Source organism: Phacochoerus africanus, chromosome 1, assembly GCF_016906955.1.
Source record: "Phacochoerus africanus isolate WHEZ1 chromosome 1, ROS_Pafr_v1, whole genome shotgun sequence".
In the NCBI taxonomy this organism is placed as follows: Eukaryota; Metazoa; Chordata; class Mammalia; order Artiodactyla; family Suidae; genus Phacochoerus; species Phacochoerus africanus.
Window position 1 is genome coordinate 211,926,847 of NC_062544.1, and position 59,264 is coordinate 211,986,110.

Here is a 59,264-nt window from a genome sequence, read left to right on the forward strand (position 1 = left end):
TGTCACTTTAGAGACCTCTTTGGAGCCAGGACAAGGCTTGGCCACCATGGCCAGGGTCAGGACTCTGTTCCCATCCCCCCCCCCCGCCCCCACCCCCACCCCTAGCATTGTTCTCCTGAATCCCCTGGTGATCTAAGCAGATACCCTGGAGGGACACAGCAAGGCCCACCCTGGCTTCCTTGAGCTGGTCGGGGGCCTGCCCGCCCTCCAGCTTTTCTTTAGTCCCAGAAAAGCCAAAATTAGCCTGACTTGTGTTTCTTTTCTCAGGAGCCTCTACATTGTATCTCAGGAAAGGATTATTGTGCTCTGGGGACCCTATCTTATCGTGGGGGAGGCGATGAGTGGAAGGAAAATGGTCTTTGACAAATGGGTTCAATTCGGACAATCACATGACTTTCCAGTAACAGCCCACCACCGCTTCAGTAAGCCTATTGTTTCAGCTCCCAAATATTTAGTCAAGTAGGAGGCTGGGGAAGGTTGGGGAGCAGTCAGAGGGTCGAGGGCTTGATGGTGGAGGGAAAGGACTTTTCGTGGTGATCCTCTGGCATTTTGATGGGAATGGTGATACCCGGAGGCTCTGGTACCCACAACTTGAGTACCTTTTTTTTTTTTTTTGGCTTTTTTAAGGCTGCAGTGTAGCATCTGGAAGTTCCCAGGCTAGGGGTTGAATTAGAGCTACAGCTGCAAGCCTACGCCACAGCAATGTCAGATCTGAGCCACATCAGTGACCTACACCACAGCTCACGGCAACGCCAGATCCTTAACCCACTGAGCGAGGCCAGGGATCGAACCTGCAACCTCATGGATCCTAGTCAGGTTCATGAACCACTGAGCCACGAAGGGACCTCTACAACTTTAGTTCTTTATCAATGAGCTCTTGGGGCGCGGGATGGGGGAGGTGTAAGGAGACACCTTGGGGTCACAGCTGGAATGCAGGGAGAAGAGGGGAGACGCCTTCTGAGGGGTGGGTTCTAGAGGCTGTAGCATTTGAGCCCGGTTTGACTCGGCAGTTACTTCCCTCATGGCCAGACTGGCTGCCTTGCTGACCCCTCTGGGGAGACAGGGGATTATTCCTTTACTTCCCACCATGAGGCTGCTCAGCAAAATAAAAGCAGGCACAGGGAGCCAGAGGGCAAATGTGACTTGAGCCATCAGAGCTAAAGCTTTCACACACAAAAATTCAAGGCACCATCAGGCATTTGCCCTTATACAACTTTTCCAAAATTCCCCTGTCTCCAGGGAGAGAAGGGCTGGTGCTGACCTCACCCAGGCTTGCTCCGCCTGACATCATGGGACCTTAGGGAGATGAGGGTTGGCGGCGGCGGTGGCGGCACGTGAGAACGTGTGTTATCGGTGGGGAACACTTTTCCCCTGTGCTCCCGTGGTCATGCGTCTGATATGCCTGTGGGTGGGGGTGAGCAGAGGGGAAGGGCGTGTCCAGTCACAGCCGACAGAAAAGAGCCATGAGGTCATCGGAGCCCAGGGCTTTCCTTGCTGACCTGGGGCAGCAATTGTCTTCCCGGCTTGCATTCCCAGGGGTTCACCTCCGCTCCCACGGAAGGTTCTAATCCTGGGGGTCCTGCCTAGGCCATGCATTTTCTTCCATTTGAAAATATGTCCCATAGGCAGAGAGGGGATGTGTTGGTTGGCAAGAGATTTGAGCTTTCTCTTTGAGAACCACACTGAGGACAACTCCCTCCCGTCTGAGCCTCCCTGTGAAGACACCTTGCCTCTCATCACCCCCTCCTTAGGCACCAGTATGTGGCCAGCCTCTGCCCCCCCCCACCCGCCCACACACCGACTTTGCCTGCATCCTCCTGGAAACATCTCACTAGGATTTGGGGTTCCATGCCGCTTCTCCACCCGCCCCCCCCCACCCCCCGACCTCCTGAATTCTTGAGACTTGAAAATCTGCATGCCAGGCAGACACTCTGGTGACTCTGCTGCACCCTGAGTTTGGGGATCATTGAACTAACTGATCTCTAGGGACAGATTTAGCTCCTATATTCTAGGACCAAAATGTTCTGAGGCATGAGGGTTTCCAGGGAATAAGCCCATGGCCTCCCACTGGTACAGATGAGTTTTAATAACCAGTAGGTCTCTGTCTTCTTACTGTAGCGATCCTCTATCCTGGCTACATATTAGAATTGCGTGTGTGTTTTGGGTTTTCTTTTTAAATTACACATAATATGGTTTCCAAGCAGGGATTTGATGTAGGGGTTTTATCCTATCTTCTCTAACAAGAAAAGAGTGCTTTAGAATCCCTGCCAGTGGTTCCACCAGAAGGGTACGTGCTGGCACCTGCTAATCTCTCAGGGAGCTTCTCTAACGAGGGCCAATCACTTGGTGCCACGGAGAACAGACAACCCTCTGAGCAAAGTGGGGCATAGGGACCCCACCACTTACCGTGGTAACTTTATTTGTTTGTGTGTTTATTTATTTTTGCTTTTTAGGGCCACACCCACGACATGCGGAGGTTCCCAGGCTCGGAGTTGAATCAGAGCTACAGCTGCCGGCCTACACCACAGCCACAGCAACGCAGGATCCAAGCCAAGTCTGTAGCCTACACCACAGCTCACGGCATCGCCAGATCCTTAACCCACTGATGGAGACCAGGGATCGAACCCGAAACCTCATGGTTACTAGTCAGATTGTTTCCCCTGAGCCACAACAGGGGAACTTCCTTTAAAAGCGTAGCCTCCCTGGGGAAAGGGATGCACTTGGGTGCTTTAGACTCCGAGATATTCCAAGACACCATGGACCCTAGGGTACATCTTTTGGGGAAGAAAGCAAGAGAGGAGATTCTGGCTCCTCTAGCTGGTGGGGCTGGAAGTGGATCTGATTCAGCATTTCAGGGCCAGCCAGTGGCTTTGGATGAGGCTGTGTAGATGAAAACTGCTATTTTAGGAGATCATGTCTCCTCTGGCCACTGTTAGCAAAGGAGGAGGTGGTGGTCCCTTCTCAAAGGGCCACAGCTGGTCCTGAAAGGCTGTGGGCCCCAGCTGAGGAGGGGGTAGGATCAGTGTCCAACAGTGACACCACCAGGCAGCAAGAGGTCACAGCAGAAGTCATAATACTTGTTAATATTTCCGTGGTGTGGTTTGCCCAGCATGGACCTATGTGCCTAGCATTCATTCATTCATTTAACAACAATTGTGTGAGGCGAGTCCCTGTTGTTGCTCAGCAAGTTAAGGACGCGATGTAGTGTCCATGAGGATGCAGGTGTGATCCCTGGCTTTGCCTCACTCAGTGGGTTGAGGATCCGGTGTTGCATCATAGATGTGGCTCAGATCTGATGTTGCTGGGACTGTGGTGTAGGCCAGCAGCTGCAGCTCTGATTCAACCCCTAGCCTGGGAACTTCCATATGCTGCAGGTGCAGCCATGAAAAAAAAATAGTAATAACTTCTTTGAAGCAGTAATTATTACTCCTTTTGTATAGAAAAGGAAATTGAGGCAGGGTGGTTAGACAGAGAGTAGCTGGCAGGCTGTGAACCAGGCAGTCTGTCTCCAGAGCCCACACCCCTGCCAGGCGCCTGGCTGCCTCCATAACAATAGCCATTGTTTGGAGTTCCCGTCGTGGCTCAGTGGTTAACAAACCCAACTAGTATCCTTGAGGACGGGGGTTTGATCCCTGGCCTCGCTCAGTGGGTTAAGGATCCAGCATTGCCGTGAGCTGTGGTGTAGGTTGCAGATTCAGCTCGGATCCTGCGTTGATGTAGGCCGGCAGCTGTAGCTCCTATTAGACCCCTAGCCTGGGAACCTCCATATGCTGCGGGTGCGGCCCTAAAATGACAAAAAAAAAAAAAAAAGCCATTGTTTACTGAGGACTGACTGCATGCTATTACCTTCTCTGTGTTCTTTTAGTCCTCACTGCTGTCTTAGGAGGCTGGGAAAGGTTTTTATTCCCGTTTCATAGATGGGGTAAGTGAGGTACAGAGAAGATAAGTGATGGGCTACTCACTGTCCATTCTCTCCCCTCTGGGAATGGAGGCCAGACTAATCCCACCTAATCCCACCTCAGCACCTTCACTCTGGGGAACTCCTAAGCCTTAGGGTTCGCAGAAAATTGAAGCGAGGTGGGAATCTTGACTGGGGGATACCAGACTTCCTGCAATACAACATGTACAGTCTTTTCTGAGGAACTGGAAAGACAAAAGTGGGACAATATTTCTACTTCCAATTTTGTGAAAGCAGATCAGACCAATTTCAGTGACCCCACCCCCCATTTACTGAAAGGGAGTCCACAAAGGGTGGGGCCAGGAAACGTGAATTGCAAACAACCCCTGAAACAAACCACAGCTGATCCTGGTGTACAGTCGAGGTTGAGAATTACTGCCTTTGGAGTTTCCCTGGTGGTGCAGTGGGTTAAGGATCTGGTGTTGTCACTGCTGTGGCAACAGTTTGAACCCTGGCTCAGGAAATTCCATTTGCTGTGGGTGTGGCCAATTAAAAAAAGAGAGAGAGAATTACTGCCTTTCTTTCATAGTAATATTTTACAGCCCCCAGTCTCCAGGTAGCAGTGTTTCCAGGAACTGTTTCTAGTTGCCAAATCCTCCTGCTTATGAGGAAGTTGCCATCCCCCAGCCTTCTCTACTTGGAAATGACCTGTTTAAAGACCAGCTCAAATGTCTTCCTCTCTGAGACATAGCACCCTCTCAGAAAACGCTAACTGAATGATCACAGGGGAAGGAAGACAAGAAGGGTTAAGACAGAAGGATGGGGGAGTTCCCTTTGTGGCACAGTGGTTAACGAATCCGACTAGGAACCATGAGGTTGTGGGTTCGGTCCCTGCCCTTGCTCAGTGGGTTAAGGATCTGGCGTTGCCATGAGCTGTGGGGTAGGTCGCAGATGTGGCTCGGATCCCACGTTGCTGTGGCTCTGGTGTAGGCCGGTGGCTACAGTTCTGATTCGACCCCTTGCCTGGGAACCTCCATATGCCGCGAGAGCGGCCCAAGAAATGGTAAAAAGACAAAAAAAAAAAAAAAAGACAGAAGGATGGGTAGACAGAAAGGACATGACCCCTTGAGAACTTGGACATTTGCTCTGAGTCATGGGTCGAGGCCCTTTCCTAGTCACTCAGAAACTGTGGGCAGAGGACTGAGAGAGAGAGGAGAATATTTATGACTTCGCCAGGAATCATTTCTTACCTGTGTTGATGCTTCTAACAACCCTAAAAGTAGGGTAGATGTTAATAATTCATTTTACATCTGAGAAAACTAAGGATCAGCAAGCCAGCAAGGAGTCCCTGTTGTGGCTCAGCAGGTTAAGAACCGACATAGTGTCTGTGAGGATGTGGGTTCAATCCCCGGCCTCAGTCAGTGGGTTAAGGATCCTGCGTTGTGCAAGCTGTGGCATGGGTTGCAGATGTGGTTTGGATCTGGTGTGGCTGTGGCTGTGGCATAAGCTGTGGCATAGGCTGGAAGCTGCAGTTCCAATTTGACTCCTAGCCTGGAAGCTTTCATAGGCTGCAGGCATAGCCATGAAAAAAGAAAAAGAAAAGGAAGCTAATGAACATGTCCAAGGTCATACGACTAGTAGGTAGAGGATAGGTTCATCTGAATTCATTGTAGACAGAAGTAGCTCAGCTTCTTAAGGTTGGAAGAGCCTTGGAATATCCTCTGACCCAACTCTGGTCAAAGGTGCATCTTCCCCAAAGTGTCTCAGAGGAGGGGTGATGGAGCCGTGTGGAATAACTTAAATACCAGGAACTCCCTGCCATCCCTGCAGCTGGGACAGGGCCAAAGGAAAGCTCTCCCTTGCACTGAATTAAACTCCTTCTCTGCAGCATATGCTCACCAGCTCAGTCCTCTCCTGAAGACCAATCAGGGGCATTGCCCCCACTTTCCGCTCAGTCAGCTCTCCTCCACCCCCTGAGATGCCAGGGCTGACATCCTGGACTGAATCAAAGCCCCGATTCTCCTCCTTTGTGGCACTCCAGCACAGGGCCACCCGTGTTTGCTCAGCTGGGACACTGACTCACTCACTCAAGTTGGTGTGGGTGAGTCACTGCTTGCCTGTGGGGATCTATTTCCCAGTTAAGGTATATCAAAGGGGTAACACTCTCTCCTTGTCTGGGAGAAAGTGGAGCATCTCAAAGCATCCCTGTCGTGCCTCCTCAGAGGTGTGATGGGTTTTGCTCATACAACCTCATAATAAAAATGTACCTATAAGACATCTGGGTGAGTTGGGCCTGAGGGGTGGTGGGGGCGGGGTGGGGGGGGGGAGGAGAGCTGCAAAACCAATTGCTTCATGCCTAGGAAGTCGTGATGGCAACTTATCTCGATGGCCTTTGGGAGTCAAAAAACACTTTCACGGTTTGTTTTCAGTTTTTGCAACCCATCAATAAGGCAAGTAGGAGGGAAGTAAATTTTTCATGTGTGTGAACAAGAATAACAGAATCGATGAGTTCCCTTCTGGCTCAGTGGTTAATGAACCAGACTAGGATCCATGAGGATGCAGGCTCGATCCCTGGCCTTGCTCAGTGGGTTAAGGATCCGGCATTGCAGTGAACTGTGGTGTATGTCGCAAATGCAGCTCAGATCCCAAGTTGCTATGACTGTGGCAGAGGCTGGCAGCTGCAGCTACAATTCAGCCCCTAGGCTGGGAACTTCCATATGCCACAGGAGTGGCCCTAAAAAGCAAAAAAAAAAAAAAAAAAAAAGAATAATAGAATCAGTCTCAGGGCTAGTGAGTGGTGGGATCAGGACTCTCCTCCAGGCCTACTAGGTCTGAGGTCATTGACTCTGCCCCTAGTGTGGCAGGCCCTTGAGAGACCACCCAGGTGCTGACAGCTCTGGCGGCTCCCGCTGGGACTGGTGGCCACACTTCTGAGCCTGGCGCTTTATTGCGTACTATCTTATCTCAATAGGAAAAGGCAATTCAGGGGAAGAATTTCCTTGTCACGGCGCTCCCGGCCTCCCATTGTCCAGCTCTCTCAGCCCCGGTTCATCCCCTGGGTCTGACCATTAGTCATATCCACAGGGGCGCCTTATCAGGGCTGTCTAAGATACAGGGTCTATTTTTTTCTCAGTACCAGACAAACTGGAATCTGTCCACCCTTTGTGGCCTGACATCATCCCACAATTAGCCGGCTCAGAAGCCAGCTGCACACGGGAAGCTGCTTGAAAAGCAATCCCTAGCAATCCAGCTGTTTCCATGTCAAAGCCCTCTGGCTTCAGGGTCCTCTACCAGAAAGGGTGACCCAAAGCCACCTGTTGGTGAAGATGACTGTGAAAGTCTGTGTGTGTGTGCCTTTTTAGGGCCGCACCTGCGGCATAGGGAGGGTCCCATGCTAGGGGTTGAATCAAAGCTGCAGCCGCTGGCCTACACCACAGCCACGGCAACACCAGATCCAAGCCATGTCTGCAACCTACACCACGGTCCATGGCGATGCCAGATCCTTAGTATCCTCATGGATACTAGTCAGATTCATTTCTGCTGAGCCACAACAGGAACTACTGTGAGGGTCTTCACTCCTGTATTTCCTCCTGCAAATTTTACCCTGACAAGCTTCAAATCTAAAAGAAATTTGCAAGAATAATATAAGGAACAGGCTCATACTATTTGCCTGGACTTATCAGTTGATCTCAGTTAGTGACGTTTGATCTTTTTCTCTCCATACACACATATACCTGAAAAAAATATACTTCTTTTTTCTGTCTGACCATTTAAAAGTTGCCGAGTCACGATGCTTCTCTCATAAATACCTGGTAGGTCTATCCTAAGGATAGGGCTTTCTCCTATACAACCGAAATACTATTATCACTCTCAAGAAAATGAAATAATAATGTTCATGAACATACTGTATATATGCCAATGTCTCCAATTGTCCCAATAAACTCAGGTAGTGTTCTATCCCTCCCTTTAGGCGCCTTTAAACTAGTACAGTTCTCTAGCCTTTTTATTTGTTTTGTTTTTCATGACTTTTTTTTTTCTTTTTCTTTTATGGCTGCCCCAAGGCATATAGAGTTCCCAGGCCAGGGATCAGATCCCAGAAGCCGCTGTGACCTAAGCTGCAGCAGAGGCAATGCCAGATCCTTAATCCACTGGGCCAGGCTGGGGATCAAACCTGGGTCCCAGAGCTCCAGAGACACTGCTCAACCCATTGTACTACATTGGGAACTCCAACAGGAACTTTGTTTGTTTGTTTGTTTGTTTTGTCTTTTTCTAGGGCCACACCCAAGGCATATGGAGATTCCCAGGCTAGGGGTCTAATTGGAGCTGTAGCCAATGGCCTACGCCACAGCCACAGCAATTAGGGATCCGAGCCGCGTCTGCGACCTACACCAGAGTTCACGGCAACACTGGATCCTTAACCCACTGAGCAAGGCCAGGGATTGAACCCGAAACCTCTTGGTTCCTAGTCGGATTCGTTAACCACTGAGCCACAACAGGAACTCCAAACGTGACATTTTTTAAAAAAATAGTAACCTAAGAGAACTTTACGTAAAATATCAGTATGTCCTTTTCATGTACAATTGTTTGTCTTGAGAAGGTATATGACTGTGCCTTTGACTTCTAACAGGAGCAAAAGGTCCAAGCCTTTCTTAGAGTCTGTTTCTTGGGTTATAATACTCAGTTTGACTCAAATAAAATTCCTGTTTTTCGGAGTTTCCATCGTGGTGCAGTGGAAACGAATCTGACTGGGAACCATGAGGTTTTGGGTTTGATCCTTGGCCTTGCTCTGTGGGTAAAGGATCCGGCGTTGCCGTGAGCTGTGGTGTAGGTTGCAGATGCAGCTCAGATCTGGCATGGCTGTGGCTGTGGTGTAGGTCGGTGGCTATAGCTCCGATTTGACCCCTAGCCTGGGAACCTCCATATGCCACAGATGTGGCTAAAAAGGCATTAAAAAAAAATTTCCTGTTTTTGTTTGTAGCTTGATTGTTAATTGAATGTTCATTGATAGGTGGTACTTTGAGATCCTGTGAATATTCTCTTTTTTTTTTTTTTTTTGGTCTCTTGTCTTTTTAGGGCTGCACCTGCAGCATATGGAGGTTCCAACAACGCCAGATCCGAGCTGTGTCTGCAACCTACATCACAACTCACAGCAATGCTGGATTCTTAGCCCACTGATCGAGGTCAGGGATGGAACCCTCATCCTCATGGATAATAGTCAGGTTCTTAACCCACTGAGCCACAACGGGAACGCCAACAAAGCTATATTTTTTAAAGATCTGATTGTCTTTATTCAATGATGGGACAGCATTCCATCTAGTAAATCAAAGGGGGCTCCTTGAAGCACCCAACGTATTAAAAAGTGTAATTCATAAATACACCATGTCAAAGTTAATTACATGTTTTCTTTTTCATATCTTATTCATACTAAGAAGTCTAAAAAAATTCTGTCCTTTTAATTTTCCTGCCTTGCTTTTAAACAGCAACTTGTTGGTCATATGTTCTCGGAGGCTCTCTCCTACCTATTTTCTCTGGCTTGAGAGTCGTTGCTATCTGGCCTCCATTTACCTTTCTTTGGTCTTGAAAGATGTGATTGGCAAGGAGCTGGAACTACAGCAGCTGCCTCTCTTGGAGCTAAAGTTTTATGCTGCAAACTTGAAAGGAAAAGGAATTTAGGGAAGACTACACACACACACACACACACACACACACACACACAGCTTTTTAGGGTCGCACCTGCAGCATATGTAAGTTACCAGGCTAGGACTTGAATCAGAGCTACAGCTGCCAGCCACAGCCAGAGCCACAGCAATACCAGGGCTGAGCCATGTCTGTGACCTACACCAAAGCTTACAGCAACACAGGATCCCTGACCCACTGAGTGAGGCCAGGGATTGAACCTGCTCCTTCATGGATACTAGTGGGGTTTGTTACTGCTGAGCCACCACAGGAACTCCTAGGGGGAGATATTTTTTAATTGGAGGGGTGAATTTAACTGTTTCCACAGTCAAGAAACTGCTGCTACAAGAATCCACATAACCCCTTTACAGTGGAAAGTTTCCTGGTAAAATTCATCTGATGTTGTCAGTAAACAATGTTTGAAAAATAACTGCTAATAGTGGCACACACACTGTCTTGTACTCTGTTGTGGTCTGTACACATGGGTTAGAAGAAGAATTTCCGGACTCATATAGGGGTGAACAGAAAGAAGAGTTTATTAAGCATGGTGAGGTGCAGAGAAAGTAGATTTTGTTGAGGTAAGAGATGATGCAAGCAAAGCAGGACGCCTTCCTGACAGTCAGGGAGAGCCGACCCCAAAGAGAAAAAAAGAGTCTAAGGTGAGAGATGCTGCCACCACAGCGGGATGACTTCCTGATAATCGGGGACCATGGACACCAAGCACATGGTTATGGCTGTTCTTATAACCCACGGAGATAACACCTGCTGACCTGTTGAGTGGTTGAGAAGACGGGTCTTAGGAGACACTTGCTGGTAGGTTGGGGGCGCATAAGGCCATATGGAGGAGTGGTGAGGGATGGGCTACAAACCTGTCCTAGTAGGGAGTAGGAAGGAGTAGGCCAGGTGGCTCAAGGTGGGGTAAGGAGCATTACAATGAGACGAGATAAGGGCCTGGTAATTCTTGTCTTGGCCAGAGGCTTTGATTGAGTTCAATCTCCTTGAAGAGGCCTTGAAGCCCAACATATTCTACTTTTGTTACATTGACATTGTCTTTTATAAGTTTTTCTTATTGTGTTAGAACTGGGAAATCATGTTGTGAGAATGAGAAAGTCTCTTAGGCTCTGAACTAGATGACTTCAAGGTAGTTCAAGTCTGTTCTCCCATCAATGGGTCTGTGAACTTTTAGGTTCAAAACAAAACAGCTTTCTTCATGAAAGGATAATGTTTAATATTTCCCAACAGTGGGGTTTTGGGGTTTTATTACTTTTGCGTGTGTGTGCTATTCTAAACAGTTTTATGAGAATATCTTATGCAACTAGGTCAACTTTAAAAGTAATTTCCTTAGGGCAATAGTTTCAAAGAATCATTTGAGGAGCTTGTTAAAGATTCCCAGGCCCTGCCCATTTCTAGGAAATCACTGGGGTGGGGCCTAAGAGCCTATATTTGAACAGGTATCACACACATCAAAAATTTAGGACATATATATTCCAAAGTACAACTGCTAGTCAAAAGTAAAGACTTAAGGGATGGCTCTTTTCACACGTGGTCAGGCTGCCTTGGGAAGCCTGGAGACACCCGGAGTACAGGACACCTGCAGCAGAGGTAGAAGGATGGAGGTCAAAGTCAAGTTCTGAGCAAAGAAGTGGGACTTGCCAGGTTGCCCAGAAAGCAGAAGTGTGAGCTTGAGCAGGCTGAGCTCAGAAGCTGGAAGCTAGCTCAGGAATAGCTTAGCGAAGGGGTCCTAGTGAGAATTCCACAGCAGCTTGTAAAGAGAGTGTTGTTTGCTTGTTTTGCCAAACTCAAGGCATTTGGAAGTTCCCCGGTCAGGTATGGAACCCGGGCCTCAGCAGCAACTGGAGCTTCTACACAGACAAGGCCAGATCCTTAACACCATGGGCCACAGTGGGAACTCCTGAAGACAGGAGTTGACCAACAGTTCTCAATACACCAGTTGCCCTGTCCTGGCTACCATGTCTCATTAGACTGTACTTAGTGGAAGCTGGAAATAATCTAAGAAAAAAAAAGTGTAATTTTAGAACTTACAAGCTGGAAAGCACTTTGAAATCAAATCCAATGGAGAACAACACTAGAACATACAAAACAGTTAAAACTGGTAGCCTCAAAACAAACAAACAAAAAAACAAAACAAAACAAAAAAAAACAAAGCAAACAACAAAAAAGTGGGAGTGCCCGTCGTGGCTCAGTGGTTAAGGAATCCGACTAGGAACCATGAGGTTGCAGGTTCCACCTCTGGCCTTGCTCAGTGGGTTTAAGGATCCGGCATTGCCGTGAGCTGTGGTGTATGTCGAAAACCCGGCTTGGATGCCGCGTTGCTGTGGCTGTGGCGTTCGCCGGTGGCTACAGCTCCCATTAGACCCCTAGCCTGGGATCCCCCATATGCCTTGGGAGCGGCCCTAGAAAAGGCAAAAAGACAAAAAAAAAAAAAAAAAGCGCTTGTGTGAGAAGCAGGACAGTTGGGGCGGAAGGGAGGAGCAGGGCACTGTTGGTTTCCTTCACAAACCTTCTGTTTCTATATGATTCTCTTTTTAAAAACCGTGTACCTGCACTCTATTTCAAAAAACGTCCTAAATATATTTAAAAACAAAGAGGATGCTTTACAGTACACCAAAAGGAGGCTGAACGGTCTCAAAACACACTAGGTACAGTAAAATAAGCTTGTGATCATTCCCTTACAAAACCGCATCCCTGGAGCCGGCCCCCTGCATTCCCCGGGGGGCCGGGGGCGGAGGCGGCGAGGCAGGACCCGCCCGCAGCGGAGCTCGAGGGCGCGGCGGCACGGGACTCGCTTGAGGCCGCGGCTGCGCAGTGCGCACGCGCAGAGCCAAGCTTTGCCTCTCTTCCCGGAAGTCACCGGGCGATGGTTTGGAGGGACCGCGGGGCTACTCTGGTTTGGCAGCTTTTTCGAGCACGACGTAGCCTGTAGTAACCGGGATTCAGTTCTGACTTTCCCAGCACTGGCCTCTCTCCCTGTTTTAGCTCAAGGAGACCACTTACTGCTCACCAGGACGGTGGTGGTGGTGGAGACCAGTGGAAGGGGAAAAGGGAGCACCCCTGATCCCCGCTGCAGTCGCAGTTGCAGACCCCGAGGACTAGGAAGAGAGGAGCCAGGCCCTCTGCCACTAATATCGACAGCTGTTGGAAAACTCCCAGTGGAATTGGATGGGTATGCGTAGTTCTCCAGACGACAGATTAACTGAGGCACCAAAGTTAATGCGCTATTGAATAAAGTGTCTTGTGAACTGAAGTGTGGCACTTGCCATCAGCCTCCACAAGGAGTAAAATATGAGCCACTGCAGCTGCCCACCCACAGCACCCCTGAGTGGAGCTCAGGATGGAGACCAGGAGGGAGGCACTCTGTGCTCTAGGAAAACTGGAAGAACAGGTCTTAAGAGTTAGATGTTTTTAGAAGATCCTATGAGCTCAATTCTTGCACCTCCTCGTGTACATATAAAAAAACCACTAAAATCCTTCAATGATGACTGATGTCTGTGACAAGTCACAACCTTCACAAGACCAGCAGCAAACTTCTGTAAAATGTGTGCATAGCTGCATGCAGCTCCCCCTTCACCTTTATGACTTTTATTTTGATATTCCCTCATTCCTCTTTGGGGGAGTATTTCAGATAGCTCTACTACCTCCTGGGCTGTAGTTAAGTGCGCAAAACAAAAGATGTGGTCATTTGTGAGAACAGCCACTCCCAAGGGTGGGCCAGGGAGCCTGGGGAAACTCAGGCAAGAAACAAAGAAGACTGGCCCACAGCTGAGGTACACATCAAAGGAGTGATTCAAGTAAGCCTAGACCTTTACATCTTCCAGTAGAAACAAGTTTTCTGCAAAATTTTTTTTTTTTTTTTTGGCTTTTTAGGGCTGCACCTGCAGCTTATGGACGTTCCCAGACTAGGGGTCGAATCAGAGCTACAGCTGCTGGCTTACATCACTGCCACAGCACACAGGATCTGAGCCCTGTCTGTGACCTACACCACAGCTCATGGCAACGCCAGATCTTTAACCCGCTGAGCAAGGCCAGGGATCGAACCCGCAACCTCATGGTTCCTAGTCGGATTCATTTCTGCTGCATCACAACAGGAACTCCTGGTTATCTGTAAATCCTTTGTTCTTACTACTTTTGCTTTGCTACAAAACACATATATCCTAGCACCCCCACCTGGCCTCCTCAGAACAGGAGCAGTTTCTGGGCGCTTCCTGAGATGCTGTCTCCCGGGCTGAAGTCCTAATTTCACCCCAAATAAAACTTAACTCTCAACTTTCAGGTTGTATTTTTTCAGTTGACAGCCCTGTCCAATGAAGTGTTCCTGCATGACTGGTGCCCCATTTGGCTTTTGAGTTAGGTAAAGAAAAAGCAAATCAGATGTGCCCTAAGTCACTTGCTTTAGCACCATTCCTTGAATTCTAAGACTGTCTCTCTCGCCTGATGATGCCCTTTGGAATAATACACACGTAAACCTCTTGACAGGATCTTTGTTCGTCACCATTGCACCAAATCTTGGGTTCATTCAAGGCAGGGCCTCTTCTGCTGAAGCATCGACTTGAACAGCAGGGGTAAAAGAAACCAATGAAAAGTGGAAGACAGTAGAGCAACACCCTCACAGTTGGAAAATGTGGAGGGGGATGGTCAAGAAGAGACAGAAAAAGAAGTGGAGAGAATCTTACAGGTGGCACTGCACAGTCTTGAAACACTCCTAAGACTCCTCTATTCTTCTTTTACTTAACGACTTAAAGAATTTTACAAATTTTTTTTTCTGTCACTGTGGACAAGAGTCATATGTCACAGCTTTTGATTTTCAGTATTGGAAGGAAACTGCAAAAATTCTGCCAAATGCTGTGATTTTTTTTTTTAATCTTTTTGCCTTTTCTAGGGCCGCACCTGCAGCATATGGAGGTTCCCAGGCTAGTGATCTAATCAGAGCTACAGCTACCGGCCTACTCCACAGCCACAGCAACACCAGATCTGAGCTGTGTCTGGAGCTATACCACAGCTCACGGCAACACCTAATCCTTAACCCACTGAGCGAGGCCAGGGATTGAACCAGAAACCTCATGGTTCCTAGTCGGATTTGTTAACCACTGAGCCACGATGGGAACTCCTGTGATTTCTTCATATTACAGCAAAGCTTGGGTTCTTCGTAAAAGGGGAATTTTATCTTAAATGGATAGTGAAATTCAAACAGAAGTATGTTAAATAATGAAACCTATTTGTGAAGTGTGTCTGAACTTTCTCCTACGATAATCATGTCTCTTGAGTTTATGAAGATGTCAATCTTCCATAGGAAACAGAAATTCACTGGCATATTCATAAAAGGGAAAACAAGAAAAAATTCTGTCCTTTGATTTTACCGATGAGAAAACTGTGAGCAGAAAGGGAAGTGACTTGAGAAGGATCACAATGAATCAGACCTAGGAACTGAGCCCAGCCAGGCTGTTTGGCCCAATGCCTCTCTTTGCTCTGGAGGAGTTTATACCCCATCGAAACAATTACCATGTGAGTGTGGCATCAGATGATTGTTCATAAATATCTTCATCAGGAGTTTCTGTCATGGCTCAGTGGCAATGAACCTGACTAACCCGACAAGTATCCATGAGAACACAGGTTCGATCCCTGGCCTCACTCAGTGGGTCGAGGATCTGGCATTGCTGTGAGCTGTGGTGTAGGTTGCAGACCTGAGTTGCTGTGGCTGTGGTGTAGGCCAGCAGCTATAGCTCCGATTCGACCCCTAGCCTGGGAACTTCCATATGCCACGGGTGTGGCCCTAAAAAGATAAAAAAACAAACAAAAAAAACTTCATCATGCTGAAATAGTGGGGGAGATAAGATGATTGGTTCTTCAGGATCTAGGCAGGATTTTAAGAAAATCTTAGTGACAGAGCTCTCCCTAAATTACACTTCTTTGGAAGAATAATATGGGTAAAAAAAAAATTTTTTTTTTCCTTTTTTTAGTAACTTAAGCAGGGGCTAGGTAATCACTTACTGGGATTGCTGTCAGGAATTTTCAGTCTTTTGAAGTCCATTTCATCTGTGGGTCTGATTCTTTGGTTATCTGCTTATGGGGCCAGAACTTATGGGGAGGAAGGAAATTAATCCCTCATCAATGTCTACTTTGAGTGAGGTATTGTGCTATGCATTTCATATATGTTAATTTACTTAATCTTCACAACAAGCTTTCTAGATAAATATTACTCTGCCTGCCCAGGAGTTCACAAGAGTTAGGTAACAAGCTCCAAGCCCTGCAAATAACAGGCAGGACAACTATGGCTTTTATACCATCTCTCGTCGCCAGGTGAGTGGGCAGGAGAGGATGTTCCCCAGCTTCTCCCTAGTGTAGATAACGCCCTGAACTGCTCTGTGAGGCTTCAGGGCAAGGAACCCTCTTTTTCCTCCCGATCTAACAGCTAGGGATGAAGCTGCAGTGGAGGCCCAGGGCAGGAGCAAGCCTACCAGCAGAAAGGCATTTTGTTAGCACCTCTTCACAAAGGGTCCAGGGTTCCAGAGCTTTGCTTAACAGATTCTCATTGACCAATGAGGCCAAACTTTGCTTCCAGCATGCTGAGTTTAATGGTTCACTCTGGATGAAGACACTTGAGATTCAGTTTTTTTTTTGTTTTTTCTTTGGTCTTTTTGACTTTTACTACGGCCGCTCCCACGGCACATGGAGGAGGTTCCCAGGCTAGGGGTCGAATCAGAGCTGCAGCTGTCAGCCTACGCCAGAGCCACAGCAACGCGGGATCCGAGCCGCCTCTGTGACCTACACCACAGCTCACGGCAACGCCGGATCATCATTAACCCACTGGGCAAGGCCAGGAATCGAACCCGCATCCTCATGGTTCCTAGTTGGATACATTAATCACTGCTACGGATAGGAACTCTTTGAGATTCCGTTTTGAGACAAGCTGGGACAATCATAATAAGAACTTCCTTTGTGAAGGAAGAGGCTAGGACAGTAGGAGCTAGGGAGACAGTCAACATCTGGAACTTCAGTAGTTTGTAATGCTCAAAGTCAGCAAGATCACTTGATGTTCTTGAATGAATGACCCTCTCCATCAGGACCCAACCAATTTCTGGTGCCCCAGGGAACATGAGCTGGCCTCTCCTTGGGGTGGGGTGGGGGCTGCTAAAGGCAAACTCCAGGGGTGTCAACCTTTTCCCAGCCCTTCTGCCTTTCCAAAGATGAACCCGCCTCCTGCCCTACTGTTACCAATCAGATTAAACATGTTCCCCAAGTGTGTGCTGTATCCATGAGTCTACATTTCTGCTTCCTGAAAAGCTGCGGCCATAGGGATGTATGACTCACCAATCAGCTGTGACCTACCTGAGGCATGTCAGTCATCTTCCTACTCTGGGATCTTCCAGGAGCTGCTAGCCAACTACAGAATTAAGTGCCAACTCCCATGGAGTTCCCGTCGTGGCTCAGTGGTTAATGAATCCGACTAGGAACCATGAGCTGGTAGGTTCGATCCCTGGCCTCGCTGAGTGGGTTAAGGATCCAGTGTTGCCATGAGCTGTGGTGTAGGTCACAGACACAGCTCAGATCCAGCAATGCTGTGGCTCTGGTGTAGGCCAGTGGCTATGGCTCTGATTAGACCCCTAGCCTGGGAACCTCCATATGCCGTGGGAGCGGCCCTAGAAAAGACAAAAGAAAAAATACCCCCAAAAAACACAACTCCCAGGTTCCTTTCCAGCCTCTTCACCCACCCCTTACACCCATTCTGGCCACATCAGATTCCTCTTTCCTTGGCTAGATTCCACCCTTCCCTGCTTCCAATCCTCTGTGTGGTTTTGTCTGCTGGAATGCTCTCCCAGTGGCCACCCCCTGCCCCCAACAAAGTTTCATCTTCCCTTGAAGTACAGCTTTAGTGATTAAGATCACAAAGTTGGAGTTTCCTGGTGGCTCAGTGGGGGTTAAGGATCTGGCATCACTGCTGTGGCTCAGGTCACTGCTGTGATGCTGGATAGATCCTTGGTCCAGGAACTTCCAAATGTTGTGGGTGTGGCCAAAAAAAAAAAAAAATCACAACACAAAACAGAATTTAGCAAATTCCTTTACAAAATAACCAGGGTCCAAAGCAGTTGGATGAATAGGATGGCTTTAGGTTCACTTCTAGGTCAGAGGTCCCACAGGGGATTGGAATCTTCAGAGACCTGTGGAACCAACCTACTTCCCTGAGGCACCCTCTCTTTCATGCTGGCACTTACACTACCCCTTAGGAGCAGCTGGGCAGCTGCAGCTGAGTCATACAGGCTGCCAGAGGCCAGCCTGGAGCACAGCTGCACGTTCTTGGCCTTCTTCCCAGATCCCCTTGTCATCGACTTCTGTGGCACAGACATATCTCTGTGCTCCACGGTTGAGATGCCTCAGTTTGATCAATCAGGATTTATGCATTCCAGTGTTCCTCCCACCTCGCTCCAAAATAATCCTGAAAGGGGATTTCAGTGCTTGAATTGAACATCTCCCCGCATGCCTCTTACCCTTTGCCTGCTTTCAGTTACCTCCCAAAGCAGACAGTCCACTTCACCGGCAAATCCTGACCCAGCACACCCCTTGCCAGGCTGGAGCAAGGTCTGATACCTATAGCAATCTGCTTTGCTTGCCATTACAACACCAGTGATCTTGCAAACACTTGATCGATCAAAGTGTTCTCTCTGAACTTCCAGCAGAAACCTCAAGTGGGTGACTGGAGGGCAGGAGCCAGGTCCCATCAGTACCTGTGATTGGTGTACTAGACCTCCAGAAGGTGGGCCCACCCTTCTCTGGGCTTTGCCAGGTCTTGCGGAATAGTGCTTTGCTGAGATCCAAACATACTCTCTGTTTTTTTCAGATGGCTCATTCCAAGCAGATATTCAGAATACGGTTGAGTCAAAGGGAACAGGAAAAGAGGGTCCAAAGTCCTTTAGATTATATTTCAAAGGCAGAGTGGTTTGTGAACTTCTAATCTTCAAAACAAACTCTGGGCATGTCCAGGTCTGTCCATAGGGCCCCAGGTCTTAGCTTTATTCTGAGCCATGGTACAGATCAGCCAAGCTCCGTGACAGCTCGTGGTTCCTCACTTGCATGGGCAGCCTTGGCAGAAGCTTATATTCCTGCCATGGCTGTCACTGCAGGTTGATCCTTGCTCAGTTCCTGACGAATGCTTGACCGTGGGCTCTGAGATGCTGAGCTGGCTCCAGAAAGGGTTACTCATCAGAGGTCAAGTCCACGGGCTTCACAGACCAGCTGTGCACCTGGGATCTGGGTATCTCCGTGTTGTCTTTGTTCCCTCCAGGGTTCACATCTTCAGGGTCCCACTGCGGAGAAAAGACACAAGACGTACCTTGGTGGAACAGACCCTTCCCCTCTCTTAATAATTCCCCCAACGACAGCTGCAATCCTGGTCCTCATGGCCCAGCAGACAAGAAGAGACAAGTGAGGACAGGTGAACCAGGCCAGTGTTTCCAGGACCTAACAGGGCAAAGATAACTTTAAATCAAGGAATTAAATGGAGAGCCAACCTGAACCTGCTAGCCTACCTCCCCTGCCACTCTCTTTCCCCTTGTATCACCAAGTCCCTTTATCCTAAGAATGCCCACCTCTGTGCCGAACGCATTCCTGGAGAAGACCAGACAAATTCAACCCATTCTTTATGGCCTAGGTAAGGTCCTCCTCTTCCAAGAAGCCTACCCTGACTGCTGCTTATGCCTATCGAGCTCTCACTCGCTTCTCTCTTTTTATTTTTGGCTGTGCCCACAGCATGCTGAAGTTCCTGGAGCAGGGATCAAACCCATGCCATAGCAGTGATGCCAGATCCTTAACCTAGTTCCTTAACTTGGGAGCTCCCATCCCCTTTCCCTTTATCCTGCCTGTACCACTGGTCTGCAGCTGAGCATGGGCAGCCCTGCCCTTTCTCTAGGTGTCTGCCTCATCCTCTCAGGTAGATGACAGAGCTCCTGAAGTGCAGGGCACTGGTCTGCCCTTGCCCCCAACATGGTGTTTCCTCTAAACCTGAGGTCAGCAGCCTTGTCAAAAACAAACACTGGGAGTTCCCGTCATGGCGCAGTGGTTAACGAATCCAACTAGGAACCATGAGGTTGTGGGTTCGATCCCTGGCCTTGCTCAGTGGGTTAAGGATCCGGCGTTGCTGTGTAGGTTGCAGACGCGGCTCAGATCCAGCATTGCTGTGGCTGTGGCGTAGGCCGGTGGCTACAGCTCTGATTAGACCCCTAGCCTGGGAACCTCCATATGCCGCAGGAAGCAGCCCTAGAAAAGGCAAAAAGACAAAAAAAAAAAACAAAAAACAAAACTGAAAATCTAATCCAGAGAGTGATCACTGCCAGTGAATATTTCATCATTCTGACTCAGACAAGTATGGGGACTTGAAATTTGCAGGGATAGAAGTAAAAGCTTAAAAAAAACCAGGTGGGGAGTTCCCGTCGTGGCGCAGTGGAAACAAATCCCACTAGTATCTATGAGGATATGGGTTTGATCCTTGGCCTCACTCAGTGGGTTAAGGATCCACCGTTTCTGTGAGCTGTGGTGTAGGTCACAGATGCAGCTCGGATCTGGCATCACTGAGGCTGTGGCGTAGGCCAACTGCTTCGGCTCCAATTTGACCCCTAGCCTGGGAGCCTCCATATGCCAAGGGTACAGCCCTAAAAAAAAGCAAAAAAAATTAAATAAATAAAAAAACAGGTGGGCACACCAGCACTGTTGAAGCTGTTTGCAAAGTCCTCCTATCGCTCTAATTTGACAGAGAAAGAACTCTGCTTGTGGGCCAAGAGCAAAGGCATCCTTAGTGATTCCAGCCACAGAGGCAAGTGGGGCTCGGGCTCAAGTCCTCCTTCTGCCACTAACTTGCTTGCTCTTCTCAGGATCTTGATTTTCCATGCAGAAGCTGGGAGGCTGAATCAGCAACTAGATAACATGATCTCTCTCATTTCTCAGTTTCTGCGACTGATGATTCTGAGTCATAAGTTGTACTTGACAGTATCAAAAGGCCCGGGAAACAAGCAAAGGCCATGCAGGATGTGTCAGCCCGGGCCAGACAATCTATTTGGGCAAGAAAATAGAGCCATGCATGGACATGTACTCCAAGAAAATGCCCTGCCAGCTGCTCAAACCTGAGCTGAATCAACCAGTCCAGTGCTCAGAGGGCCAGGACAAGGTTTTCAAGGCTCCCGGAGCCACTGACAGATAAGGCCCACCCCCCTGCAAATTATACCACACAAACTGTAGTTGTCTTTTGTACAGAAAGAGAGAGCCTATTTCAATTAGTGATCTACTGATAATAACTAAATCGAGTTCTACTACTTGGTCGTGACAAACAGCATACGTTGGAGTTCTCATGTGGCTCAGTGGGTTAAGCATTTGGTGTTCCCACTGCTGCGGCATAGGTTTGATCCCTGGCCCAGGAACTTCCACATGCCATGGGCCTGCCCAAACAAAACAATAACAACAAAACCAGCATCTAAGCCTGGAGGCCAGGAACTGAGCTGATGTGGTTGGTGCAGCTCAGCCCCTTGTATGTGCCTGGGGCTGTGCCTGGCACATCCAGGGCTAACTTCTCATCTTTTTGTGGTTGCAGACTTGGGGTACACCTCCAAGTGAATTCCTTCTGATGTGTCTGACGTTTTCATTATCAGGAATCCCAAGTCAAAGAGCTTCTGGGCCCCTCAGCCACCAAGACCCAGGTGCCCAGATGTGGAAGTGGAGGCCTGTTCTGTTCTCTGAGAATGACAGTGTGCTTTTTGATGAATTCTGTTTTCCAGTTGAGAGCCACGTTCTAGATCTCAGGTCTGGATCAGCCTCACCAGGAAGGCCCTGGGTGCTCATTAAAAAGGCTGATGCTGGCGACCCACCCTAGACCCTATCTGTGGGTTGGGACCTAAGGCTTGGCATTTGAACAAGCTCCAGGCATGATTCTTAGCCGCCCTGATGTTTCAGAACTGCTTCCACTCCTAAAATGGCCTCTTTAGAGTGAGCCTTGCTTCTCACGACCAATTCAGCGGCCGGCCAGCAAACAGCTCATCACTCTGATCAGGTGCACTCTCTAAAGTGGATTGCGCTTCCAAAAACATTTGAAATCTCTTCCTTCTGAATTCCCAGAAGAATGTGTTTTAAAACATCGTTTTAAGTACTAAAAACATCCCTGGAATCCAGGTATTCAGAGAATCTGAGCAAAAGATAATTTGCTCTCTTATGAGAAAAAAACATCTTGGGAGGGGACAGGATGTGCTCATTTATGACTGGGAGGTGAGGGTGGCATGGAGACCGCAGCCAGCTGTTCCCCAAGGTCCCAAAAGGAGGTGTGTGGGGGGGTGCTGGGGGCGGGGGGAGCTGAGCTTAACTCTCTCAGCCACTCTAGAGGCCACTACCTTTAGGGCCTCGCCATTCTTCCAAGCCGTGTGCCTTGGGTTCTGCATCTTCTCTGAGTCCCTGCTAGATGGTTTGGACAAAGCAGAAAGAACTCTTCACTGGGAGAGCCCAGAAAATACCTTTTCTCTCAGACTCTACTCTCATTTTCACATTCTTTTTTTCCCTAAGGGAATCTGGCATGGGTCCAGCCATCCAAGGAGGGCTCACAAAAACAGGAACTGAGGTCAAGCCACAGGAAGTCCCTTCTGGAATAAAGTGAGAGCATGATTGTCCATACCTGCTCCGAGTTTAGGGCTTCCCAATACTTCTGCTGCAGAATAAAAAGAGAGATTTTTTTTTAAAAAAAAGTGTTGCATAGATTTTACCACCATCACAGAGCAGAGCAGAGCTCAGTGTCAGCCCAGTCCGCTCAGGGAGCCAGGAGGCAAGGGAACAGCTGACTTCAGCAAAGCAAAAAGGCAGCAGCTATTAGCGGCTACAATTTAGTTAAACGGTCAATAGGATAATTGTGATAATTATAAAGGAGCTACAGGTCCTTGAAAAAAATGATCATTTATAAAGATTTTTAGATTACTATTATTAGCAATTATTATTAGCCGTAATAATAATAATAAAGCTTCCGTTTATTAACCACATGGCTGAGATGAGTCAACTCAAAGCCATAAAACAAAGAAAGAGAGATGCAAATAAAATCTTCACCTTGAAACGATGGGGTATTTGCTACCAGCCAAGATTCATTTTTAATCAGACTTTACTGCACAGTTGGTTCCATCCCAAGCCTCAAATATGTCTGACTCAGGTTCCTGAAGTGGGGGCATCGCCGTCTATGCTTATTCCTCCAACACCTCCCACAGTGCCTGGGAGACACGTGTGCGTGTGTGTGTGTGTTCACAGAGCTATGAATCTGCAAATGTCTATTACACTGATCTGTGACTGTTCCATTGAATAGCTGCCAGTCTGAACAGTACACAGGATTTGGCATTACTGTCACATTAAAACAAAGCCCCTACTGTTCAATTCTTTTAAATTTTCTATGTTGAACAACTTCTGATTATTTGCTTTTGTTTGGGTTTTCTGAGCTCCTTAAGGGCTACTGTTTTTGTTTTTGTTTTTTTTTTTAATGTCTGATTTTATTTATTTATTTATTTATTATGGTTGCACCTGTGCCATACAGAAGTTCCCAGGCCAGAGATAGAATCCAAGCTGCAACTGTGACCTGTATTGAAGCTGCAGCCACACCAGACCCTTTATTAATCCACTGTACCAGGCAGGGGATTGAACCCACACCTCCGCAGTGGCCTGAGCTGCTGCACTTGGATTCTTAGCCCACTTCTCCACAGCAGGAACTCCAGAGGGCTGCGGTTTAACTCAACTCTGAGTCTTTAGGACCTGGCAGGGCTGGCATGAAGTACACAGAGCAAATGTTTGTTATGTGAAGTGTGTGTGTGTAGATATGTGTCTGAGTTAAGATTATAAAAACTATTGAATGCCTTTAGCTGTCCACTGATGACTGTGCTAGTCCCAGGACGGGACCCTGCTCTGGGGTTTGGACAAGTCCCATTCTGATCTGGAGGTGGGCCTAGAGTCAGGTAGAGAGGTGTCCAAAGCCGTACTGGCAGAGCCTTGTCCCTGGCAGGCCCTGGGGCAAAGGGCAGAGGTCCCATCTTGAAACTGCAGAGGTCTGGGAAGGGGCACTAAAGCCTGGCCTTCAGTCAGTGGCCCCCATGCGAGTTCCTTACCCTGACACTGGGCAGGATGTGCTGGCTGCTGCAGGAGGAGGGGGTGGGGGCAGTCAAAATGCAGCCTGACAAGTATCTCCCCAGTTCCTCCCTCCCCCACCCCATGCCCACCCTGTCCAATTCATGCCTAGGCACCTATAGACTCTTTCCCCTTTTCCTCAAGAAGATGCAATGGACTTTGCAAACTTGAGTCACTACCAACTATTTTTAGGGCTGTACCTGCGGCATATGGAGGTTCCCAGGCTGGGGTCTAATCGGAGCTGTAGCTGCCCAGCCTATGCCGAAGCCACAGCAACGCGGGATCCGAGTTGAGTCTGCAACCTACACCACAGCTCACGGCAACGCTGGATCCTTAACCCACTGAGCAGGGTCAGGAATCAAACCTGTGTCCTCATGGACCCTAGTAAGGTTTGTTACCTGCCGAGTCACGATGGGAACTCCTGATTTTTTTTTTTTTTTTTTAAATCACCGTCTCCCAGTTTTAGTAATATATAATTGACAGGAACAGTGTATGTTCCTGATCTGGGGGGATGAAACTTTAATTCATATGTTGCACAGAAGAACTGAAGAAGTGGTCCAGGGAAGGGCTAGAAATTGGCATGATCAAGTGGGATTCAAGAGCAGGGTAGCAGATAAAACACAGGATGCCCAGTGACATCTGAATTCTGGATAAAAGATCACACTTTGGTATAGGTGTGTTCATCTGAAATTCAAATTCACTGGTCAGCCCGTATTTTTTTTTGCCTTTTAAATCCACCAACCCTACTCAGGAATGCTTTAAAAAGGCACAGGAGTAGTTTCAACACTGAGGGCAACTGGACCCTAACTTCATAAAGCAGATGCCGGCTGCCCAGGCACATGAGGAGGCCACTGGGGAAGGCCCTGCTCCCTCTGGGCCCCCGTCTCCCACCTGCAGACCACAGACCAGGGACCCCTTCCTCCCCATCTGTTCAGGACACCCTCTGATGGCTGAGCCAGGAGCGGGGCTGCCTAGTGTTGTATGGCTGAAGTCCAGAAATCCGCACAGCCCATGCAAATGGCCTCTCTGTAGAGTCATGGGTCACACAGGCTTCAGTGCCATTCATCTGGTGCTCTGACCAGCCCATGCAGTGGACACCTGAGGGAAGGTGAAAATAATCCGGTTCTTCCTCCACACTTCTTCTGTCTCTGCCCCACCCCTTCGCGTGTGTGCTCTGCGTCACTGGAGCTGCCTGTAAATCCCAATGTTTCCCCCATCCCTGAGACAGGGCCCTGCCTGAGAACACGGGCAGTGAGTGCAGAGAGCCCCGGCCGAGACTCAGTTTCCTTAGCTGTCAAATGGGAATGAGCGATCATAAGCGCAGTCCTGCCTGCCTCTGGAGGCCATGGGGCCTAGTGGGTGACAACAGGGGTTCAGACCCAGACAGATCTGGGTTCGAATTCCCAGGCCTGCCAGTTATGATGACAATGACAAAGATGATGACAATGCGGATGAAGTTTTCTAGGGCTGGGTCCTGAAACTCAGAGTCCCAGGCTCCTCTTCTGGGGAACAAGCATGATGGGACCTGCCTTGTGGCTGTTATGGGGATTATACCAAACAGAGCTTGTAAAGTGTAGACCACACTACGCTTGGCTCCTTGACACATGCGTAGTCACCGTGAGCTATGGATTTAAACTCGTTTGGTGAGCTGAGTGCCGTGGATACAGTGTATATTGTGTTGAGGGACCACCCTCCTCTCCCCCTTCCCCCAGCGCTGCCGGAAGTGGGTGTTCCGACACATCAGCATGTGCCCCAAGGATAAAGACACAAAACCACCCTCTAAGAGTTACGTCACGAAGTCCTAAGGGGCCACAGAAGAGATAAACACATCACCTTAGCGCCAGAGTGGCTCCTGAGTGCCCGTGTGTTCACTTATGGACCTGAGGGTCAAGCAGAAGCCTGGCTGGTTGGTAACAGACACAGACAATTCGAGGTGGTCGAGGACCATTGCCCACCGCAGCCAGCGTGGAGACAGGCCCCGGGTGTCTCAGCCCCATGTTATGACATATCTGAACTGTGCAAACGCTGGGAGCAAAAGTCACCCAGCAGAGGAGAGGATGATATGGGGTTGGCAGCTTCAGTGCCTTGGGGTGTGGTCTGGAGGAGCAAGGCGACAGTAGGCTCAACTGTGACCCATTTACCAGGTACCTCCCACTCCATGGGGTGCTTTGGGCCAGCTGCACCTGTCTTCCTGCATTTTCCTTTCAAGTTCCCCCCACCCAGATAATGAGTGTCCAAACAGGTGGGTGAATTTTCTTCTTTTCTAAATTTTCTACAATAAACATATATTACTTTTTTCTTTTTTTTCTGGCTGCACCCGCAGCGTATGTTAGTTCCCAGGGCCAGGGATCAAACCTGCGCCACAGCGGTGACAAGGCTGAATCCTTAACTGATAGTCCACCAGGGAACACCCAACATTATAACTTTTTGTTTTTTTGCCTTTTTTTAGGGTCGCTGTGGCATATGGAAGTACCCAGACTAGAGGTCTAATCGGAGCCATAGCTGCTGGCCTACACCACAGCCACAGAAACGTCAGATCCAAGCTGTGCCTGTGACCTACACCACAGCTCACAGCAATGCCAGATCCTTAACCCACTGAGCGAGGCCAGGGATCGAACCCACAACCTCATGGTTCCGAATCGGATTCGTTTCCACAGTGCCACGACGGGTACTCCCCCAATATTATTACTTTTAAGAAGGGGAAATATAGATTACCAGAATGGGTAATGGGTCACATGCCTGAAAGCTACACTGTCTCCTGCTCATATGATTAACTAATCCGTAGTGGGAGTTTTCTAATCCTCTTTGATCTGTTGGTGTCTATGTTTAGTGAGACTATAAATTATTTCTGTTCAGGATGCAGTGATTTGTCATGTGCAGTGTATGTGTGTCTTAGGAAACAAAGCAGGAGGACTGCGGTTGGGGGAGCTGGGGCTTATGGGGGGGGCAGGGCAGCAGAGCTTCTAAAACTACATTCCTTGTTTTTCTTTTTTTTCTTTTTAGGGCCGCACTCACGGCATGTGGAAATTCCCAGGCTAGGGGTAAAATTGGAGCTACAGCCGCCAGCCTACACCACAGCCGCAGCAATACACGATCAGAGTTGCATCTGTGACCTACACCTCAGCTCACGGCAGCACCAGATCCTTAACCCGCTGAACGTGGCCAGGGATCGAACCTGCGTCCGAATGGTTCCTACTCAGATTTGTTAACCACGGAACCACAAAGGGAACTCCTATATTCATTGTTTAACAAGGGCAAAAGCATTCATTTCCATTTGCCTCATTTTTGAGCATGACCCTGTCCCCCTTGGAATTTATATAGTTAAACAAGTAAATGTCTAAAAAGAGAGAGATACTAGAAGAAAAAGGACTGCCAAACACACAAATGGTCCAAACCAGCCACAATGAAAAATTTCCAAATTTTTCAAGGTCACAGTCCAATCCTTGTCTCCGTCGAGAGTTTCCACAGAGTGAGTCTATTTTCTGCCCTCCGAACCCCATTCCCATCAACTGTCCCTCCCCTTCCCTGAAGACCACTTGCTATCAAGCTCCCTCTCTCCCTTTAACCCTTGACTCTGTCCAGACTGCTGCCTCTGGGCTGCCAAGCCATGCGCCTTGTGTGTCCGACACATTCTGAGACCAGATCCAAGAAATAAGCACAGACAACACCGAAGGAGGGACCCAGAGATCCACAGACCCCAAATGGTCCATGGTCTAGAGCAGAATTCCTCCCTCAAAATACAGCTCTCAATGACCAGCTCTGTTTGTTGCAGGATCAAGAGATAAAGATGAAGGCAGTCCAGACCTCATCCTAAAAGCTTGTGCCTGGCGGGCGAGACAGGCCTTTATAGACCTCTAGGCTATGTGGCAACCCACGAAGGTGTGTGAGTGGGGTACAGGCTCTGGGCACTCAAGGGAGATTCAAGGGAAGAAGCCTTTCATCTTTGGTGTGTGTGTGTGTGTGTGTGTGTGTGTGTGTAGGGTGGGGGGTTAAGTTCACACAGCAGGTGGCATCTTAGTAGGACTTTGACATGTGGAAATTGGATCAGAGAAAATGCCAGGCAGAAAGGCCCGGAGCCCTGGGAATGAGGGAACAGTCCATGGCCAAGGAGGACATGGAGGGGAGGGTGGGGGAGGGGCCCATGGCTGGGGCAGGTGTGTGAGACCTGGATCCCACATTAAGGGATCTGGACTCTGCCCTACAGACCAGGGGCCCTGAGTCTTTCAGGCTGCAGAGTCCATTAGGGGTTGAACAAATTTGAGAGGCTGACTCAGGACAGTGGATTAATTACTTTGCCAAAGAAGGCCATGAAGACCAAAACTAAAACCTCAACCCCAGCTCCCAACTCCTTTTATCACCAATTCATAAAAGGGCACTTAAACACCAAGACGGTGGGAACCCAGGTAAGTCCAGAAGGAAGGCAGGTCCCTCCTCCTAGTGACACAGCCCATCCACAAGGCTGTCCCTGTTCTCACTGGCCACAGACAAGGGGAAACCTCCTTCCAAAGGGGGCTGGGAGCTATAGCTGCAGGGGCTTGGAGCGACAGGACAGCAGACCTGAGAGTTATACCTGTGATGGATTTTTTTTTCCTTTTTCTTTTTAGGGCTGCACATGGGCATATGGAAATCCCCAGGCTAGGAGTCGATTCGGAGCTGCAGCTGCCGGCCTATGCCACAGCCACTCCAGATCCTTATCCCACTGAGAGGGGCCAGGATCCTCATGGATACTAGTCAGGTTTGATAAGCCACAGTGGGAACTCCACATGGGTTTTGTTTGCAGATCCAAAAATTCAAAATGCGGCAAAGCTTATGAAAGTGCCAGGCACGATGCCTGCTGTGAGCTCCAGGATATGGACCCCACGGCACCATGGAAGCAGCTGGTTCTCCGTGGGGGTCGGAAAAGCGTCCAATGGGTTTGGGAAACACCCAGACTCTTTAAAAGTGTGTTATTCAGCACTTATTCCTGCAAGGCTTGAATGTGCCAAGTGATTCAACGTGCAGTGTTTCCCTGACTCATTTGACTACTTGAAAGTCCGCCTCCACGCAGACAGCGTGGGAAAGTCCTTGGGCACAGGCTTATTTGCTATTTAGCGGGTGTGACGTTGGCGTCGACAGAACAGCGGGGCAGCACCGCGGAGGCAGGTGAGGGTGAAGGAGGACCGCGCACCCGCTGCAGACACGACGTACCTCGAGGTCGGAGTTGATGGAGGAGACCTGGGAGGAGCTGCTGGAGGACACGCGGGCCCGGATGACCTGAACCGGAGGGAACGAGGGGGGCTCCTGCAGGGTCGCGGCTCCCGCGCTCGTCTGTCCATCACCCGGCAGCCTGGTGGCGCTGCAGCTTGCCTGCAAGGTGTGAGGGGAAGGGCAGGTGGGCAGTTGGCGTCTTTATTTTCGCCCCCCCCAGAGCATTCACATCCTCCAGGATTCAAAGGGCACAGAAGGGTGTGGCGCGCGGCGCCGTCTCCTCCCTGCTCCCCAGCCACCGGCTCTCCCAGAGGCAGCCGGCGCTCAGTATGTGTCCTTCCGGATATTCTGTGCACACACGAGCAAATGTATGTGCCTATCTGTGCAAGTGGCAGCACGTGGAAGTTCCCGGGCTAGGGGTCGAATCCGAGCTGCCGCCGTCGGTTTACACCTCAGTCACAGGAAAACCTGATCCCAGCCACATCTGCGACCTACACCGCTGCTCAGGGCAACACCAGATCCTTTAACTCACTGAGCGAGACCAGGGATTGAACCCACATCCCCACGGACCCTATGCCAGGTTCTTAACCCGCTGAGCCACAAGGGGGAACTCCAGGTTTTTTTGTTTGTTGGGGAGCACTGCATAGGTGTTCACAAGCTATTTAACCAGTTCCTTGCTGTTGGATGTTTAGGGTATTTACAGTTTCTTGCTTTTGTTTTATTTTTAATTTTCTTTCTGTTGTTAATAAGGGCCCTAACTGCAAGTTTCTTGCTTTTATAATCAATACTGACTGCAGAAAATTATACTGTACCTTCAACATTTCAGGGTTTTAAAGGATAAATTCCTAGAAGTGGAATTGCTGGATCAGAAGGTATTGCACTTGTGGAGTTCCCGTAATGGCTAAGCAGTAATGAACCTGACTAGTAACCATGAAGACATGGGTTTGATCCCTGGCCTCCCTCAGTGGGTTAAGGATCCCATGTGTCTGTGGTATGGGCCGCCAGCTGCAGCTCTGATTCAACCCCTGGCATGGGAACTTCCATATGCTGTGAGTGTAGCCCTAAAAAGCAAAAAAAAAAAAAAAAAAAAAAAAAAGAAAGAAAGAAAGAAAGAAAAAAAAGTAAAAGAAAAAGAAGATAGGCACTTGTAACTTGGATAGCTAACACCAAAAGTGCACTCCATAGAGGCTTAACCAACACGCCCACCAAGAGCATATAACAGTGAGCTGGGAAGGCTTAAGGGAGGAAGGAACTTGTGAGATTATGTATGTATGTATGTATCTAGGTATCTATCTCAGAAGACAGCTTCTTCCCACAGGGCTTACTGGCACTTCCTCAGAAATCCTCCAAGCCCTGGGCTGGGGTTTCAGAGCTGGGTGATCATCCCACTGACACAGCACAGGGGGAACAGCAGGCCTTTTGGAATGTATCTTCCACCAACAAACCATGTGACCTTGGCAAGAAATCTATCCTGAGTCTCAGTTTCCTAATCCGCAGAAGGGGGAGGGGGAATCCCTGCCTTGCCTCCTCTGAAGTGCTGTCACGGGGCTCAGATTTAGTAAACATCCTGGACACAAGAGAAGAACAGTTGCTCACTGGATCCCAAAATGCACAGGGCTCCAGCCCTGGATGGGTCAAGTGCACGGTTCCCCATGATTCGGCTGGAAGGGAGGCAAGTCCACACAAGAGACAGAGGCAGCTTTCTGGATGGGGGAGGCAGAGCAGCAGAGTCTGCTCGGGCAACAATGGAAGAGTCCATACATTCCCCAGGCCTGACCAAACCTGAGTCAACAGAGCAAAGGGAATTTTCAAATGCTTTAAGTGTCAACTCATAGGACCCCATGCTCTCGGCCCCTCAGGATCAGCCTGATCCCAGCTGCATCTCTTGGAAAATCTCTCCTTAGACCAGTGCTCAGGAGGGGATGCTGGGGAGAGTGAGCATGGATCTGGTTCTTTTGCCCACTTCTAGATGGTGGTCCAAACAGAATATGTATCAAGGCACATGACAGCAGGGTATCAATTTCACCACAACATGCCCATCAGCACATCTTCATGGAAAAACAAAACAAAACAAAACTGTGCTAACGTGGCAGGCATGAAATGGAAGCATAAAGGACATGTCCTTTCCATAAAAAAAAAAAAGCTCAGGTCCCAGGATCAAACTGGCTTAGTCCGAAACTTATTTCTGTGGTTTTCTTTTCTTTTGAGGGCTGCACCTGCAGCATAAGTTCCCAGGCTAAGAGTCAAATTGGAGCTGCAGCTGCCGGCCTACACCACAGCTGCAGTCACACCAGATCCTAGCTGCATCTGTGACCTATGCCGTAGCTTGCAGCAACTCAGTATCCTTAACCCACTGAGCAAGGCCAGGGATTGAACCCAAATCCTCACAGACACTAAGTCAGGCTCTTAACCTGCTGAGCCACAAGGGAAATCCTTCAGTGATTTTTTTTTAATGGATATTTCCTAAGTACCTTTTATTTGTTTTATTTTTTTGCTTTTTAGGGCCTCACCTGCAGCATATAAGAAATTCTCAGGCTAGGGGTCGAATCAGAGCTACAGCTGCTGGCCTACACCACAGCCACAGCAACACATGATCTGAGCCACGTCTGCAACCTATGACACAGCTCACAACGTCAGATCCTTAACCCACTGAGCAAAGCCAGGGATCTAACCCGAATCCTCATGTACTAGTCAGATTTGTTTCTGCTTTGCCACAATGGGAACTCCCTGTGATTTTTTAACTATGGGATTTGGGGCAAGTGAGTTAACCCTCTTTGTGCCACCTTTTATAATAATAATAATAATTATTATTATTATTATTATTATTTATAAACAACAGTAATAGAAATAATAATAACATCAACTTCAGGTTGTTATAAGAATTCGTGTTGATAATAATTTTAAAAAACCACCATTTACCGAGTGCCAAGTAAGAAGCAGGATAGCATTGTGGACAAAGGCACAGACTCACGTAGAGGCAGGTCTGAATCCTAGTTCTACCACCAACAAGTCACTTAACTTCTCTGGGTTCCATTTTCCTTCTCTGTAAAATGAGCATAATACCTCAAGGGTTGACTGTTGGGGTTAAATGAGTTAACCTATGTAGAGCACTGTGACCAGTACAATAAGCCTCATGGAAGGGTGGGCTGTTATTATTTACTTAGAGTCTGGCAAGTAGTTAGTCCTCAGTAAACAGACTACTATGGGAATGATGGCCCTGGAGTCCAGCAAGGTGACTTCTGCCCAAGCTAGAGGGTGGGGCTCCAGGCTTCCTGCTGGGAGCTGTTTGGAGTCCTCTCGCGCCCTCTGGTGGACACAGAAGGAAGAGGCCAAGTGGAAGTACTTTGCTGGAGGGCCTCAGTGGAAAAGAACCAAGCAGGCATCCACTCAAGATTCAGGTACTGGAAAGATTCGAATGAATGCAATTATTGCACTATTACTTTTCAGAAGTTCCATGATTTAAAAATTTCTAGGAGTTCCCGTCGTGACACAGTGGAAACAAATCCGACTAGGAACCACAAGGTTGAGGGTTCGATCCCTGGCCTTGCTCCGTGGGTTAAGGATCCAGTGTGGCCGTGAGCTGTGGTGTAGGTCGCAGACACGGCTCAGATCTGGCGTTGCTGTGGCTCTGGCATAGGCCGGCAGCTACAGCTTTGATTAGACCCCTAGCTTGGGAAACTCCATGTACCGTGCCGCAGGTACGCCCCTAAAAAAAGGACAGAAGACAAAAGACAAAAACAAAAGAAAAGAAAAGAAAAAAAAAATTTCTAGGGCCAAGCTTTGCCCAGCTGCTGCCAGGGCTCCCTGGGCCTTCTCCAGGGCTTCCCATCACCCACCCTCCTGTCGGAAGATGAGCTTTAATGGCCGAAGTGGGTGCTTCATTGTGAAAGCGCTGTTCTGAATCTCCCTGAACTTCGATTATATCACACACAGGTTATTTGCACCCATTTCCAAGAAACAACAACAAGGAGTAAAACCTAACTCTCTGCCAAACTCTGAGCGCCAGCATGTCCCAAGTGCAGCTCAGCAGGGCCATTACCACTGAACTCTGTTCCAAACACACCTGTTTAAAGAGCCCGAGACCGGACGCACCAGATCTAGGCAAACAAGACAGACGAGACAAAGTTTATATCCCAGCAGGAAACAAAACAAAAGATCATTATAAAGTGCTTTGCAAGATATTTTAAAAGTTAATAAAGTGATACTGCAGAGGGGTGGAGGCGACTTTTGAATGGGTGGGGGAGAAGGCCTTTGGAGAAGGTAATATTTTAACTGAAATCCTAAAAACAAGAAAAAAGCAGCCATGTTTAAAAAAAAAAAAATCAGGAGGAAGAGAGTGGGCAGAGGAATGGAGAGAAATTCTGTGCAGCCAGAGAGGAGCAAAGAGGGGGAGAATAGGAGGTGGTCAGCGAGGGGGCGAGCCTGGGGCTGGGAAGGTCCTGGAAGTCTGTGTTAGGAGATTCGATTTTATTTTGCGTGAGCTGGGAAGCCAGGGCTGTGTTTTAAGCCAAAGAGGAACAAGATGTAATTTACATGTAAGAGACCCTTCCGGTTGCAAATGGGAGGGGGTGGGACAAGAATACCAGTGAGAGGACAACCAGTTAGGAGGCCCCTGGATCTACTTTAAAAGTATTTACAAGACTCACAAATGGATGAAATGGGCACAGGCATGACGTGAGGGGAAGAGAGGGGCTCCGGGTTTGAGCCACTGCACGCGCAATGGTGTCGCTCACTGACAAGGGGAAGATGGTGACAGGAGCCGGAATCCAGAAACCCGTATCGGGCACGGAATGTATGAGATGCCATGTGGTGACGATGAGGAGGCAGCCAAGACTGGAGCTGTGGGAGAGGAAAAGGATGGAGACACAGGCGGGGAAAGCGAGCCAGAGCGGGCAGGTAGGGCTGTGGAACGGGAAGAGTGTACACGGAGAGGGAGCCCTCTTGGGGCGAAGCTGCGGTACTGCAACCTTGAAGTGCGCTCGCCAGGAGCAGCCGCAGAAGTGACAGGGAAAAAGACCAGTGAGCCAGCAGGAGTGACAGGGAAAAGACCTGTGCAGGGGAAAAACCAGGACAGGGAGGTCCCCCAAATCAGAAGAAGCTAGTGGTCAACTGAGTTAAACCTCAACGAGGACAGAAATGACCCCAAGATTTAGCAATAGGGAGGTCACTGTAGCCTCGACAGCAACAGACTTAGTGGGGTGTGGAACATGGAATGGACATCTTGTCACCTCTTTCCCTCTCCTCTCCAAGGCTCTTCCTCCTGGGGACCCCACATGCAGGCCAGAGGCATCTAGAGCCCGAGGTTTCTCCACCCCCACAGTCTCACTGCCCCCACTGCTCTACCTGCAGCTCTGCTTCTCCATCTGCTTCAGCCTTGGTTCATGCCACACTACCTCTCTCCTGGACTTAAAACTGTCCCTCACTGACTCCCTTGCTTCTAGTCTCCTCTCCCTAGTCTGCTCCTCACCCCAACACTGCCTGAGCGATGGCTCTAAAATGCACCTCTGGGAGTCCCCATTGTTGCTCAGTGGAAATGAACCCAACTAGCATCCGTGAGGATGCTGGTTTGATCCCTGGCCTCACTCAATGGCTTAAGATCCAGCATTGCTGTGAGCTGCGCTGTAGGGTCAAAGATGTGGATCAGAGGATCTGGCATTGCTGTGGCTGTGGTGTAGGCCGGCAGCTGTAGTTCCAATTCGACCTCTAGCCTGGGAACCTTCATATGCCATACCTGCGGCCCTAAAAAATAAAATAAAATAAATATAAAATAAAATACACACCGGACCTTGAGTCTCTAGTCCTGAAGCCTCCTGGTCTCTCACCAGCCTCAGGATGATGGCCAGCTTCTGCACTTATCTCACCCTTGCCTCCTCTTCACCTTTTTATCCCCAGAACTCCCCTCCATCTGACACCCTCTGTCCCCCATCAAGGCTTTCAAGAAGTCCTTCCGGAGTTCCTGTTGTGACTCAGTGGTTAACGAACCCGACCAGTATCCATGAGGATGCAGGTTCAATCCCGGGCCTTGATCAGCGGGCTAAGGATCCCGCATTGCTGTGAGCTGTGGTGTAGGTCACAGACGCAGCTTGGATCCCATGTTGCTGTGGCTGTGGTGTAGGCCGGCAGCTCCAGCTCCAGTTCGACCTCTAGCCTGGGAACCTCCATATGCCGCAGGTGCAGCTCCAAAAAGACAAAAAAAAAAATTCTTTTTATATGCTTCCTTGACTTATCCTAATCCTCTGGCAGTTAAGTGTCACCTCCTCCAGGGAGCCTTCCATGACTACCTCCCACCCCTCTGAACACCCAGATGTGGACCATGGCCACTCACCTGCTGCACTGGCTCAATGGTCAGCTCCATGTAGCGACTGATGGCTGCCATCTTCTTGAGTGGTTTGCAGTGCGGTAGGGTGGTGAGAGGTACCCAATCTGAATTCTTCGAGTGGAGGTGGAGAGACAGAAAGGGGAATTCTTAAAGTCAGGAAACATTTTCTAAAACAAGGTCCCAGGAGTTCCTATCATGGCACAGTGGTTAACGAATCCAACTAGGAACCATGAGGTTGCAACCCTGCCCATGCTCACTGGCGTTGCCGTGAGCTGTGGTGTGGGTCGCAGATAAGGCTCGGATCCCGCATTGCTGTGGCTGTGGTGTAGGTTGGCGGCTACAGCTCTGATTCGACCCCTAGCCTGAGAACCTCCATATGCCGCGGGAGCAGCTCAAGAAAAGGCAAAAAGACAAAATAAATAAATAAATAAAACAAGGTCCCATTTTCTTCAAAAGAACCCCTACAGTATTTTTTTCTGTTCTTTTATGGCACATCTCAGTTTCTGCTTCCTAAAAGATATATTTTATGTCTCTCTGAGGTCATAGAAGGTGGGTGGTTCCCAAACTTAGCTACACAGTGGAATTTCCTGGGTTTCTTTCTTCCTTCTTTCCTTTCTTTTCTTTTTTCTTTCTTTCTTTCTTTTTTTTTTGTCGAGCTCATGGCAGGAGGCCAGGGATGGAGACTGCACCTTATCTGTGACTCGAACCAGCAGTGACAACACTGGATCCTTAACACACTAAACCTCCAGGGAACTCCTTGCCTGAGCTTCTTAAAAAATGAAATAGGTGGTGCTTAGCTCTCACCTGCCCTCCATCCAGACATTCCGACTTAATTGGTATGGATGTGACCTGCTGAGTTTAGACACCCTCCCCCGCAATGATTCTGAAGTATGACAAAGTTTGGGAATTACTTAAGTGGGTGCTAAATAAATATTTTTGGAAGGAAGTGGTTCCTTTTGTGGCTCGGCGGTTAATGAACCCGACTAGGATCCATGAGGATGCGGGTTCGATCCCTGGCCTCGCTCAGTGGGTTAAGGATCTGGCGTTGCCGTGAGTTGTGGTGTAGGTCATAGGCATGGCTTGGATCCCAAGTTGCTGTGGCCGTGGCTGTAGCTCTGATTAGACCCCTAGCCTGGGAACTTTCATATGCCGCAGGTGCAGCCCTAAAAAAGCAAAAAAAAAAAAAAAAGTGGTTCTTGAATTTTACTGTGCATCAGAAGCACCCAGAGGACTTATGAAAACACCCTGAGTTTAGGATTTGATTGAGCTGGGTTGAGCCTAGAATGTGAATTTCTAACAAATTTTCAGATGACGCTGGTCCAGGGACCACACTTTTAGAAGCCCTGTTAGAAAGACTGCTGAAGAGATCCAGAAGGCTCTACTTTATCTCTTCATAATACTATACACACAGGGTTCTCTTTAAATATTTTAGCTCCCTATTGGGATATAATTTCACAGAAGTTTCTAGAATGGAGTGAAAATAAGATCTCATTAGAGCCTTCATGGAAACTTGGATCTTTGGTCCAAGCACCTGTATCACTTTTTTTTTTTTTTTTTCCTTTTTAGGGCCAACCTGCTAGGGGTTGAATCAGAGGTTCCCAGGCTAGGGGTTGAATTGGAGCAGCAGCCGCCGGCCTACGCCACAGCCACAGCAACATGGGATCCAAGCCTCATCTGCGACCTACACCACAGCTCACGGCAACGCCAGATCCTTAACCCACTGAGCGAGGCCAGGGATCGAACCCACATCCTCATGGATCCTAGTCCAGTTCATTAACCACTGAGCCACGAAGGGAACTCCCTCTATCAGCCTCTTTACTTTGATCATACACACACTATCTTCTATTTCATTAACTCAACCAGATTACACAGTTATGACTAGAACATTTGGAGAAGTGGATCCAACTCACAGGTAGTCTCTCTCTCTTTTTTTTTTTTGGCCACACCCTGAGGCATGTCAAACTTCCCAGGCTAGGGATCAAACCCGGAGCCACAGAAGCAACCCAGGCCGCTGGAGTGACAATGCTGGATCCTTAACCCACTGCACTGCAGGAGAACTCCAAAAAGCTGATTTTTAAAGTGGTGTTTACAATAACATCCATCCTTTATAATTATGTCATACCAGTAAATGTATATCGCCATCTTTTTCCGATTTAACCAAGTGACTCCTATAAGTAAGCAGAGCTATGCTGAGGCAATTTGTCTTTGTTAAAAATCCTTGGTTGCAGGAGTTCCCATTGTGGTGCAGCAGAAGTGAATCCAACTAGGAACCATGAAGTTGTGGGTCCCATCCCTGGTCTTGTTCAGTGGGTTAAGGATCCAGCGTTGCCTTGCACTGTGGTGTAGGTCACAGACGCGGCTCAGATCCCTCATTGCTGTGGCTGTGGTGTAGGTCGTCGGCTACAGCTCCAATTGGATCCATAGCCTGGGAACCTCCATATGCTTCGGGTGCAGCCCTAAAAAGACAGACCAAAAAATCAGCTTCTTAGCAACACCAACTTAAAAAAGAAAAAAAAAAACCTGTGATAGTGATGCTGTGGATATCAAAGAGGCATGCAAAAGTAGGAATGTAAGTTTTTATGAAATGAGGGCAAAATACATTACTTTTTTCCTTTTTCTTCTTGCTTTTTAGGGCCACATCCTTATGGAGGTTCCCAGGCTAGGGATCTAATCAGAGCTGTTGCTGCCAGCCTACACTACAGCCACAGCAGTGCAAGTTCCGAGCCACATCTTCGACCTACACCACAGGTCATGGCAACGCCAGATCCTTAACCCACTGAGCAAGCCCAGGGATCGAACCTGTGTCCTCATGGTTGCTAGTCAGATTCGTTAACCACTGCATCACGAAGGGAACTCCAAAAGCACATTACTTTAAAACTTACATTAATTTATATGAACTTAAATATACATATGTAAATTACTAAATAGCTTAAGTGGGACTGTTTTATCTAAGTTGTTAAAAATATATTCAGGGAGTTCCTGAATATATATATATTCAGGACTTAGCCCTGTGGCTTAGTGGGTTAAAGATCTGGCATTGCTGTAACTGTGGAGTAGCTTGCAGCTTCAGCTTGGATTCAGTCCCTGGCCTGGGAACTTCCATATGCTGTGGCTGTGGCCAAAAACGGGGGGAAAATGCAAGTTCATTCAGTGATCAAAAGAACTTAAAAAATATTTTGTACCTGGGAAAATGGAGGATACTCTTTATTCAGGGTGCCCTTAGTGTTGGTCATAATTATAGTTTTTTAAAGAGACCCCCCCAAATAAAAATAAAAAATAAATTCTTAAAAAAGCAATAAATATATAAATAAATAAAAGGAGTTCCCCAATGAGGTTGTCGGTTTGACCCCTGGCCCCGCTCAGTGGGTTAAGGATCTGGCATTGCTGTAAGCTGTGGTGTAGGTTGCAGATGTGGCTTGGATCCTGCATTGCTGTGGCCGTGGTGTAGGCCAGAAGCTGTAGCTTTGATTCGACCCCTAGCCTGGGAACCTCCATATGCCACAGGTGTGGCCGTAAAAAGCAAAAAAAAAAAAAAAAAAAAGGAGTGTCTGTTGTGGTTCAGAGGGTTAAGAACCCGACTAGTAGCCGTGAGGATATGGGTTCAAGCCTGGCTTCTCCCAGTGGGTTAAAGATCTGGTGTTGCAGTAAGCTGCAGCATTGGTTGAAGATTCGGATCAGATCTGGCATTGCTGTGACTGTGGTATAGACCAGCCAACTGCAGCTCCAATTTGACCCCTAGTCTGGGAACTTCCATATGCCACAGGTACGGCCCTGAAAAAGAAAGTAAAAATAAAAAATAAACAAATAAATTTAAAAAGCGACTGACTGGTCAAGCTCAGAGGGTCCCCCAGATTTCCAGGCCCAGCCCTGGTGAAGCTGGCCACCTCTGCCCACGCCATACACAAACACTGCTGAGCCCGCAGCTGGCCAGCAGTGAGACCTCGCCTCGGTCCTTGCCTCCTGGTTTTCTTCCTCCTTCTCTGCACAGGTCAAAAGGGCTTGGGTGTCAGGGCTCTCTCTGGTTTCAGAGGCAAATCCCAAGGCCTGCCTCATCTTGCTCTTCATCACCCAGGAAAGGAAAATGATCTGAGAAGTGGAGTTAAGGTCCAAGAGAGCGGAGAACTTCAGCTGCCCGGCGCTGCCTTCCCCCCTGCCCCCGAGGGCTCCGCCCTGGGCTGGCTCTCTCCCTCCCCAGATCATCCTGCCAGGTCGGTCACACATCACACAACAGACGCGAGCTCATCTGAGGACAGGGCTGGGTCCCACTCTCTCTAGTTCTCATCCCCCGCCCCCTTCAGGGCCCAGCGCCCAGCCAGACACCACATCTAACAAGCACTTAGTAAACATTTGATAAACAAAAGGATTTTGAAAGACACCTTCCTTTGATTATAGGGGCAGCGTTCACAGTGGATTGAATAATGTCCTCCCCAAATTCATATCCATCGGGAAGCTCAGAATGTCACCTTTTTGGGAAACAGGGCCTTTGCTGATATAATGAGTTGTAATGGATTAGGTGCACCCCAAACCCCATGGCAGAAACCTCGTAAGAAGAGAAGACACACAGAGATCCAGAAATGGAAGAAGGCCGGGTGAAGATGGAGACAAATTAAATTGATGCTGCCAGGAGTCAAGTACACCAGGAGCCACCAGAAGCTGGAAGAGGCAGGAAAAGATTCTCCCCAGAGCCTCTGGAGACAGTGGGCCCTGCCTGGATTTCAGGCTTCCAGCCTCCATTGCTGAGAGAATAAATACCCTTTGTTTAAGCCATCAAGTTTGTGACAAGGTGTTACGTACAGCGGCCCAAACAAACTCAAACGGTGCGTGAGAAAATCCATTTCTGGACTATTTATGCTAAAGCCACAGGTTCTTCAGAGTTCCCATCATGGCGCAGTGGAAATGAATCCAACTAGGAACGATGAAGGTGCAGGTTTGATCCCTGGCCTCACTCAGCGGGTTAAGGATCCAGCGTTGCCATAAGCTGTGGTGTAAACCCCAGACTCAGCTCGGATTTGGCATTGCTGTGGCTGTGGTGTAGGCTGGTGGCTACAGCTCCGATTAGACCCCTAGTCTGGGAATCTCCATGTGCCATGGGCGCGGCCCTAAAAAAGAAAAAAAGAGAAAAAAAAAATCCACAGGTTCTTCACCACCACCCCCTCCCTACACAGCACAGCTGTTACCCACTGTCCACCCGCCACTGTCTGAGCTTAGCTTGCCCTTGAGGCCTTCACATCAAGGTCACTGGGGTGTCAGCATATCAGGCAACACCCCCCTGGGATCAGAAGGGGGCTCAGTGATCACTGAGGAAGGACAGCCCTTGTCAGCTTTTCTCTGTTTCCCCAGCTCCTGCCCCTCCATCCCCCTGGGCTCCAGCACCAAAGAGAACAGAAAGCGATATTCACCTCTGAACAGCAGGTCCGCCTGCCAAGCCCCTCCCAGCCTGTGAGAAAGGAGAAGGCAAAGGGGGGAAGGGGTTCACGGAGGCAAGACAGCCCAGGTGGGGAGCAGCACTGAGCCTGGAGCCTGGCTCTTCAGGGCCAGAAGTTTCACCGTCCCCTCCGCTGTTTCACAGAGCTCCAGTCAAGAGAGATTTCTTCTTATGGAAGAAACAAAACAAGTCCACAAATTGCACATGGAAATTGTGCCCGCCTACCCCGGGGTTCGAACCGCCACCCTGGCTATCGGGAATGAATGCCTTCTAGCAAGAGGGGAGGAAGGCCTGGCGGGGCAGGGAGGAGATGAGACACAGGCAGCCGAGCCCCAGGGCCTGGGGTGGATACAGCGAGGTCCAGCGCCGCACGGCCCAGGGAGGTCAGGAACCAGGGCGTGGCCCGCAGCAGGTACTCAGGCTGCCGGTCATGGGCCACGATGGCCGAGGCGTAGAGGAGGCCAGCCAGCGCCGACAGGAGCCGGGTCCACAGGTGGATGGAGGGAAATGTCTTACCCCGGCACTGGGCAGAGAGAGGAGGGGGCTGGGCTGGGAGGAACACTGCCACCCCCCAGCTCCCAGAGAGCTGATTCTAAGCCTGGCTCCTTAGTGACAAAGAGGATCAGAGGACAAGCCCTCTGCCTATGGCCAGTCCCCAAGAGTGCTACTTCTGTCAGGCATCAAGCTGCTTCCTTTGTCTGGTGAACTCCTATTCATCCCTCAGAACCCAGCTTAAACTTAACCCTGGCAAATCACCATTTACCACCTCTACCCTAAGAGGAGCAACTAACTCCCTCTTCTGGGTCCCTCGCATCAGACATATCCCTCTACGAGTGCCTTTCACTCTGATCAGGACTTAGTGCCTTACACATCTATCTGCCCAACAGACAGAGGGTTCCCAGGAGCAGGGCTAAGGTCCTTGTCATCTCAGTGTCCTGGCAGGAGCTCGTGAATGTGAGCAGAGAGAGTGTGAGGGAGATAGAATTATGGAGATTCCAGGCCTGACCCTTCTCTTCCTGGGACCACCGACTCTGAACTAGGCCAGACAGAAAAGTCAGGAGAATTCAAGATAACACTCCAGAGATTTGGGGGCCAAGGGGATATTTTTGGAGAATGAGTAATGGAAATATTGCTTTTTTAAAAAGAAAACATATGCAACATTTTTTTGTCTTTTTTTTTTTAGGGCCACATCCGTGGCATGTGGAGGTTCCTAGGCTAGGGGTCGAATCAGAGCTGTGGCCGCCAGCTTACACCACAGCCACAGCAATGACCGATCCAAGCCTCTCTGCAACCTACACCACAGCTCACAGCAATGTCGGATCCTTAACCCACTGAGCGAGGCCAGGGATTGAATCCACATCCTCATGGATCCTAGTTGGATTCTTAATCCACTGAGCCACAATGGGAACTCCTATTTTCTCCACTTTAATTTAAACTCTCAATCACATCTCCCTCTGCATTTCTTCAAGTTTTGTTCCCAGGCCTCCCTGTTTGTAGACTGCACCCCCTGAATAGACGGCTCCCGGTCAGGGAGGGTGGTTCCACCTGGGCTGCTAGAGCAACACCCCTTCCCACTGGGCCTCTCCACCTCACACAGTCCAGGCAGCACCGCTAGGGCGAGAAGCCTTTGGGGTCCTCTAGCCCATCTACCCCCATTTTACAGAGGACATTGGGGAGGTGACTTGCAGGGCCAGGCTGGGACCTGGGCCTTTTGCCTCTGGATGAGGCCAAGCTGGGGGAGCCCTGTGCTCTCACTCCCGTGCCACCCTGTGCCTGGTGCCCCCTGACTCACAACTCAAGCTCTTCTCAGGGTCTGTACCAGCACCTAGAGGGTTCTATTGGCTGGATACATAGTAGGTGCTACAGGCATCACCACTTAAAGGCTGAAACTGGCCTGGTGACTCCAGACGTGGCAGGATTTTCTCCAGCACACGTGGGCCTGTCCAGCAGGTCAGGATAGAAGGCTGACGACCTGGCAAATCCATGCTGGGGGCTGGAAGTGGCCATGCCTCAGGTGCATCTGCAGCAACCATGATTCCCAGTGTTGTCAGCACAATGCTTCACACCCCTTGTTTCATTCAAGGACTCTTGGAGTTCCTGGAAAAATGGAAACTTCTCCCACCAAAACCACCCAGCCAGGCTGCTCCTCAGCGTCCCCACCAGGGGTAAATTAGGAGTGACTCCTGGGGGATCCAGGGTCGGAAGCTGTTCTGGATCAGCTCCCCATAGCACCCCATCTCTACTGGCTTTCTCCCTAATGAGGGAATCCAGCTCTGGGCTCTTATTCATGGGACCAGAGACATTCAGGGCTGGCAGCTCCTCCAGAATTGCCCAGCTCAGCCCCAGTGCAATCTCATTCTATCTTCTTGCCAAGGGGCCATCAGGCTTGAATGCCTCTAGCGACAAGGAGCCCACTACCTCATAAGGCAGGAGTAATTATACTGCATACTCTCAACACACCAGGCCCTGGGCCAAATGTCTCACCCATGGAGGTCGTCCTTGCACTGGATGGGAAACAGCCTGTCCGGGAACCTCTTGGTTATTGGTTTCAGCCTCAGGCCTGGTTCTGTTCTCCGAGATTGCAAAGAACAATGCTGTTCTTTCTGCCCCAAGATAGCCCTCTGTTTCCTGCATCGATAAGCTTCCTTTCTTTCTAGGCCATATACAGTCACTCATTAAGACATGTCTGCCAGGAGTTCCCATCGTGGCTCAGCGGAAACAAGTAACCATGAGGATGCGGGTTCGATCCCTGGCCTTGCTCAGTGGGTTAAGGATCCAACATTGCTGTGAGCTGTGGTATAGGTTGCAGAGTGGCTTGGATCTGTCATTGCTATGGCTGTGGCATAGACCGACAACTATAGCTCTGATTCGACCCCTAGCCTGGGAACCTCCATGTGCCACGGGTAAGGCCCTAAAAACAAATTAATTAATTAAAATAATTTTTTTTTTTTAAAAGAAGTGTCTGCTGGCACCTACCACGGGCAGACCCCAAGCACCTGGAACACAGTGGGAAATAGAACAGAGAAGCCCCTGCTCTCCCAGGGCTGATGCTCTGCTGGGGGACCAGGCAGCACCCTGGTAAATAACTAAAGGAGCTAATTTCAGGCTGTGATAAAAGCTATGAAGAAAATGGAGCAGAGGGAGGGACGCAGAGGTGGGGCTGGCCTAGGGCTATGTTAGGGGATGGTTTTATGGGTTGAATTGTATCGCCCCTGAAAGATGCTGGAGTCTCAACCCCCAGAGCTAGTGAATGAGCCCCTATTTGGAAACAGAGTCTTTGTAGATGATGAGGTTAAACTGAGGTCATTAGGGTGGGCCCTAATCCAAAATGACTGTGTCCTTTTTAAGGCCACACCTGTGGCACATGGACGTTCCCAGGCTACGGCTTAAATCGGAGGTACAGCTGCCTGGCCTAGGCCACAGCCACAGCCATGCAGGATTCAAACTGCATCTGCGACCTACCCCACAGGCAATGCTGGATCCATAACCCACTGAGCGAGACCAGGGATTGAGCCCACATCCTCACCGAGACCAGTCAGGTTCTTAACCCTCTAAGCCACAATGGGAACTCCCAACTGTGTCCTTATAAAAAGGGGAAAGTCAGACACAGGAGCCTGTGGAGGGAGAACCCCACCCAAATCGTGGAGCTGTGTTGCCACCAGCCTAGGAGCTACCAGAGCTTGGAGAGGGGACTGGAACACATCCTTCCCTAGTGCCTTCAGAGGGAGCGTGGCCCTGCTGACACTTTGATAGCAGACCCCTGGTCAGACAGTATGTTTCTGTTTTTCAAAGTGTGTGCTACTTTGTTAGGGCGGCCATGGAGACAGTCACACAGGTGGTCAGAGTGCTGCAACAGCTCCTTCAAAGGTCTTGCTGTGACTGGACTTCCCAGCCCCCTGGCCACTCTGGAGACGAATCCCAGGGGTGGCTGAATGGAGTGCTGTGCGCCCCTTTCTCCCCTCCCCTCATCTGAAGATAGTACCTTAGTTGATGTGGCCCTGTGTCCTGTGCGGTTTCTGGCTGCAGTTCCTACAAATGATCAACTAAGTCAGTCCTAAGTGCCACCCCTAAGTCCTGTTCTTCTGGAATTGCTATTAAACTGCAGTGCTCTTGGGCAAGTGACTGTTTTTTGGCTGCACCCATGGCATGCAGAAGTTCCTGGCCAGGGATTGAACCTGAGCCACAGCAGTGGCAACACTGGATCCTTAACCCCCTGAGCTACCAGGGACCTCCAGCAAGTGATTGTTTTAGGACTGAAGGATGGGCTGCCACATTTCCAGGGTCAGGCCTGGCCATTTTCACACATCCATAATACGTGGCTCGTCTGCAGGTGCTCGCCTGCCTCGGGGGGCCTTTCCTGTGCTCCCCTCTGCCCCCAGTGCCTTCCCCTCGCCTCTGCCCCCTCAGGCCCCGCCCTGCCTTCCTTGCCAGCCTGACACTCCCCAGCACCCAGCGCCTCGCAGGGGGAACAGTTTCCACTCTCACCCATTTGAATAACGTACGAGGCTTCTCTCCGTCTTCCAAAACCCCAAACATCTGACTATCTTTCTTAGAGCATTCAAAGATCCTGCTTTCCATTTCTGTGTCTTCTGTGAGACGGTGAGCTCTCCGAGAGCAGACAGGGCATCTCGAGTCACATCTGTTTTCCCCATGGGACCGGCCAACGCAGGGCTTCCCTCACCCCAGATGCCTAGAAAATATCTGCCAACCATCTAGAATACACAGACCCCAGGAGCCGACTGATTCTTAAAAATCTAAAACCTTGTCATTCCTTAATGGGAAGCCTGTCCATCCAAACTCAGGGGCTCTTTTCTGAGCTCCTGCTTTTCATTTGCTACAAGAAATGGAACGAGGGGGGTGGGGGGGTGTGCTTGGGCTGTGGGATGGAAATCCTGTGAAATTGGGTTGTGATAATCATTATACAACTACAGATGTGATAAATTCGTTGAATAATAAAAAAATAAAATAAAAAGAAAAAGAAATGGAAAGAACACAGGACACTCTCCCCATCAGCCTCAGGAACCCCCCTGAGGCCTGGGGTCGCCTGCCCACTGCTGTCCCCTGTCCGTGTGCACGTGTGCACATGTACACACAAACACACGGAGACACCACCTCTCTACCCAGTGACCTGGAGCTGGGAGGAGGCTCCCAGGTGCCCTACGACCTGCCGGGGGACCCAGACTCCCAGCCCCAGCCTCACGATTCTGGAGAGTGCAGGCATCCGGGAAGCCCAGGAGCCGAAGGCTGCAATGATGCCCAGCAGGTAGCCGAGGATTTCAGTGTTGTCCTGCGGGAACAGTGATGCCCTCAGCACCTGAGGAGATGCCTGTGCGCCCCAGGCCCATCCTCTTCTGCTTCTAGAAGGTTCTTCCCAACAAGGCCTAACCCTGACCCCCCATCCCCAGGGCATCTGTTGGGACCGTAAGGAGGGGAGGGACCTGCATTCCCCCACATCACATGCTCCTGAGCAGGCTTGGCCTCACCTGTATCAGGCTTCCCAGCAGCCTCCGCTGCGGCCCGGGGATGGGGCCTGAAGCCTTCGGGACCACGGCCCACACAGCCCAGCCTGGGCCCAGGCTCAGCGGCAGGACCAAGGCAAACACACTGGCCCTGAGCCGCTGCCTCCTCTTCCTCTCCCGGGAGCCCCCACCTGCAAGACACCAAAATCCCACAGGGTGCCCGGGATCTGGAACTTGACAGAGAACCGCATGGGAAGAACTGGCACTGGCCCAGCCCTGAGGACAGGACGGGCGCCCACATGGCTCCATAAGCCAGACCCTCCCCACCCTTTAAGGGCATGTGGTTGTGCATCCCAATCCCCCCATCCTATATCCCAGCCCCCACCCCCACCCCCTCCCAGTGCTCTTCCCCATTCTCAGTCCTCTCAGAGCGTTTATGCTTCAAGGCAGGGCAACGCTTTCCTGTATCGCATGCTGTATGCACAGTGTCGCTCGTCCTAGACTGGAGCCCTGAGGGCAGCCACTGTGCCCTGGCAGTTGTATAATCTACACCAGAGCCCGCCTGGCACAGAGCGAGACAGCTCTAAGAAGCACCCTCCCCCTCTGGGTAACATTGAGCAGCCGAGGGCGTCATATGTTACTCCCTGAGGCAAGCATTTCCTTTTGGGACAAAGGTCTGAGCGTGCAGCTGCCCCTTCTCAGGAACATCCCAGTCCCACATACTCAAGGCTACTCACTCCATCTGAGTCACTTCCGGCCCCCGCTCTGCCCGAGGCGGCCCAGGTCCATTCCGGGCACCCATTTCCGGAAGTGGTGGGACTTCGCTTGGAGCCCCAAGACAGGCACACTGAGTATCATGGCTCATCCCCGAAGCCCTGCAGGCTCCCTCTTCCTGGCCTCTGCCTGTGCTGCCTTCCACCTGGAATGCCTTTCCCTGGGGTCCCAATTCCAAAGTCACATTCTTCCCTGATGCCTGCACCCTCTCCGCTCCTCTGGCGGCCCACCATGTGCCCACACCCCCTCACCAGCAGCATGAATTACCATTTAAGGCTCTGTCTCCCTGGTCTGGCTGAGGCCAGGGAGCTCGCCAACTATCTGTGCCTGGCAGGAGCCTATGGTACGCTGAAAGATGAAATGAATGGATGGATGAAGACAGGAACAGACAGCAGCACACTCACCTGAATTAGACTTGAATCCAGAGCCGCAGACTGGGAAGAGAATGGACACAAAATTCACCAGGTCAATAGCTGCCAGGTAGGCTCCTGTGAAGACCTAGGAGCAAAGGAAAGACAGCCTAAGTGTTCAGACATCTTTCAGCAACTACAGCATGTCTCATTCTGGATCTCTTCCACCACATGTGTTCCACTGATGTTGGGCTGCCAGGACAACCTCCAAGCAAGAAAGGCTGATTATCAGCTCCATGTGACTGATGAGGAGATGGGGTGCTTAAGTGACCCATCCCATTATGCAGACACCCGTCACAGAGATGGGACAAGAACCCAGTCCCCCAAGCCCTCCACTGTATGGTGTGGTCTCTGTTGTGCAACTGCGGCCTGGCCACTGAACTTCTCTGGGCCTCAGTTTCCTCATCTGTAAAACAGGAATAATAACAGCACCTCCCTCCTTATTAAATAGATTATATGAGCCAATACATGGAAAGTGCATAGGCCAGCCACTGGGAGAAAGTAAAATACACCTACCCACAAATGCACCAGCTACTGACAGTATTGTTGACACCTAAACAATGTGGGGGTTGGGGTGCCATCTCCCTTGCAGTGGAAATTCTGAGCATAACTTTACAGTTGGGCCTCTGTAGCCATGGTTTCGCATCCATGGATCATGTAGTGCTGTAGTGTGTATTTACTGAAAAAACCCACATGTAAGTGGACACACAGTTCAAACCCATGTTGTTCAAGGGTCCACTGGACTTAATGCTTTTTTTTTTTTTTTTTGTCTTTTGTCCTTTTTTTTAGGGCTGCACCTGTGGCATATGGAGGTTCCCAGGCTAGGAGTCTAATCGGAGCTACAGCTGCCAGCCTACACCACAGCCACAGCAACACAGGATCCCAGCCAAGTCTTTGACCTACACCACCGCTCATGGCAACACTGGATCCTTGACCCACTGAGCGAGGCCAGAGATCGAACCCGCAACCTCAGGATTCCTAGTCGGATTCATTTCTGTTGCACCACAACGGGAACTCCTGTACTTAGTGCTTTAGAGCATGTATTCTAGGGTTTGGATCTGATCCTGCTACTTACTAGAGGGTGACTTTATTTATTTATTTATGTTTCTTTTTAGAGCCATGCCCGAGGCATATGGAAGTTTCCAGGCTCGGGGCTGGAGTGGAGCTACAGCTGCCGGCCTATACCACAGCCACAACAACGCCGGATCAGAGCTGCATCTTTGCACTATGCCACAGCTCATGGCAACACCGGATCCTTAACTTTAACCCACTGAGCAAGGCCAGGGATGGAACCCTCATCCTCACAGATGCTATGTCAGGTTCTTAACCCACTGAGCCACAACGGGAACCCCTAGAGGATGACTTTAGAGAGGTTATTTAACCTCTCTCTGCCTCAGTTTCCATCTGTGTAAAACAGGGATAATGACAGCGCCCATGTCATAGGATGATTTGAGGATTAAATGAGTTAATACAGGAAAAGCCCTTACTGCCAAATACATAGTTAAATATTTAATAAATATCAGCTATTATTATTGCGCTTGAGCTGAGCCTCATTTCCTTCTATCAGTTAATGAGAATGGGCTCCTGAAATGAAAGATGATTTGCTTCTGTGAGACTGCTGCTCAAGGCCGGGTCTAGAGCTCCCCAAATCTGTGTCTGTCCACGGGGCTGTCTTCCTTCACTGGGCAGCACAAGGCCAGGATTACGGATCCTCCTTAGCATGTGCGTTTCAGGACAGGCCCCTTCTACACAGATCTATTTGCAGGCCTAGACTTTGGAAAAGACTTGAAACTGCTTCTCACTTGCTCCAAAGCCCACATCACCATCTAGGAAAGGATTCAGACACCCCTGCATGAGCTGGGGCTGGGCCCCAGGCTCTAAAAACTGTAATAGCAAAAATCCCTGTCTATTGGGCATCTACTATGTGTCAGTTGCTGTTTTAAGTGATGCGGATACAGTAGTGACTCAAAAATGTTTGCCTTTACGGAGCTGATATTCTTGTAGGGGTTAACATGCATTAAGCAATAAACATAAATAAGTTGATGATATATTAGGGGAAAAACAGGATGAGAGGGTCTGGAGCACCTACTAGAGGCCGGGCACAATTTTAAACAGGTGTTCAAAAAAAAAAAAAAAGATTAAAAAACCGAAAAAGAAACAGGTGGTCAGGGAGGGTTTGTCAAGAAGGTGATAGGGTTTTTTTCGTCTTTTTTTTTTTTTTAGGGCTGCATCCTCAGCATATGGAGGTTCCAAGGCTAGGGGTCGAATTGGAGCTACAGCCGCCAACCTATACCACAGCCACAGCAACACGAGACCTGAGCCACGTCTGTGACCTACACCATAGCTCACGGCAACGCTGGATCCTTAACCCTGCTTAATTCCTGAGCAGGGCCAGGAATCAAACCTGTGTCCTTGTGGATACTAGTCGCGTTCATCACTGCTGAGCCACAATGGGAATTCCCAAGAAGGTGATTTTTGAGCAAAGATATGAAAGGAGGTAAGCATCGAACCTTGTGGGTATTGGAGGAGCAGAAAGACCAGCAAAGGCACAGGCTCTGAGCTGAAAATGTGCCTTGCCTGCCGCTGGCACCTGTGAGCACAACACACCTGGATTGTGAGCTGTTTGGCCAGAATCGCACCTATGGTGTCACACAGGCTGGTCAGGAGGCAGCACGCAGCACACAGAGCCGACTGGTCCTGGCCGGGTTTCCTCCCACATCTCAGATAGAGAAGCCTGCGGGACAGACAAAGGTATGGACAGAACACAGAGATGTGAGTTTGGGTTCCCAAAGCAGGTATCTGAATGGGTAATTGTGACTTTTCGTCCTTGTGAATCACTTTCTTCCCCAGATATTCAGCACATGTCTTTTTTTTTTTTTTTTTTATCTTTAGGGCTGCATCCTCGGCATATGGAGGTTCCCAGCCTAGGGATTGAATAGGAGCTGTAGCCGCCAGCCTACGCCAGATCCTTAACCCACTGAGCAAGGCCAGGGGTCGAATCCACAACCTCATGGTTCCTAGTCGGATTCGTTTCCGCTGCGCCACAACGGGAACTCCTCAGCAGGTGTTTTTGACCTTAGTTTACAGATGGAAAAAGAAAGAAGCCTATGGCAGGGGCCAGACCTCAAGTGAGGAATTCCTTTCCTCCTACAAACCTGGCTGCCTCAAGTTTGCCTCAACACCCACCACCCAGTGTTGACAAATTAGCTGTCAGCTTTTATTTGTTGAAAGGAAACCGGAGGGTTATAAAAGTCACCCAATCACTGCAGTTTAATTGCAGAGCAGAGTTAATTGCCTAAATTAAAAAGGCAACTTGTTTCTTTGAAATTAAAATGAAATCCTCCTCATCCATCTGTGCAGTGAGGGGGCGTGGCTTCTTCTGCCAGCCACGTCCAAGTTGATTTCATTTGGGGGGGCATGTTCTTCACACACCAGAAGAGCAAAGCTCCCCCAAGATGTCATGTCGCTTTGGGCTGACCACTCTCTAGCACCCCCAACTGCTGGCTTCTCTCCCTTACTTCCTGCTTTCCATTCACAGACACCCAGGAACAAGCGCAGGATGGTTGCACAGGCTGGAAGGAGCCAGACAGCTCTCTGTCAGCATCACTGATCAGAAAGACTTTGTTCTAGGAGTTTCCGTCGTGACTAGGGAAATGTATCTGACTAGCATCCATGGGGACGCAGGTTTGATCCCTGGCCTTGCTCAGTGGGTTAAGGATCCAGCATTGCCATGAGCCGTGGTGTAGGTTGCAGACGTGGCTCGGATCCTGCATTGCTACGGCTGTGGTGTAGGCCATTGGCTACAGCCCTGATTTGACCCTTAGCCTGGGAACTTCCATATGCCGCGGGTGCAGCCCTAACAAAAGACCAAAAAAAGAAATAGTTTGTTCTAGATGTTTCCCTGCTGCATTTCTATGGAGAAACAGAGGCATGATTGCAGCTCTGGTTCCATCTCCTTATCATTAGAACCGTCTAGCCTTGGGACTAATGGGTGAGGACAGAAGGCTACTGGGTTCTCAAAAGTTCCCAATCATTCCTTGACTGGCTAGACAAAAAAAAATTCATTTCAATGCTCCTATCTGAAAGGAAAAAACTGAGGCGTATGGCAAAAGGTAAGTTAATGCCCAAGGTGAGCCAGGGCTAGTCCTCCCCTGCCAGGGAATATGTGGGTGGCACTGTCCCTGGAGCTTGGACAGGGTGGCAGAAGACCTGGAGGCCATCCTTAGCCAGACCTCACCCTTAGAAGCTCGGTTACCATAACCATCTGGCCAAACCACTGCAGGTGTTGGACAGACCAGGGCAAAGTCTGTGGCCAGAGTCAGATAGTCGCCACCCCCTTCTCAGCTAAGACAACTTTGGGCAAACTGAGGCCAGAAACATTGAGAAACTTGTCCGAGGTCCTTGCCCTCTGCCAAGGGTTGGTGGCAGAGCTGGAGCTATAATAATGCTGTCTAATGAGCACTTACTAAAACCTTTACCAGGACTAACTCACTAAATCCTCTCAGCCGTCCTGTGAGTTACTATCCCCGTTTGCATGAGGAAAAAGAGGCCCAGGGATTTTATGGCTCGCCCGGCTCACACCGCCAGTCAGTGGAGGAAAAGCTGACAATAGAACCCAGTCTCCGTCCACTGCACCACCCAGCCTCCTTCTGCTGGCTCCCAGCCCAGCTTCCCTGTGCGTGGACTCCGGAAAGAAGTATCTGACTTCAGTCTACGGCAAAATGTTCATTTTGATCCCGGAATTGTGCTGCCTCCGGCATCCTCCCTATGTGGCCCCTTCCCTCTAGGTTTCCAAGTTAGCAGGGTGCAGCGCCCCAGTCTACCCCCGCGGCCGCCCCGGCCCCCTCCTCGGCGCCTCCCGGTCCCGGTTGCCATTACAGCGCGTGGGCGGCGATCCAGCAGGAGGAGGAGCAGATCCACAGGCCGAAGGAGATGCAGACACGGTGGCGGGCGAAGCAGCGGTCCAGGTAGTCCCAGTCCCAGAGCGCGGGCGCGGGGCTGGGCGCCTCCCCCATGGCTGGCTCGGCTCCACCCCGCCCAGTGCCCGCGCCTTCGCGTGGCCAGGAACCCGCGCGCAGCCTCCCCGGCTGCCCGCAGTTCCCGGCGCTGCCACCCCACGCCCCCTTCTTTGGTTCGGCTCCGCCGTGGCGGCCCCAGGCCAAGCGCACCGACCGCGGGCTAGCGATGGGCGTGTCCAGTTCCCGTCCCGAGCGCCGGCGGCGGCGGAGACGAGAGGGAAAAGTTTCCGGGCCCGCGCAGCTCCCTACCCCTGGCGCTATTGTCGGGGGTCCGCGGGCGGGAGGCCGCCCCCTAGCGGCGGGATCTGGGAGCAGCCTCGGCACAAAGGCTGCGGCCCCGCCCCCCAGGCAGAGGCCCTGCGAGTGACCTAGACTCCTTCGCTGTCACCAACCGCCAAAGCCAGAGGCCAGAGCGGAATACAGTGACCTGCCGGCTCATTGTGAGGCGCCGTGCCCGTTCATTATTCCACTACATGATCTGAGCCAAACAATAAATACTTCGCGCCCAGGGAGCAGCTTGGGCGCTGAGAATTACCAGATGAGCGGGGCTTGGTCCACTCGTTAAAATGCCACAAGACAAAGAGGGCGCTGGGAGGCCAGGAAGGAGGAATCAAATGCGCTCCCCTACATCCTCTCTCACCCGCTTTTTTGAGACTATAGCTGCACCCTCTGCCCCCATTCAGCTGCCCAAGCAGGGCTCTGGACATGTAGTCCTGCAGCCAGGGAGACCCCGTGATCCTTGAGGTCCGTCCCCTCCCACCCAGGCACACTGTCACTCAATTCAAGTACACCGTATTTTTCTTGAGAACAAACCATTATTTCAATTTAAAATTTTACTTGTTAATTTTAATAACTTTTCTTAAAGGACACGTTTATATATTTTTTTCGTTAAAAAATAGCTTTACTGAAATCTCATTCATACACTGTAAAATTCACTGCCCCCCCTTTTTGTTTAGCTGTACTTGTGGCATATGGGCCAGGGATCAAATCTGAGCCACAGCTGCGGACCTATGCCACAGCAGGATCCTTAACTTGTTCTGCCACAGCAGGAGCTCCAAAATCCACCCTTTCAGAGAGTGAGGTTCAGTGGTTTTCAGTATATCCACAGCTGTGCAACCACCATCACTGTCTAGTTTTGGAAACTTTCTTTGCCTGTTAAAAAACCTCGTGCTCACTAATGGATACTCTCCCAGCACTCCCAGTCTTACACAACCACACATCTACCTCTGTCTCTATGGAATTGCTTATGCTGGACATGCCTTATAAATGGAATCATCCAAAAGGTGACCTTTTTATGACTTGACTTCTTTCACTTAGCATAGTGCTTTTAAGGTTCATCCATGTTGCAGCATGTCATTTCTTTCTCTTTTCTTCTTTTTTTTTTGGCTGTGCCCGTGACATGCAGAAGTTCCCAGGCCAGGGATCAAACTCACGCCACAGCAGCGACCAGAGCCCCAACAGTGACAATACTGGATCCTTTTTTTTTTTTTGCCTTTTCTAGGGCCGCACCCACGGCATGGAGGTTCCCAGGCTAGGGGTCTAATCAGAGCTGTAGCCAACAGCCTATGTCACAGCCGCAGCAACTCGGGATCTGAGCCACTTCTGCAACCTACACCGCAGCTCATGGCCAACAGCAGATCTTTAACCCACTGAACGAGGCCAGGGATTGAACCCACAACCTCATGGTTCCCACAACCTCATGGTTCCTCATGGTTGGATTAGTTAACCACTAAACCACGACGGGAACTCCAACAATGCTGGATCCTTAACCTGCTGAGCCACCAGGGGACTCCTGCATGTCATTTCCTTTTATGACTAAAAAAAAATCCTTTGTATGGGTATACCACATTTTACTTACCTGTTCATCAATTGATGAACATTTGGGTTATTTCTACATTCTGGCCATTATGAATGTTGCTGTGGAATTTGTTTACAAGTTTTTGTGTAGATGTAGGTTTTCGGTTTTCTTGGGTGTATACCTAGGAATGGAATTGCTGTGTCCTATGGTAACTCTGTGTTTCAGGTTTTGAGGTACTTTGAAGTACTACTGGAATTTTTTCCATAGCTACACTATTTTACTGATTCATTCTTTTCTTTCCCCTTATGGTTCATTCTTTTTTTTTTTTTTTTTTTGTCTTTTCAGGGCCACACTCACGGCATAGGGAGGTTCCCAGGCTAGAGGTTAAATCAGAGCTATAGCTGCCGACCTACTCCACAGCCACAGCAATGCTAGATCCAAGCCATGTCTGCAACATATACCACAGCTCACGGCAATGCCAGATCCTTAACCCACTGAGCGAGGCCAGGGTTTGAACCTGAATCCTCATGGATGCTAGTCAGATTCGTTTCCACTGAGCCACAACGGGAACTCCTGGTTCATTCATTTTTAAAAGTTATGACCGGAGTTCCTGTTGTGGCTCAGCGGTTAATGAATCTGACTAGCATCCATGAAGGCGCAGGTTTGATCCATGGCCTGCTGAGTGGGTTAAGGATCCTGCGTTGCTGTGGCTGTGGTATAGGCCGGTAGCTACAGCTCTGATTCGACCCCTGGCCTGAGAACCTTTTCAGGTGGGGGCCTGAAAAGACAAAAAAAAAAAAAGTTATGACCACACGCAGGAGAAATGAAACACTGTTTGTCAGGCATTGCGCTGCAAGCTGGGGACACACTGCTGAGAAAAACAGATGTGGTCCCTTCTTCCTTTGTGGAACTTATAGTCCAGCAGAAGAGAGCAATGTTAAATAAGCAATCCAGAAAAAGATAAAAATTGAAATATGTTATTAAACAAAAGGGGTCAAAGTTCAAATACTAAAATGATTAAGATGTAGTGATATAAAATGGGTGCCAACTAAGAAGATTAAAGGGTTAGATTAAAAGGAAAAATATATGTAAACTATGTTTCTCATAGTCTACATTATTATTATTATTATTTGCTTTTTTTTAGGGCTGCACCCGAAGCATTTGGAAGTTCCCAGGCTAGATGTCGAATCAGAGCTTTGGCCCCTGTCTGCACCACAGCCACAGCAATGCCAGATCCGAGCCGCATCTTTGACCTACACCACAGCTCATGGCAATAACGCTGGGTCCTTAACCCACTGAGCGAGGCCAGGGATCGAACCCGTGTCCTCATGAATACTAGTCAGATTCGTTTCCACTGAGCCAAGATGGGAACTCCTCTCATAGTCTATAGACAACAAATACCTGAGTCTGAAACGTCTGCTTTCTGGTTCTTTGAGGGCTCTTCTGGTGTATGTCCTCTGTGCTGACAAATGGTCATCTCTGCTTTGATTCCCTGTGGGTGCTGACGGCGTCCCTCTAACACTGTCTTGCACGTCTTATTTGAGCACATCTAAAGTGAGTCTTGTGATTTTCCTTCCCAAAGCTGCTCACCAGCAGTCTTCCCTGCACAGGTGATTCAGCATCCTGGTTCTAGGGTGGGGGAACGAGCCCAAGTGCCTGCCCTCCTCCTCTGTTAGGGCATCTTTCAAGTACAATGAATGCTGTCTTTTTACCAGGCTGTGAGTGCCTTGTAACCAGAGTTATTTAGTTCCTATCTGCCTTCCTAGCTCAGTGCCTGGCACATAGTAAGGAAAATATTTACTGAATGAAAAATATTGATTTTTAAACAAGCCAAAGAAAGGTGGTATGTACTTAAGAACATATTGAAAATGCTCTGGTGACATCAAACATTGTATGTGGGGGCATGTTGGTGAAGGCTTTTAAGAAATGCATGAGCTGGGCTTTGGAGAATGCTTGCTTTTAGCCACAAGGCCATGGCACCCGTCCTGCAAAAGTGCTTCTCAGGCAGGAAGAGCTGGCCTATGGGCACTGGCCACGGCAGAAGTACTGCATGGAGAGTAGGAGGTGGGCGAGAGAGAGGCAATTAGCTGGACCTGAGGGAACCAGGACTTAATCCTGTAGGAAACACGCAGGAGGGTGTATTCTAACCAGCTCCCTCCCTGCCTTAGGACCTCTCCCCAATTCTCCCAGTACCTTGCATAGGGCTGTCCACCTGATCTGCCCTCAGGAAGTGACTCAGTTCCTTTACCAGATTCCTGCATGGCCCAGAAGTGAATGTTTTTGGCCATGGTCCAGGGTTTTCCAGAAAGAAAAACAAAGAGGATCATAATACACATCCTCTCTCCAAGCTCATAAGCTTGTCCTGTTGGCAGAGGCACTGCGCCCACGGGCACTGTCCTGAAGAAGGACAGGCCGGTCAGGGCAGTTGATCGGGTCATAAAGCCCAGCTGCCTGGGGGAATTGGTAGGTGGGGACCAGACCCACAGCTCAACAGCTTTTCTTTTCTGAGGACACACTGCCTCCTGCCAATGTTCTTATAAAATGCATTATTTAGAGGAGGCACTTGTGGCTACTCCTCAATAACATTTTCGCCCCAACAATAACATTTTTATTTAATTCATTATTTTTATTTTTTGCTTTTTTAGGGCTGCACCCTCGGCATATGGAGGTTCCCAGGCTAGGGGTTAAATTGGAGTTGTAGCTTCTGGCCTACATCACAGCCACAGCAATGCCAGATCTGAGCTGGGTCTGTGACCTATACCACTGCTCAAGGCAATGCCTGATCCTTAACCCACTGAATGAGGCCAGGGATCAAACCCGCATCCTCATGCATACTAGTCAGGTTCGTTACTGATGAGCCAAAATGGGAACTCCAATAACATTCAGTTGTTGAAAGTCACTTCCTCATGATGCTCAGAAGCTATGCAAGGGCTAATGGAACTGACAGATGTTGAAATATTACATCAAGGAAAGCCTCCTCACCCCTGCTTCTTTGGCTGCACCCGAGACATGTGGAATTTCCCTGGCCGGGGATTGAACTCTTGCCACAGTAGTGACCTGAGCCACAGCAGTGACAATGCTTAACCTGCTGAGCCACCAGAGAACTCTAAGAAAAGCCCCCCTTTTTTCATAATTGAGATGTTTATTGGTTGTTTTGAGGATCAGTACATGGATGTTTCAATTTGTACACAATTCTTAACATACATTCCAAAAATCTAAAAAAATATATAGTTCTGATTCTTTTCTGAACAGTTATTCCAGTGAATTTTTTTTTTCTTTTTAATGCTGCATCCATGGCATATGGAGGTTCCCAGGCTAGGGGTTGAATTGGAGCTGCAGCTGCCAGCCTACACCACAGCCATAGCAATGCTGGATCCGAGCCAAGTCTGTGATCTACACAACAGCTCACAGCAATGGTGGATCTTGACCCACTGGGTGAGGCCAGAGATCAAACCCACATCCTCATGGATACTAGTCAGGTTCATTACCGCTGAGCCACGATAAGAACTCAACTTCCTTCTGATTTCCCGAAAAGTAAATAGATGGCAGATGTATAGCAGGTCCTACTTTTACAAGATGGTATATCCCTTGTAATAAAATATTGGAAAAAATTCAAAACAGTGAAGTGATAGTAAAAATGACTACACTTTGTAAATCTAAAGTAATAACCTCTACAACAAGGATGGACATACTTTTAAAATATTGCAAAGATACTGAACAAGATATATTCTGGGCAGAAGCAAGGGTGAAAATAGAAATGCCCTTTCAGGGCATCCTAGTTTGGGTTCTTCAGACTCTAAATAAAGACTTAAGTTCAGTTAGTTTATTTGGGAGGTAATTCCATGAAGCAGAAGTGAGGAAGGGGAGGAGTTCCCATCGTGGCTCAGGAGTAATGAACCCATCCATGAAGATGCAGGTTCAATCCCTGGCCTCTCTCTGTGGGTTAAGGATCCACCATTGCCATGAGGTCACAGATGTGGCTCAGATCTGGCATGGTTGTGGCTGTGGTGTAGGCCGGCAGCTACAGCTCTGATTTGACCCCTAGCCTGCAACTTCCATATGCTGCAGGTGCGGCCCTGAAAATTAAAAACAAAACAAAACAAAACAAAACGGTGAGGAAGGGAAGAAAGAAAGTCAGGGAAGCAAGAAAAGCAAGGGAAGGTGAATTAATGAGATGGTTTTAGCCATGGGCAAGTGGGACACAGTTACACCAAGGGTTTTGTGAGGATCACGTAGAATGGGTGACAGGGAAGCTGGGGTATACTTATCAACCAGCCCCCATTCCTCACTGGTTGGGGGTTGGTTACCCCAGGGTGTTAACCCCCCAGCCCTTCTAGACTGCCCAGTGTGCAGGCTGAGTAAGCTTCTGGGGTGCAAGAGCAAGTCCTATGGTGGAAAAGCAGAAACACAGGGCTTGTGGCAGAAAGCTGTGAGCTGGCACAGGATCTGTTCCCTAGGGCTGCAGGTGAACTCCGGTTAGGCTTAGGGATGTGGAGTGGGTGGGGCGTCTACACAGATATCCATCTCTTGCCAGCCTCTTCACAACTGTTCCATACTCATGAATGTGAACAGTCAAAGGTATACATCCAGAAATAAACCCTCACACTTATTGATTTTCTCACTGTTCCATTTTTCCACAAAGGTGCCAGAACAATTCAGTGGGTGAAGACTAAGTTTTTCAACAAATGGTGTTGGGAGTACTGGAGATCCACATGCAAAAGAATGAAGTCAATCCATTTCCTAACTCACACCGTATACAAAAATTAACTCAAAATGAACCAGAAACCTAAAGAGCTAAAATGATAAAATGCTTAGAGAAAATCAAAGGTTAAATCTTAGTAAGCTTGCACTTGGCAATCAGATAAATGTGGACTTCATTGAAATTAAAAATGTGCTTCAAAGGACACTGCCAAGAAAAATAAACTACCACTGAATGGTAGAAAATAGTTGCAAATTGTTTCCGCTAAGGGACTTGTATCTAGAATGTGCAAAGCACTCTTGTAATGAAAAGACCAATAACCCAATTAAAAAATGGGCGAAAGATCTGAGTAGGTACTTCTCCAAGTAAGATGTATAAGTGGCTAAGCACATGAAAAGACGCTCAACATTATTAGTTTCAAGCAAATGCAAGTGAAAACCATGATGAGATGCCACATCATAC

General features: G+C 49.2%; 1 protein-coding gene across 4 annotated transcripts; it reads right to left on the bottom strand.

Annotated features, from left to right (window-relative positions):
• Nucleotides 1–17,632: 17,632 nt before the first annotated feature.
• On the bottom strand, nt 17,633–52,575 carry TMEM44 (transmembrane protein 44). Of its 4 annotated transcripts, none has more exons than XM_047789106.1 (11): nt 52,166–52,575; nt 49,895–50,021; nt 47,282–47,375; nt 46,128–46,294; nt 45,845–45,931; nt 40,997–41,167; nt 39,177–39,305; nt 35,226–35,330; nt 28,901–29,059; nt 22,233–22,262; nt 17,633–18,891 (listed from the first exon to the last, which is right to left on the bottom strand). In XM_047789106.1, exons 1-11 carry the CDS (start codon nt 52,300–52,302, stop codon nt 18,781–18,783), a joined length of 1,317 nt encoding a protein of 438 aa, XP_047645062.1. In that variant the 5' UTR covers nt 52,303–52,575; the 3' UTR covers nt 17,633–18,780. The 4 variants fall into 4 exon arrangements, with proteins under 4 accessions (XP_047645062.1, XP_047645053.1, XP_047645071.1 ...); XM_047789097.1 differs by having other exon boundaries at nt 22,233–22,265; XM_047789115.1 differs by lacking the exon at nt 22,233–22,262.
• Nucleotides 52,576–59,264: the final 6,689 nt, after the last annotated feature.

What these genes read in the sequence shown, in the direction of transcription:
- TMEM44 (XM_047789097.1), bottom strand. Translation starts at nt 52,302, where the DNA reads ATGGGGGAGGCGCCCAGCCCCGCGCCCGCGCTCTGGGACTGGGACTAC. An exon ending in TGCCTGCACTCTCCAGAATC is followed by an intron (nt 41,168 to 45,844) that starts GTGAGGCTGGGG and finishes CTCTCTGCCCAG; the next exon opens with TGCCGGGGTAAGACATTTCC. An exon ending in CCATCAACTCCGACCTCGAG is followed by an intron (nt 22,266 to 28,900) that starts GTACGTCGTGTC and finishes TTTATTCTGCAG; the next exon opens with CAGAAGTATTGGGAAGCCCT.